This window comes from Electrona antarctica, assembly GCF_951216825.1.
Source record: "Electrona antarctica genome assembly, chromosome: 19".
NCBI lineage: Eukaryota > Metazoa > Chordata > Actinopteri > Myctophiformes > Myctophidae > Electrona > Electrona antarctica.
The window spans coordinates 42,135,435-42,207,523 of NC_136800.1; the positions used below are offsets into that span (position 1 = coordinate 42,135,435).

The 72,089-nt window shown below is 42.2% G+C and overlaps 1 protein-coding gene and 1 long non-coding RNA gene across 2 annotated transcripts; both read left to right on the forward strand.

Moving 5' to 3' along the window:
• Positions 1-1,364: 1,364 nt before the first annotated feature.
• LOC306943194 (uncharacterized protein) lies at positions 1,365-12,918 on the forward strand. Its single transcript, XM_079529397.1, has 3 exons — positions 1,365-1,502; positions 9,208-9,339; positions 11,585-12,918. The coding sequence occupies exons 2-3, from the start codon at positions 9,240-9,242 to the stop codon at positions 12,715-12,717; spliced, it is 1,233 nt and encodes a 410-aa protein (XP_079385523.1). The 5' UTR covers positions 1,365-1,502; positions 9,208-9,239; the 3' UTR covers positions 12,718-12,918.
• Positions 12,919-22,507: 9,589 nt separating this feature from the next.
• Positions 22,508-31,135, forward strand: LOC306943376. Its single transcript, XR_013792393.1, has 3 exons — positions 22,508-22,631; positions 26,130-26,261; positions 29,636-31,135. It is a non-coding gene; the product is annotated as an uncharacterized lncRNA (long non-coding RNA).
• Positions 31,136-72,089: the final 40,954 nt, after the last annotated feature.

Below are 72,089 nucleotides of genomic sequence, written 5' to 3' on the forward strand. Positions count from 1 at the left end.
CATTATACAACAGGTCGTTTCGAGGAAGCAGCCTGTTGAAACAGCCTTCTAAGTTCTAGCCATGGTTCAAATGAGCACCACGCCACACCTAATCAAAACAAAGAATTCAGCTGCTCTGTTTTCCCAGAGCGCAGCAAACTCGGTGGCTAGGCTAGCTAGTTTCTTGAGACATTTGTGGTCGTAGTGACTACCTCTGTCATTAAAAAAATATGTTTTATTTTTTTTGCACGGTGGCACAGTTGGTAGTGCTGTGCTGTCGCCTCACAGCTAGAAGGTCCTGGGGCCAGTGGGTGCTGGCGGCGTGTTTCCTCCTCCACGTCCACAGTGCCCATACCCGAGGCGGGGTTGGCGAAAGGGCCTTTCTGTGTGGAGTTTGCATGTTCTCCCCGTGTCCCCTAGGGTAGGTACCCTCTCAAAAACATCCTAAACTGCCTCCCCCTGGCCAGCCGGGGCGCCTGATGGAGGGGAAAGGAACTGGTTGGAATAACGTGTTCCTTCCACGCGTTAGGTGGTATAGGTGTATAACTGTATAGGTGTATAACTGTTGTATAATTGCAATATTACACTTGAGGGTGTGGTTTAACGCGATTAATGCCACTTCAGTGACTACGTCTCGTTCCTGACCGCATCACTGTCGTGGCAATAATCACTGACAAAGGACTCCAATACAAATAAATAAAAAATAATATATATATATATATATATGGGATGTGTATATAAGGGATGTGCCGATGAGACATTTTGGCCGATATTGATATCCGATATAATTAAATGCTAAAAAACAACTAAAATCGGCCGATTTGTGTTTGCCGATTAATCTCCCATCACTATTCGCATTGCTTGCCTGTCATCAGGCCGCCGAGCAAGACTTACACTTAGCTGACACGTTGATCAAAATAACAATTCTTCTACATTCTCTAATTGTCTATACTTCTTGTAAATTAAGTAATGCAGATGTTTAACTTTTGATAGTGTAAAATGAAATGGGTCCATTTGGTTTAATTTTACACTCAAGAGTTGAAGATATGGGTTAAATATCTAATAAGACGCTTATTAGAAAAACATTTGGTTACCAACTCTCCACCATTTAGCTGGGGACCACCTGGAACTCCCTCAAGGACGGAGGACCACTGGTTGAAAACGACTGGTGTAATGTATATGTAGCCTGGCTAATAAGCCAGACCGAATCATCCGTTGGCAAAAAAATAAATTGCCTGCCGGCGGATTACGCGACAGTGTGATTTGAGTCTGGTTTATTAGCCAGGCTAATGTATATGCGGCATAGTATTTCGCTGTAACATGGCTCCCCCTAGCGACCGTTTATGGTACGTGCACGCTCCAGCAGCAGCGCTAGTGCGCATGTGCACAACCCTATAGTGTGTTCGCCGGACTGTTGACACTTTAATAATAACAGTAAAACTAAAAGGTGTCTTTTGAAAACAGCTCGTTAAGCAGCAGGAGGACGTTTGTTTGTTAGCAGCTCAACCACTGAAACACAGCAGGTAAGATGGTGAACTGATTCACGTTGTGTCTTTACTTAGCTCTGTGCTTACAGCGAGTCTCTCTCACTGACGCCCTGCCGGACTCTCATCCACTGCTCACTATCAGCTTTTCCCACTGCGTGCGAGGGTTTACAATTCCCCGAAAATAAACAAAACGACATAACTACTCACCGACACAAAGCCTGCTAGACCTTGGTAAAAGTCTATTCTCGAACCTGGGAAGCGTCTCATGTCCCCAGCTTCTCTCTAAAATGCCCTTTGTGCCATTGTAATACAGCAATGTACCGGACAGTCATTTCTTCTACTACGGCATTTCCGGGTTTTGCCTGCGCCGATCATGGTTGGATTCATTTTATTTAATGACTAAAATAGTTCATTTTAGAGAGAAGCTGGGGACCTGAGACGCTTCCCAGCTTCGAGAATATACTTTTACCAAGGTCTAGCAGGCTTTGTGTCGGTGAGTAGTTACGTTGTTTGGTTTATTTTCGTGGAATTGTAAACCCTCGCACGCAGTGGGAAAAGCTGCTAGTGAGCAGTGGGTGGTAGTCCGGCAGAGAGGAAAACAGGAGAGAGAGAGAGAGAGATGGAACCTGTATTGTAACTACTGTAATGTTTCTGTTCTGCCGTCACTCCTAGTGTCTAGCAGAAATAATGAATGTCCACACGATGACAATGTAGCTGAAGGTTCTCTTGTTTACTTCCACTCTTTAGGTTACATACATGAAACTGGCGGGCACCGTATCTGACGTCATTAACATGAGTCCGGGCTAAACCATTATATGGGCTAAACCATTATCCCAGGATACCACATCCCCCTTCTTTTAAAGGAGAAGCATGACACATAGCTGAAAATCAAAGCACAAAACTTATCAACTTTTCAGACAGTCTTGTGTACTCACTGGGGAAGAACAAATGGGTTAGGCAACAAAATAAGTGCATTCAATTATAACACCATAACATCAATCAATCGCAAATCACATCTTTCCCTCCTTTTTTTTTTTTTTTTAACAACATCAGTGTAATAACAGTCACAGGTCCAAAACGGCTCTTGGCTTAACTAAGCGGCCTGACCTGGTAGTAGTGCATTGTGGTGGCACAGTTGGGGAATTTGCAACAGTCTGCTGTAAAGTCTCAGTGGCCTGAGGCTCGACCTGTTGACCATCCGTTGCAATTTCGTGACCTGCATCTCCCTCGGTGGTCCGTAGGAGGTGACGCCGATTGCGCCGGAGCGAGTGGCCCCCATCCGTGATGATGTTGTAGGATCGCTGGGTCCCTGCTGATCCGACGACCGTGGCGGGTTTCCACGTCCCTGTTGGTTGCTGGAAGCGGACCGTGGCTCCTACTGGCAGTGCAGGCTGTGGTCTGGCATTTCTGTCGTAGTATTGCTTTTGTCGTTTTTGGCACAGTTCTCGTCTGCCTAGAACTGCACTGCGACAGGCAAGTTCTGGTCGCAGCCGTTTCTCAGTGGTTGGAAGGATTGAGCGCAAACATCGGCTCATCAGCAGCTGTGCTGGTGACTTGAATCCGTCTACTGGTGTGTTTCTGTATTCCAACAGGCTGAGATATGGATCTGACCTCTGTGCATGTGCTTTGTCCATGATGGCTTTGGCTGTTTGCACAGTTTTCTCAGCCAGCCCGTTGCTCTGCGGGTACAGAGGGCTACTTGTGATGTGCTCAAAATCCCATGTATTCGCAAAGTTCTTGAACTCTTGCGAGCTATAGCAAGGTCCATTGTCGCTGAGCAATTTCTGACAAATCCCGAACCTGGAAAACATGGCCTTGAGTTTCTGGATCACAGCGGTGGATGTGAGGCTAGTGATTTTCTCTACCTCGAAATACCTACTATAATAGTCAACTGCAACTATATAGTCAGTGTTGTTCCATTTGAACAGATCAGTGGCTATCACCTGCCAAGGTCGGTCTGGAATGGGGTGTGACAGCATTGGCTCTTTGGGGATGGAGTTGCGTCGTTCGAGGCAAATGCTACAAGATCCAACTAGTGTCTCTATTTGTTTGCACATCCCTGGCCAGAATATAACATCTCTCGCCCGCTGCTTACACTTCTCCATGCCGAAGTGGCCTGTGTGTATGCGTGAAAGCATGTCAGCTCTGAGTGAGTGTGGCACGATGATTTTCTCACCTTTAAGCAGAATGCCATTCGTTTCTGTTATTTCATCCCGGTGGTTCCAATATTCAGTGATGGCAGGGGGGCATTGTTTTGCAGTGTCCGGCCACCCTGATTGGATAATCTTCTTCAAGGCTGAGAGTTGCTCGTCTTTGGCTGTAGCAGTTCTGATGTCTTCCATTTTCCGGTCACTCACAGGAGCACTGCTTACAACTGAGTGTATTTGTGAGTCCATGCCCTCACTCAGTGAGTCATCACAGCACACTAGCGGCTTCCTAGATAGTGTGTCTGCTACTGGAATCTGCTTTCCAGGCTTGTGAACAATGTTAATGCTGTATCTTTGTAACTGAAGTATCATGCGTTGGAGCCTTGGCGGTGCCGCTGCAAGGGGTTTGCGCATAATTGTCTCCAGTGGCTTGTGGTCTGACTCGACGATCACCTGACGTCCGTACAGGTATTGGTGGAATCGCTTACATCCAAAGAGCACGGCGTATAGCTCCTTTTCGATCTGAGCATAATTTACTTCAGTCTCATTCAGTGCTCTGGATGCGTATGCGACTGGTTTCTCTTGCTGCAGTAGGACTGCTCCCAATCCATATTTGGAGGCATCGACCTGCAGTTTCACATCCTTTGTGTGGTCAAAGTAGGCAAGTACTGGACCTGGCTCTTGTGTTAAGATGCTTTTCACTTGCTGGAACGCAACATCATGGTTCGAGTCCCATACAAATTCACTGCTCTCTTTCAACAGTTGACGGAGCGGGGCTGTTGCCTCTGAGAGTCTGGGGGCAAATTTTGACAAGTATGTGACCATGCCCAATATTGTCTCCAGCTCTGCTTTACTCCGTGGCGCGGCCATGTCCTTGATTGCCGAAACCTTGTTGGGGTCAGGTCTGACACCTTCTCGTGTCAGTGTGTGTCCAAAGTAGTTCACCTCTGTCACACAGATGGTGCTCTTGTCCTTGTTCAGTTTTACTCCTATCTGTCTGGTTCTCTCTAGCATGGCACGCAGGCTGGCATCGTGCTCCTCTTTCGTGCGGCCATACACAATGATGTCATCGACAATGGCGGCGACGCCCGGGAGTCCCTCGTAGGCCTCATCCACCCGTCTCTGGAACTCATCTTGTGCAGATATGATTCCAAATGGGAGTCTATTGAACCTATATCTGCCATAGATGGTGTTGAACGTGGTGAGAACGGATGACTCATGGCTGAGTTTTATTGTCCAGTACCCAGACCTGGCGTCTAGCACACTGAAATACTGTGCACCCGCTAATTTTGGGGTAATGTCATCTAGAGTAGGGAGCGGGTAGTAGGGTCTCTGGATGGCTTTGTTCAGGGGGCGGGGATCTAGACAAATCCTAAGCTTTCCCGTTTTGGGCTTTTCTACAACCACCAGTGCATTAACCCAGTCTGTTGGCACAGTGACCTTCTGGATAATGTCCATTTTCTCCATTTCATCCAGTTCATCTTTGAGCCGACTGCGTAGGGCGTATGGTATGCGGCGAGGTGGGCACACCACTGGTGTTGCGTCAGGTTTGAGGTGAATGGTACACTCACCGGGAAACAGTCCAATGCCTTCAAACACATCTGCATATTCATCCATGATGTTCATGTGTGGTTTGGGCTGTGCATCGACCGTATGGATTATTTTGACCAAATTCAGGTCTAGACATGCTCTCATGCCCAACACAGGTGGAGCGTTGGCATCAATTATATCAAAGTCAAGCATGACTGTCTTCTCTTTATATCTGCATGTTAGCCTGCAGGCCCCTTTTACAGTAAGCACATGCCCACCATAGCCTGAGAGCTTGCTGGCTTGTGGGCTTAATACTACATTTCCAAATAGCTCATGGAATGTGTTTGCTGGTATTACATTAGCCTGGGCACCTGTGTCAATTTTGAAGTTTAGCTTGTGCCTCTGTTTTCCAATTTGTAATTCTGCAAAGGCTTGTTCTTTGTCTGTGTTTGCATGCTGTTTCGTTATTGTGTCAATGTACAGTTCATCATCACTTTGCTGCTCACCAGTGTCAGATATAGCATGCATCCTCTTTGCCTGTGGCTTGATCTGACGTCGCTGTGGTGCTGACCTGCACATCCTGGCAAAGTGGTTGAATTTGTTGCAGTTGTTACATTGACGTCCCTTAGCTGGACATTCCTCAGCACGGCTGTGCTCTCTCCCGCATGCTCCACAGTCCTCCTGCATGACGTCAGCCTTGCTTACTGCTTTGCGACCATAACGTGCTTGGTCCGGTTTGAATGGTCTCCTGCTGCTAACTGCGTGGACAGACTGATTAGCTCCACTCACAGTCGCACACTCCATTGTTTTTAGTTGTTGCTGTGAAACTTCATGTGATCTTGCAATGTCGATCGTCTTCTCCAGCGTCAAATCTGGACCGTAGCATAGTAGCTTTTCCCTCACTCTTGCTGAGTTAGTGGCAAACACGATTCTGTCTCTGACCATTTCGTCACTTTTATCGTAATTACAGTCCTTCACTAGCAGCTTAAGCTCAGTTACAAACTGATCAAAGTTCTCACTGTCGCCTTGCATCCTTTCGTGGAACTTATAACGTGCAAAAATGGGGTTAGCTTTGGGTATAACATAGGCTTCAAAACCGTCATAGTACGTCTTCAGTACCTTCCTTTCGTCTGCCGACAGAGTCCACGTATTGAAGACGTCTCTGCCCTTCTCTCCTATCCACAGGAGTAGGTAGCTGCATTTCGCCTCCTCTGCTTTTGCAGACAAAGGTCCCGAAAACATTAACTCCACATGCTGGCGAAACTTTCTCCATGCATCGGGTAGGTTGGACGAGTCCCAGTCCATTCTCGGCATCGGAACGCCCGAACTTTCCATTCTCTTCTCTTTTTTTTTTTTTTTCGGTCGAGAAAAAAAAATAAGCTTAAAATTCTGACACCATGTAATGTTTCTGTTCTGCCGTCACTCCTAGTGTCTAGCAGAAATAATGAATGTCCACACGATGACAATGTAGCTGAAGGTTCTCTTGTTTACTTCCACTCTTTAGGTTACATACATGAAACTGGCGGGCACCGTATCTGACGTCATTAACATGAGTCCGGGCTAAACCATTATATGGGCTAAACCATTATCCCAGGATACCACAACTACCATGACTAAATCAGCTAAAAGTAACTTTATCAATGATAAAGCAGAGGAAAACAAAAACAATCCTCGTGAGCTCTGGAAGCTAGGCAATCAACTATTCCCTCCACATTTCTCAGAGACTCAGCCATCTCTATAGCTCCAATTTTCACCCACATAGTAAACCTCTCCATCAAACAGGGACAGGTCCCCCAAGATTTCAAACTGGCCAAAGTAACCCCCTTGCACAAGAAACGGAGTAAATTAGACCCCGGCAACTACCGCCCTATTTCTATTCTAAGCTCCATCTCGAAAGTGATGGAAAAAATAGTCTATGAACAGGTTGAAAAGTATCTTGCCACAAATAAATGAATGTACGAGTTCCAAACTGGCTTCAGAACATCCCACTCCACTGACACATGCCTTCTCTATTTGAGCGACCACATCAAACATGAGGTGGATGCTGGCAAATACTGCGACATGGTCATGCTGGACCTCCAAAAGGCTTTTGACACCGTGTCGGTAGAATCTGCACCTGCCTCGCTGATAACAAACTATCTTTACACCTGGGAAAAACTGAATCCATTCTCTTTGGCATTTAGTAATCTCAGCAAGGCAAATGGCTTCTTGGTTAGAGTGGGTGACAATGTTAAGATAAACGTAAAGATGAAATTACCTACCTAGGTTCCATCCTGGAGGCTAATCTTTCCGGTGATAAAATGGCCACCAACGTAATCAAAAAAGTCAACCAAAGAACAAGATTCCTTTACAGGATCTCCTGGTCTCCTGGTCAACAAAAACACCTTGAAGACCTTAACAGGAGCCCTTGTACAAGGTTTCTTTGACTATGCATGCACCTCCTGGTACCACAGCACCTCAAAGGCCCTTAAAACTAGGCTCCAGACTTCCCAAAACAAACTGGTCAGGCTCCTACTTGGCCTCGCCCCCCGAACCCACCTCACCCCTGCCCACTTCGACAGGCTGGAATGGCTTAGGGTCGACAACAGAGTACAGCATCTTGCAATGGGTCTGGTCTACAAGATTCGATACACCACCAAGATACCCATGTACCTGTCTAGATACTTCCTTAATGTTAACAAAGTCCACACCCACAACACCAGAGGGAGTGCAATGAACGATGTACAACCCAGATTCGGCACAAACAAGGGGGGGGGGGGGGGGTTGGGGGGAGAGGAAGAGGATATATGGACCAGAGCCTAGCTCTAATGCCGTTGCATTTAGAGTTACCGGTATGTCACTGTTGACTTCCGGCGCTCACATAAATGCAGACCAGCCTCTCGACTGTAGCGAAAATATAAAGAACGTTTTACCTACTCACCAATACAAAGACGGCTTGTGTTGAAAGCCTACTTTCCACGCACTCTGAGCCCCCCACCACACGTGTAAAATGCACTTTTTGGCCAGAATAGGAAAATACTTTTAGTTACTCCACTGTGCCCTCTACCGATATTGCCAAGAAAAAAACCCAAGATTTTTCCTTCCGGTGAAAAAAAAAGTATTTCTGGCTAAAATAAAGTAATAAGCCACGAGAGGTCTCAGGTTACCAGGTATTTTACAATGGCTGGGAGGCGTAGTTATGTTACAAACATATAACAATATTAACCTCATAAAACTATTAAATTCACAAAAGTAGCTACGCTTTGCGCCACCAGAGCGAGCCACACACTTCCTTGTTTTGCTCGGCAAGTAGGCTATGTGACGGGAGAATAGTGCTTGATGTCCCTACGGGGCTGCCTGGAGCTAGCCTGGCGCGGCCAGACTCATAGTGAGGGTTAACTGATGTTTCCTCCCCGCACAGGGCCGGTTCTAGGGGGGGGCAGGGGTGGGCATAGCCCACCCAAACGTGCGTCCTGCCCACCCAATGTGGGTTTGACACCCCACCCGTGCCGGCGGAGTCGCCCCCCTTACAATTCTGAGTGGGGCTGGCTAAATCCGGCCCTGTCCCCGCATATGAAAGAATCTTCAGTGAATCCCCGTTATGAGGCTGGCCAAGCCAGGCTAGCCTGGAGCCACATATTAACAGTCATATGAGTGTGGGCGGTGCTTACACGCCCGCACGGCCAGCGTGTGTAAGGCAATCGAGTGCTCCCCTTCCCCAGTACAGCTACAAGGCTGCAGGATGATACAAAGTGATTGAAGGTGTGGTTTATCGGTGAAATTTACGTGACGGTAACCAGCCAATCAGAATCAAGTATTGGGACTAACCGTTTTAGAAAGGGCATTTTATACGTTAGCTTAGTTAGCTTATAAGCTTAGGGATCGGATGAATTTTGTGATCTTAAATTAAGCAAGATCTTTACGCAGACATATCGATGTCTTTATCTTCCCAAGATCCTGGTTCATATGTTGGAGAGTTGGGCTTAGGTCTTAGGTTACCTGGCTTCTGCAAATATTATTGTTATTAATATATTCTCCAGTAGGTCTCCAGTTATTAAAGTCCTTATTCACATGCTTCCTTTCAGACCAGTGTGTGGAGTCCAGACTGCAGGTGAAGATGAACTCTCCAGACTCAGCCAGGGACGTTTCTGTTAAACAGGAGAAACCTGAAGACATTTCTATTAAACAGGAGGAACCTGAAGACCACCCACAACTCGGTACGTATTTTCAATATAGGATCATCTTGGCAAAACATATCATGACAATTATAATATCCGGATATTGTAGGACCACAATGGAAACAAGTCCCCAGGACGTTATCCCTAAATGTTTTACTGTACGTACCTGCGTGCTATGTACATTGTTTCCCTAATAAAGTATTTAATCAATTAATTGATTATGCAATAAAAGAAAAAGAAAACATGCACCACATTGTTCTACAGAGTGGAAATAGAGCGTCGCAGTCCCGCCCCCCTACCATGGCCCAGGAAATGATTCCCCTTTCATGACGACGCCAGGCCCAGGAAATGATTCCCCAATGCATTTTTCCCATAGACATTTCAAAAAGTATTTATTTAAAGACTGTTACGCCGCGGACAAAGCCAACTCTTGTCGTGACAAATCATGACATTTTCTTGGGCCGAACAAATAATTAGAAAGAAGAAACACTTTTTTTGTTGTTTTTCTTCTTTGAAATTATTTTGTTTGGTCCAAAATATTGTGTTTGTTGTCATGAGTTGTCACAACTCGAGTTGGCTTTGTCCGCGGCGTAACCGTCTTTAAATAAATACTTTTTGAAATGTCTATGGGAAAAATGCATTTGGGAATCATTTCCTGGGCCTGGCGTCGTCATGAAAGGGGGCGGGACTGCGACGCTCTATAGGCCAAAGCATCTAGAACAGGGTTTGTCTGTCACACAGCTCACGAATCAGAGCCACCTCCAGCCATGAAAGCCAGAAATGCCTGGTTACATTTTGGTAGCATGGAGGCATTTGAGAAGGACTGCTTGAACCTGGAACTCCCAATCTCAGAACAGAAATTCCAACCGATTCTAAAATAGTTTGTTAAAGGGGGAGAAGCAGGGACATTTCCCTTTAAAAATAATGATGCATATCTATCAAAGACCCCCAAAGATGTCCAGTTTTAGAAAAAATCAAAGACTTCGGCCTGGTTGAGGTTCTAAACAAAACACCCTCATAGCTAGAGTATAGCCTCTAGAGGGAGCCATTTCCCCGATGTTGCACGTAGGTGAACACAGCTCTCGGCTTGTCCATACATTGCGCAGTGCTGCTTGTTGCTACTACGCACCACTTATAATGGTTGGTCTGTGGTTGGAAATGTACAGAAAAAACAGGCAGTACAACATTGTGCATAAAAGTGATATAGCCTAACGATTCTTTGAGGCAACAAGAATAATGTATCGTCCATGTAGCCTAAACAGTTATGTTGAAATCTGCTCGTAATTATTTCATCCTTAGTGAAGAACTATGTCCATCGTGTAGAGCAGGGGTTCTCAACCCGTGGGTTGCGACCCCTCGGGGGATCGCAAAATTGAATGGCTGGAAAATGGAAATTAAGAGTTTACATAGTATGTGGTGCATGCATAAACTTTCCTTAATGATTATATCTGGTTTCAGTATTCATTTATGATATATGTTCTCTATTATTACGGTTATTTTTGCAGTCAGTTTGTATTGGTGGTGGGGAGGGGGGGCGGGGCGGTGGTCGCGAGAAATGACCAAAGCATTTCCGGGGGTCCCCAGCCACAAACCAAATTGGAGTTGACCGGGGTCCCGGCACAGTAAAGTGCCGCGGCACACAGGTTGGGAAACACTGATCTATGGTGTTGAAAATCATGTTGTGTTTCTGCTCCTAGACATCCCGCACATGGTTGTGTGTAAAGAGGAAGTTTCTCCTGAACAAAGGCGGTGACACTTTACAATAACAACCTGTTATAAAGCATTTATAAAGATTTATAAGCAGTTTGTAGATGAGTAATAATCATGAACAGACTTTGTTGACATCCGTAAATGTTTACCTAAACATTTATAACTGTTATGTTTAATCACAACAACGTCACGTTTACTTTACCTCCTCAGTGTTTGGGTCGGGACATGTAGGACTGTATGTGTCTGCTGTCTACGTGCATATGCGCGAAATGTAGCGTCTTCTGGATGCATCTCTTTTGCATTAACATTTCAATGGCCGAGGGTCGTTAGAGTATATTGTTCCGTCGTTATCGCACGTCTAATGGTTAGACATGTGACAACAACAACGACGCAACAATAGGAAGCCTGAAGCCCAGTAGCTATAATATTGCTTTCGGGGGAGGGTTAGTGTTATTTTCGGTCAAATCAGGCGGCACACCTGGACACATCAAACGGCACAGTAAAGTGCCGTGGCACACAGGTTCGGAAACACTGATCTATGGTGTTGACCATCATGTTGTGTTTCTGCTCCTAGACATCCCGCACATGGTTGTGTGTAAAGAGGAAGTTTCTCCTGAACAGCAGAGGAGTCCCTGCAGTCTGCTCCAGGAGGAACCGGAGCCTCCACGCGTTAAAGACTGCTCTGAAGTTGAAGTTGTACTTGAATCTGACACTGAAGTCACTGAAGACAGTGATGATTGGGGGGAGACAAGTGGAGGTGTGCACACTGGAGAAAAACCTTTCCACTGTAAACATTGTGACAAGAGTTTCAGTCAGTCAGGTGACTTTAAGAAGCACCAGCGTATCCACACGGGAGAAAAACCTTTTCAGTGTGAACATTGTGACAAGAGTTTCAGTCTGTCAGGAAATCTGAGGACACACCAGCGTATCCACTCTGGAGATAAACCTTTTCAGTGTAAACATTGTGACAAGAGTTTCAGTCTGTTAGGTACTCTGAAGACACACCAGCGTGTCCACACTGGAGAAAAACCTTTTCAGTGTAAACATTGTGACAAGAGTTTCAGTCAGTTTGGTTCTCTGAAGATACACCAGCTTGTCCACACTGGAGAAAAAACATTCAACTGTAAACATTGTGACAAGAGTTTCAGTCAGTTTGGTACTCTGAAGACACACCAGCGTGTCCACACTGGAGAAAAACCTTTTCAGTGTAAACATTGTGACAAGAGTTTCAGTCAGTCAGGTGACTTTAAGAAGCACCAGCGTATCCACACGGGAGAAAAACCTTTTCAGTGTGAACATTGTGACAAGAGTTTCAGTCTGTCAGGAAATCTGAGGACACACCAGCGTATCCACTCTGGAGATAAACCTTTTCAGTGTAAACATTGTGACAAGAGTTTCAGTCTGTTAGGTACTCTGAAGACACACCAGCGTGTCCACACTGGAGAAAAACCTTTTCAGTGTAAACATTGTGACAAGAGTTTCAGTCAGTTTGGTTCTCTGAAGATACACCAGCTTGTCCACACTGGAGAAAAAACATTCAACTGTAAACATTGTGACAAGAGTTTCAGTCAGTTTGGTACTCTGAAGACACACCAGCGTGTCCACACTGGAGAAAAACCTTTTCAGTGTAAACATTGTGACAAGAGTTTCAGTCGGTTTGTTTCTCTGAAGACACACCAGCGTGTCCACACTGGAGAAACATACTAGCTCGAAACAATCGTACTGATCCCAACTGATAACTGCGGTCTTGTCCATTGATACCAGTCGAAACGGGTGGAAATTCCCAGAATAGGAATGTTGGGTTCACTTGGCGAAGTTCATTTATTTGATATTTTTTGCAAAGTCAGTCCAAAGTTAAAACATTTCAGAACAGTTGAACAGTTTAAAATATGTCTTTACATTAACCCATTAACCCTGTAAGACCCGGATACATTTCTACTTCCAAAAAAAAGATTTCAACCGAGAAGCATCGTTGGGTCTTACCCAGTGTTGGGTATAACGGCGTTTAAACAAACGGCGCTACCTAACGGCGTTATTTTTTTCAGTAACGGGTAATCTAATTAATTACAATTGTCATCGTTACAACGCAGTTACCGTTACTGACAATGAAATGTGCTCCGTTACTATGTCAAGCCGCAGCGTCCCCAAGCTTTCTGTTACCACGGGCCGGCTGACAGTGTGTGTGTCTGTGACTCTGTGTGTGTGTGTGTGTGTGTGTGTGTGTGTGTGTGTGCGCTGGGGCTGCTGCTGCTGCTCCTCCTGCTGCTGCAAACATGACACGGTTAGAAAAAAATACCAAGGATACGACAGTGATGTCTCTTACTTTTTGCTGTTACGCAACCAGGAAGTAACACGGACTCGGCGCTGTTTAAGCAGTGACATCATGTGACATGACTACATGAGTCATGACCTCACGCACGAATCCTTGGTATTGGTATCTTCATGGGTATTTTTTACACACAAACCCAGCGCGGCGCATACACACAAACTAACTTTAACAACAACCAGACAGTAGAGAAGAGATGGCGAGTCACGACGACGAACAATCCGACAAAATGGCTTTCACACACTGGCGGTACAAGCAATACTTCACCTTTATTGAAAGGAAAGGGAAGAATGTTTACGTGAAGTGCACATTGTGTGCCGGGGGTAAGCGTTTGTCCACGTCTGTCCAAAGCAACTCCAATTTGCAAAAGCATCTCTCCTTGACACATGCTTCCACTAAACTAGTGGCCAACACTAACACCGGCGATGATGACGCCGCCACAGATGGACACAGTGCCACCCCGTCCAAGCAGCAAAAGCTGGATTTTAGTCCTCCACAAAGACTTGTGACACAGACTGAACTAAACCGTATGATAGGCAGGTATGTAATTGAGAACATGTTGCCGATATCAACAGTTGAGTCCGACTCCTTCAGAGCCATCATAGCTAAAATACCTACGAGAGGGGGGGCCAGTACGCCAGACAGAAAGACGTTCTCAAAATACTTAGACGCCGAGTATGTCAAAATGAACGCAGAGCTCAAGCAGAGTTTTGACGAGTTGGACTTTGTGTCTACTACTGCAGACCTTTGGACTGCACATAATAAAAGTTATCTTGGCGTAACTGCGCACTGGATACATCCACACAGTCTGGAACGAAGGAAAGCAGCCCTAGCATGCAGACGGTTCAAGGGCCGTCATACCCATGACAGCATTGCAACCGCTCTAGACAATATTCATTCCTCATTTGGTATTTCCCACAAAATAACAGCTACCGTCACGGACAATGGTTCTAATTTTGTTAAAGCCTTTAAAGTCTACCAGCCAGTTGAGGAAGAGGATGACTCTGGCGATGATGAAGATGAGGTGACTTTTATGAATGTTACTGATGTCTTAAACAGTGGTGATGCTGATGTTGATGATGTCGGCGATGATGTTGAACTTGTGATCACCTTGCCACCGCATCATAGATGTGCATCGCACACGTTAAACCTGATTTCATGTTCTGATGTTGAAAAGTGGCTACAGTCAAAACCAGAAGTGAAAGCTACCTACAGAAGTGCAACAGCAAAATGCACAGGGTTGTGGAACAAGGCTAGCCGTTCCACAGTGGCTGCAGAGGATGTTGAGAATGTCATAGCAAAGAAGCTGCTTGTTCCTTGCACCACCAGATGGAACTCATTCTATGATGCCGTAGTTCGAATCTGCGAGATCCCTATGACTGAGCTGAACACCCTCTCCTCCAAGTTCGGGGTGAAAGCAATCACAGAACGGGAGCATCTGATCCTCAGGGAGTATTGTGCGGTCATGAAGCCACTGACAAAAGCCTTAGACATTCTCCAGGGCGAAGATAACTGTTTCCACGGCACACTCCTACCCACACTGGAGAACTTGATATCCAAGACCCTGGACTTGAAGAGTGGCCTGCAAATCCTCATCAACCTTCCAGAGGCAGTTGTCATGGTAAGAACTGCTATCTTTAAATACATTTAAAACATCCATACTTTATGAAAAAAGCAAAATCATATTTATATTTTAGCTCATTGTGTGTGTGTGTGTGTGTGTGTGTGTGTGTGTGTGTGTGTGTGTGTGTGTGTGTGTGTGTGTGTGTGTGTGTGTGTGTGTGTGTGTGTGTGTGTGTGTGTGTGTGTGTGTGTGTGTGTGTGTGAGAGTCAGTATAATAATGTCACTTGCATCATGTTTCATTTCAGGCAATCAAAACCAGATTTGCGGTGGTGCTGGAAAGCGAGAGTGCCATCTTGGCTGCTGTGACCCTACCCAGGTTTAAATTACGCTGGCTGCGGACACAGGACAGGAAGGACAAGGCCAAGGCAAGTCTGGTGGCAGAGTGCCGGAAAGTCCAACATGAAGTCCCGCTACCAGGTACCAGCACACACAACCGCCGCACTGACTCAGCCAAAGAGGATGAGTTCTTTGACTTTGAGGAGGAGGAGGACACCACCACTTCTACTGTTGAATGCCAAATCGCGGATTATTTCAAATCAGGGGCACAAGGGATGGACACTCTGAATAGCTTTCCACTGATAAAGCACATTTCACTCAAATACAATGCAGCCACTCCGTCCAGTGCTCCCGTAGAGCGACTGTTTAGCCTGGGAAAGCTGGTCTTCAGTCCAAAGAGGAACAGGCTTTCTGACCAGAAGTTTGAAAAGCTTCTGCTTCTTAGGTACAATCACTGGTTTAATGAGTAGGATGGTTAGATCACTGGGTTGGCTGGTTGCAGTATGTATATCTACCAGACTAGTTGTCTGAAGTTCTGAGACAGTTTGATTTATTTAATTTACGCTAGTTTTAAAAGCACTTTATATTGTTAAACTGTTTACTTTTGCTCAAAGAAACTACTTGAAGTAGGCTGCTACAGTATATCTAACAGACCAGTTGTCTGAAGTTGTAAGACGGTTTGTTTTCTTTAATTTACAATTCAGTGTTAAAAGCACTATAGACCTATTGTTTTACTGTTATGTTCTCTACCAGTTGTGTACTATATAAATGCACCTTATATTTTGTGTGTGTGTGTGTGTGTGTGTGTGTGTGTGTGTGTGTGTGTGTGTGTGTGTGTGTGTGTGTGTGTGTGTGTGTGTGTGTGTGTGTGTGTGTGTGTGTGTGTGTGTCCAGTTCTGAGCCAGTTTGTGTATTTAATTACAGTATTGTCTACCAGTTGTCTTGTCTGAAGTTGTTGGACTTTTGAGGTCCAAAAGGTTTGAGAGCCACTGGTGTAGGCAATTACACCTGGTTTACTGTTGAGGTGCAATAAATATTATATTGAAGTGCAATACATATATTGAAGTTGAAGTTTATTTCTCCCTCATGGCAAAAGGTTATTATGTCTTATGTGTAAGTTGTAACTTGTAAGTACCTGTCTATGCTGTTCTACTCTATGCACCTGGCTTGTGAAACCTGCTCCCAAAAACAATCCAAATTCTTAGACATATTACAACTTTTTTACGCAAATAGTTACTTTTCCTAGTAACTAGTTACTTTTACAATAGAGTAATTCAGTTACTAACTCAGTTACTTTTTTGGAGAAGTAACTAGTAACTATAACTAATTACTTTTTTAAAGTAACGCGCCCAACACTGGTCTTACCGGGTTAAAGGACCACTTCACCACTTCTCAACATATATTTCACTAATGTTCATGATAAAATAGGAAACAAATCGACTTGGTCATTAAAGTTAAGCACAATATGGTCATCTAATTTATTGTCACTGTGGTTATCTTCTATGCCCAAAACATTTACTTTTCAGGAAATGGAGATATTGATACACGTGTTCCAATGGATCAAATGGAGTTAGGGATGTCGGTAACGGTTAATTTTCCATCCGGGTAGCCGATGGCATTATCCGGTTAATTAACGGTTGTTGATTTTTTTTCCCTTTTTTTTTGAATAGGCTACCCCAAATGTAATATGCATGTATAGGCTACATAATTAAAGTTGGTAGACAAATTGTATACATTTATTTATGCTCCTTTTTAAAAGACAAACAAAAAAGCAACATTTAACAATATAACTAAATTGTTGTAGGCTTAATCATCAATAAACAACGCATCGCATCTGCATGCATGCATCTGCGCGTCTACAGTACAGGGGTCCGTCGGTTCTAGTCCAAAACATAAATAAGTCCAGTCCAGATCTGAGCAGCCTATACCTATAAAGCCACTGGTCGCATGGGCTAAGCCTTTTTTTATTATTAAGGAAGATCAGCATGCATATCACCTTGTTCTGTTTGTTGACTTTTCGCTGACGAGAAAACCCTCAAACATCAATAGCCGTAAGCCGTGCCAGTGTGGGGAGGAGGAGGACTGGAGGAGGAAGCGGCGGCGGCTGTAAACGTTCTCCAGGCCAATAATGGATTTAATAATGCCAAGTAGGTATCTGCATTGATACAGTCGACATGTTGTGTTAATCTCATCTCGCTGTCACTCGCTTAAGTTTTGACTACCGCAAAGCTACCGTTGTAGCCAACTAGCCATTGAAGTACAACAGAGAACTTTGGGACATTGAGGGGGCAGAAAACAGCGCCCGAGCGCTGTTCATGCAGCCTGGAGTGTGACAAGCTGGTCGGCGCAACAGCAATTTTAGGCATGTGTGCAACATGACAACTGTTTTAAAGAATTGTACAGTGACAACTACAGTCTCTGTAATGTTTATGTTGTACTATTACTAAAAACGATCTAAAATAAAGGCATTTATTATTATGGAAATTATCCGTAAAGCTGATAAGCATACTCGGATATTTCTTAACTAGCTGGTTAACCCCTGACATCCCTAAATGGAGTTAAGTCTTTAATACTTTTCATGAAACCCACAGACACACTTAACTACTTTCAATCCTAAATTGTTCTAATTTAATCAAAAATAGCAACAATAGCTGATTAAATATGGAGATACGGTCCCAGGCCAACAGCAATGATATACAAACCTAATCGTGGTGGACAGTTTGATGCGTTATTTGCATGTGGTTATAGACATATCTGAATAGTTTACATCAAGTATCAAAGTATTGTGGGCCAAATATAGTGTGTCTAACATAATTTTGGTTATGAATAATATGCATTTATTTTGAGGGCCGTCCCAAACATTTGACAGTGTATATGTTATTGTGAGTGTTGGACAACCTTACTCTAACAGTGTTGTCCTTCAGTGTAGTGTCATTGTGACATCTCTGTTCACGTAGCAGACATAGCACAGTACAAAAGATGTTATTCATCTTTCCTGTTTCCTGTTTCTGGACTCGGCATCCATCAGTAAATCAGAAGGATGCCGCCCAGCACCCATTCTATCACCGTCTCCACACCATAGCGCAAAACTTTCTTAAGCTGCGCACTTCTTAAGCTGCGCGCAGCTTAAATTCTGAGTTTTTAGACAGCTGGTGGATGGAAAAGAAGCTCCACCTCCGCGGAAGACTTGAGCGGAGGAGAGCGTTTCCGGGAATCTGGCCGTCGCGCAAGAATTCAGCGGAGGTGGAGCTTAATTTCCATCCACCAGCTGTCTAAAAACTCAAGCTTTAAGCTACGCGCAGCCGAGAACGTGCGCAGCTCTTTCGACCGTGTGGCAGCACCTATACACCGTCTCCACACCATAGCGCAAAACATTCTTAAGCTGCGCACTTCTTAAACTGCGCGCAGCTTAAAGCTTGAGTTTTTAGACAGCTGGTGGATGGAAAAGAAGCTCCACCTCCGCCGAAGACTTGAGCGGAGGAGAGCGTTTCCGGGAATCTGGCCGTCGCGCAAGAATTCAGCGGAGGTGGAGCTTAATTTCCATCCACCAGCTGTCTAAAAACTCAAGCTTTAAGCTACGCGCAGCCGAGAACGTGCGCAGCTCTTTTGACCGTGTGGCAGCACCTTATGTCCTCCTGGGTGATGGCTGCACAAAACTGTCTTTTAAGCACAACTTTAAGCTAAAGCATCGTGCTTTTGCGGCTGCGGGCCCCAAACTCTGGAACATGTTGCCCCACCACATTAGATCTGCCGAGTCAATTGGGGCTTTTAAATCCCTCCTCAAAACTCATCTGTTCTCCCTCGCCTTTAATAGGCCTTATGCAGCCGACACTTCCGCGTTCAGCTTGGGCCGCCGGAACGCTTCCGGTCGGGAGAAACTACCTCTCGTCTCCAGCTGTTACACAGCAGTGTAAACAACCGGTGTTGCCAGATTGTGTGAGAGAAATAAGCAATCAGGTCTATGAAAAGAAGCCAAGCCCCAAGTCGCTTATAACAAGCTGACATGGCAACAACGGAGAAATACACGAAGAGCTCTCGTTTTTAACAAGAGATTTAAGACGTTTCTAACTCATGTCATCATGTCAACGTCGCAACACAAATAATACAAACTATGAAAAACTATGGCATCACATTATCAAATGAATTAGTGTTGTATAAAGTACTGAACTTTATTCCTACAAAATCACGACCGTACGTTCACAGTGAATGAGTTTCTCCCGACCGGAAGCGTTCCGGCGGCCCAAGCTGAACGCGGAAGTGTCGGCTGCATAAGGCCTTGCACCTGATTTACCTGTATATTGATTTCCAGCTCTGTGCTATTGTATGCTCTGTTTTTTATTTTATTGTCTCTTTTCGTTGTTTTGTATTGCTATGCTCTACTGTCTTGTTTTCACTCTGTTCAGCACTTTGGTCAGCTTTGGCTGTTGTAAAGGTGCTATACAAATAAAGTTTGATTTGATTTGATTTGAAAGCATCATTCAACAGAAAAAACATGTCTGGGCTATAGTCTAAAAATGTTAAATGCAGCTCACACCATTTACAGTATACTTAAATGCAATTGATCTTCAATTTACTGCATATTTTTTAAATCACAATCTGTGAAACTAACATCATTTAAGGCACACCCAGCACAGGCACACCCGGGGCGACTGTGGCTCAAGAGGTAGAGCAGGTCGTCCAATGATCCATGGGTCGGCGGTTCGAATCCCGGCTCCTCCTGTCTACATGTCGAAGTGTCCTTGGGCAAGACACTGAACCCCAAATTGCTCCCGATGTGCTGGTTGGTACCTTGCATGGCTTCCGCAGCAATCGGTGTATGAATGTGTGTGTGAATGGGTGAATGTAATGCACAATCTATGTAAAGCGCCTTGGATAAAGGCGCTATATAAATGCACCATTTACCATTTACCATATTGAATTTCATTGCATCACTTGATTGATTATCAATGGTGTTGCAGGTGCTGTCATCTGGACTCTTGGCTGAAATGTCATCATTGTCTCCACCAGGATCAGTGACCTTTGGTGGCCTTATGGATTGCTTGATTGATTTATATCAGAAAACTGTATTGTGACATGATCCGATTAGATGTTATAAAATAAGATGACACATATCTCACACACACACACACACACACTCACTCACTCTATCCATTTGTTAGTCTAAGTTTATTCTATTTTTTTCTAAAAACATTTGGGTCATTTCCGGTGATGGTGTGAGTCAGACGACAAATGTTTGTAGAGTGTGTTTAGTTGTAACCTTTACATCAAGACATTGACAGATTGTATGTCTTATTGATGGAATTAATTCAGTATGTCGCTGTGCTATGGGCACTTCAGAGGGAAAATAATTCATTAATTCATTCATATGTGTTATATTATAGGCTCTGGCCTGACAGCGTGTTCGAGACCTATTCATGATGACGACCTTTGCTGCATGTCTCTCCCGTCTCCTGTCTCTCCCTCCCTCTTTCCTGTCCATCTTCACTGTAACTATCAATAAAGGCACAAAAACTATCATTATACAACAGGTCATTTCGAGGAAGCAGCCTGTTGAAACAGCCTTCTAAGTTCTAGCCATGGTTCAAATGAGCACCACGCCACACCTAATCAAAACAAAGAATTCAGCTGCTCTGTTTTCCCAGAGCGCAGCAAACTCGGTGGCTAGGCTAGCTAGTTTCTTGAGACATTTGTGGTCGTAGTGACTACCTCTGTCATTAAAAAAATATGTTTGTTTTTTTGCACGGTGGCACAGTTGGTAGTGCTGTCGCCTCACAGCTAGAAGGTCCTGGGGCCAGTGGGTGCTGGCGGCGTGTTTCCTCCTCCACGTCCACAGTGCCCATACCCGAGGCGGGGTTGGCGAAAGGGCCTTTCTGTGTGGAGTTTGCATGTTCTCCCCGTGTCCCCTAGGGTAGGTACCCTCTCAAAAACATCCTAAACTGCCTCCCCCTGGCCAGCCGGGGCGCCTGATGGAGGGGAAAGGAACTGGTTGGAATAACGTGTTCCTTCCACGCGTTAGGTGGTATAGGTGTATAACTGTATAGGTGTATAACTGTTGTATAATTGCAATATTACACTTGAGGGTGGGGTTTAACGCGATTAATGCCACTTCAGTGACTACGTCTCGTTCCTGACCGCATCACTGTCGTGGCAATAATCACGTTAAACCACACCCTCTCGTGTAATATTGCTTAAATAAAAGTAACTATCATAAGCCAAAAACAAATCATGAAAAAAAAAGAACCACCACTAAAGGCCTATATGCCCGGGCGCTGGACCGGGCCCCTGCCCAGGCTCCGTATATGGAGTAGACTCCCAGACTACATGCAGTAGGTCGATAAGATCAGCTTGATAAGTAACATACTGGTAATTATCGGTTGATTTTCACTCAAATCCGTTTGTTAAGTCGGTCAGACCCACGGTTGTCCAGAACTGCCACAAAAGCTAGGCCTCTGCCCGGGCTTTGGACAGGGCCCCTGCCCAGGCTCCATATATGGAGCTGGCTTGTTCTGACATCTCCTGCATAGACTCCATGTTTGGGCTTGCCTGACAAAGGACTCCAATACAAATAAATAAAAAATAATATATATATATATATATATATGGGATGTGTATATAAGGGATGTGCCGATGAGACATTTTGGCCGATATTGATATCCGATATAATTAAATGCTAAAAAACAACTAAAATCGGCCGATACTGATGTGTTTGCCGATTAATCTCCCATCACTATTCGCATTGCTTGCCTGTCATCAGGCCGCCGAGCAAGACTTACACTTAGCTGACACGTTGATCAAAATAACAATTCTTCTACATTCTCTAATTGTCTATACTTCTTGTAAATTAAGTAATGCAGATGTTTAACTTTTGATAGTGTAAAATGAAATGGGTCCATTTGGTTTAATTTTACACTCAAGAGTTGAAGATATGGGTTAAATATCTAATAAGACGCTTATTAGAAAAACATTTGGTTACCAACTCTCCACCATTTAGCTGGGGACCACCTGGAACTCCCTCAAGGACGGAGGACCACTGGTTGAAGACCACTGGTGTATGTAGCCTGGCTAATAAGCCAGACCGAATCATCCGTTGGCAAAAAAATAAATTGCCTGCCGGCGGATTACGCGACAGTGTGATTTGAGTCTGGTTTATTAGCCAGGCTAATGTATATGCGGCATAGTATTTCGCTGTAACATGGCTCCCCCTAGCGACCGTTTATGGTACGTGCACGCTCCAGCAGCAGCGCTAGTGCGCATGTGCACAACCCTATAGTGTGTTCGCCGGACTGTTGACACTTTAATAATAACAGTAAAACTAAAAGGTGTCTTTTGAAAACAGCTCGTTAAGCAGCAGGAGGACGTTTGTTTGTTAGCAGCTCAACCACTGAAACACAGCAGGTAAGATGGTGAACTGATTCACGTTGTGTCTTTACTTAGCTCTGTGCTTACAGCGAGTCTCTCTCACTGACGCCCTGCCGGACTCTCATCCACTGCTCACTGTCAGCTTTTCCCACTGCGTGCGAGGGTTTACAATTCCCCGAAAATAAACAAAACGACATAACTACTCACCGACACAAAGCCTGCTAGACCTTGGTAAAAGTCTATTCTCGAAGCTGGGAAGCGTCTCATGTCCCCAGCTTCTCTCTAAAATGCCCTTTGTGCCATTGTAATACAGCAATGTACCGGACAGAGTCATTTCTTCTACTACGGCATTTCCGGGTTTTGCCTGCGCCGATCATGGTTGGATTCATTTTATTTAATGACTAAAATAGTTCATTTTAGAGAGAAGCTGGGGACCTGAGACGCTTCCCAGCTTCGAGAATATACTTTTACCAAGGTCTAGCAGGCTTTGTGTCGGTGAGTAGTTACGTTGTTTGGTTTATTTTCGTGGAATTGTAAACCCTCGCACGCAGTGGGAAAAGCTGCTAGTGAGCAGTGGGTGGTAGTCCGGCAGGGCGTCAGACAGTGAGAGAGTCTCGCTGTAAGCACAGGACCAGGGCTAGTCTTAACTCTATTTATCTTTTATAATTGATTCATATTTTAAGATGGAACATATGATGAGTCGCATTTACTCTTATATCTGCTTGTTTGTTATGTGATCATAAACAACCAGTAGTTAATACTAGCTGAAATGTACTGTAATTCTGCAAACTGTTAATAAATTCTTCAATCAATCAATCAATAGCAGCATCAGTAATATACATTGTTTGGTATTTGGTTGCATCTTTGCAACCAACTCAACAATTGTTGATGCCACTAATATTAATGTAGGCTAGTATTGCAGTGGAGACAGACAGACAGACAGACAGAGAGTGGGAGTGAAATGGAGAGACAGGCAGGGGGGGGGGGGGGGGGGGGCAGAGAGGAAAACAGGAGAGAGAGAGAGAGAGATGGAACCTGTATTGTAACTACCATGACTAAATCAGCTAAAAGTAACTTTATCAATGATAAAGCAGAGGAAAACAAACAATCCTCGTGAGCTCTGGAAGCTAGGCAATCAACTATTCCCTCCACATTTCTCAGAGACTCAGCCATCTCTATAGCTCCAATTTTCACCCACATAGTAAACCTCTCCATCAAACAGGGACAGGTCCCCCAAGATTTCAAACTGGCCAAAGTAACCCCCTTGCACAAGAAACGGAGTAAATTAGACCCCGGCAACTACCGCCCTATTTCTATTCTAAGCTCCATCTCGAAAGTGATGGAAAAAATAGTCTATGAACAGGTTGAAAAGTATCTTGCCACAAATAAATGAATGTACGAGTTCCAAACTGGCTTCAGAACATCCCACTCCACTGACACATGCCTTCTCTATTTGAGCGACCACATCAAACATGAGGTGGATGCTGGCAAATACTGCGACATGGTCATGCTGGACCTCCAAAAGGCTTTTGACACCGTGTTTACGGTAGAATCTGCACCTGCCTCGCTGATAACAAACTATCTTTACACCTGGGAAAAACTGAATCCATTCTCTTTGGCATTTAGTAATCTCAGCAAGGCAAATGGCTTCTTGGTTAGAGTGGGTGACAATGTTAAGATAAACGTAAAGATGAAATTACCTACCTAGGTTCCATCCTGGAGGCTAATCTTTCCGGTGATAAAATGGCCACCAACGTAATCAAAAAAGTCAACCAAAGAACAAGATTCCTTTACAGGATCTCCTGGTCTCCTGGTCAACAAAAACACCTTGAAGACCTTAACAGGAGCCCTTGTACAAGGTTTCTTTGACTATGCATGCACCTCCTGGTACCACAGCACCTCAAAGGCCCTTAAAACTAGGCTCCAGACTTCCCAAAACAAACTGGTCAGGCTCCTACTTGGCCTCGCCCCCCGAACCCACCTCACCCCTGCCCACTTCGACAGGCTGGAATGGCTTAGGGTCGACAACAGAGTACAGCATCTTGCAATGGGTCTGGTCTACAAGATTCGATACACCACCAAGATACCCATGTACCTGTCTAGATACTTCCTTAATGTTAACAAAGTCCACACCCACAACACCAGAGGGAGTGCAATGAACGATGTACAACCCAGATTCGGCACAAACAAGGGGGGGGGGGGGGGGGGGGGGGTTGGGGGGAGAGGAAGAGGATATATGGACCAGAGCCTAGCTCTAATGCCGTTGCATTTAGAGTTACCGGTATGTCACTGTTGACCTCCGGCGCTCACATAAATGCAGACCAGCCTCTCGACTGTAGCGAAAATATAAAGAACGTTTTACCTACTCACCAATACAAAGACGGCTTGTGTTGAAAGCCTACTTTCCACGGTGGACGCACTCTGAGCCCCCCACCACACGTGTAAAATGCACTTTTTGGCCAGAATAGGACTTTCTTTTTTCACTGGAAGAAAAATACTTTTAGTTACTCCACTGTGCCCTCTACCGATATTGCCAAGAAAAAAACCCAAGATTTGTCCTTCCGGTGAAAACAATTTCTGGCTAAAATAAAGCAATAAGCCACGAGAGGTCTCAGGTTACCAGGTATTTTACAATGGCTGGGAGGCGTAGTTATGTTACAAACATATAACAATATTAACCTCATAAAACTATTAAATTCACAAAAGTAGCTACGCTTTGCGCCACCAGAGCGAGCCACACACTTCCTTGTTTTGCTCGGCAAGTAGGCTATGTGACGGGAGAATAGTGCTTGATGTCCCTACGGGGCTGCCTGGAGCCACATATTAACAGTCATATGAGTGTGGGCGGTGCTTACACGCCCGCACGGCCAGCGTGTGTAAGGCAATCGAGTGCTCCCCTTCCCCAGTACAGCTACAAGGCTGCAGGATGATACAAAGTGATTGAAGGTGTGGATTATCGGTGAAATTTACAACGGTCACGTGACGGTAACCAGCCAATCAGAATCAAGTATTGGGACTAGGCAGCGGTGGCCGAACGGATTGCGGAGCGGTCTTGATACCGGAAGGTCGCCAGTTCGAATCAGCGGTCCGACACGTTAAAATTACCACCGCTGAAGTGCCCTTGAACAAGGCATTGAACCACTACGATGAAATGTTCTATGAGCAGGGCCTGGCTGGAAACAAGTTATTGAGCTTAGCCCAGATACCCTGGGTAAATATAATAATCGTTTAATTTCATTTAATTTCACTAACCGTTTTAGAAAGGGCATTGTATACGTGTGGTGGGGGGCTCGGAGTGCGTCCATCTCTCTGCTCATCCGTAGCTTAGGGATCGGATTAATTTTGTGATCTTAAATTAAGCAAGATCTTTACGCAGACATATCGATTTCTTTATCTTCCCAAGATCCTGGTTCATATGTTGGAGAGTTGGGCTTAGGTCTTAGGTTACCTGGCTTCTGCAAATATTATTGTTATTAATATATTCTCCAGTAGGTCTCCAGTTATTAAAGTCCTTATTCACATGCTTCCTTTCAGACCAGTGTGTGGAGTCCAGACTGCAGGTGAAGATGAACTCTCCAGACTCAGCCAGGGACGTTTCTGTTAAACAGGAGGAACCTGAAGACATTTCTATTAAACAGGAGGAACCTGAAGACCACCCACAACTCGGTACGTATTTTCACTATAGGATCATCTTGGCAAAACATATCATGACAATTATAATATCCGGATATTGTAGGACCACAATGGAAACAAGTCCCCAGGACGTTATCCCTAAATGTTTTACTGTACGTACCTGTGTGCTATGTACATTGTTTCACTAATAAAGTATTTAATCAATGAATGGATTATGCAATAAAATAAAAAGAAAACATGCACCACATTGTTCTACAGAGTGGAAATAGAGCGTCGCAGTCCCGCCCCCCTACCATGGCCCAGGAAATGATTCCCCTTTCATGACGACGCCAGGCCCAGGAAATGATTCCCCAATGCATTTTTCCCATAGACATTTAAAAAAGTATTTATTTAAAGACGGTTACGCCGCGGACAAAGCCAACTCTTGTCGTGACAAATCATGACATTTTTTATGGGCCGAAACAAATAATTAGAAAGAAGAAACACTTTTTTTGTTGTTTTTCTTCTTTGAAATTATTTTGTTTGGTCCAAAATATTGTGTTTGTTGTCATGAGTTGTCACAACTCGAGTTGGCTTTGTCCGCGGCGTAACCGTCTTTAAATAAATACTTTTTGAAATGTCTATGGGAAAAATGCATTGGGAATCATTTCCTGGGCCCGGCGTCGTCATGAAAGGGGGCGGGACTGCGACGCTCTATAGGCCAAAGCATCTAGAACATGGTTTGTCTGTCACACAGCTCACGAAACAGAGCCACCTCCAGCCATGAAAGCCAGAAATGCCTGGTTATATTTTGGTAGCATGGGGGCATTTGAGAAGGACTGCTTGAACCTGGAACTCCCAATCTCAGAACAGAAATTCCAACCGATTTTAAAATAGTTTGTTAAAGGGGGAGAAGCAGGGACATTTCCCTTTAAAAATAATGATGCATATCTATCAAAGACCCCCAAAGATGTCCAGTTTTAGAAAAAATCAAAGACTTCGGCCTGGTTGAGGTTCAAAACAAAACACCCTCATAGCTAGAGTATAGCCTCTAGAGGGAGCCATTTCCCTGATGTTGCACGTAGGTGAACACAGCTCTTGGCTTGTCCATACATTGCGCAGCGCTGCTTGTTGCTACTGCGCACCACTTATAATGGTTGGTCTGTGGTTGGAAATGTACAGAAAAAACAGGCAGTACAACATTGTGCATAAAAGTGATATAGCCTAACGATTATTTGAGGCAACAAGAATAATGTATCGTCCATGTAGCCTAAACATGCTATGTTGAAATCTGCTCGTAATTATTTCATCCTTAGTGAAGAACTATGTCCATCGTGTAGAGCAGGGGTTCTCAACCCGTGGGTTGCGACCCCTCGGGGGATCGCAAAATTGAATTGCTGGAAAATGGAAATTAAGCTCTTGCAACTCGAAACACAAGAGCTGAGCATCATGATCATTATACACCTCACGTGAGGATGATCATGATGATATGAGCCGGGGAAATGCTACAGTCACCGACTGCCAGCAGTGCTGAACAGTGCTGAACATATAAATTGGCTAAAATAGCCTTTTTCAATGCATTCCTATGGGGTGACGTAGGCAAGTTCTTACGTGTGACATGCTGTTTTGGCTCGTCCCTCTCCGGTGCCATATCATTGTTCCGACCCCCCATTGTTCCGAAATTACTAACCCTAACCTAAACATAACTGCAAGCACGGGATGTTCGACAACCAGCAGCGTTGAAAATGAATTAATTAAAAAATATGTATTTTTGATCTATAAGGCCACACCTCATTTGAAAGAATATATTAAGAGTAGGCTATATGACAGCCTTTTAAAATGTTTATAGCCAATATTGGAATTTTACACGGCTGTGCTACCAAATAACTAATGACATCATGCCAGTCTGTTTGCACGAATCTGGGTCAAATCAATTAAGCAGCAGGAGCTGCCTATAAGCTCCCCTATTCTCAATATTAAATCAAAAAGATGTATGTTTATCATACCTTTTTTAATTTTGCACTAAAAAACATGCTCGACAGGAACTGTAACCAAGTAATGGCCGGTGCAAAAATAAATAACGGACTACTGCAAATAACGGCCTGGTTCCTTATAAGTTCCCGGGTCCGAATCGATTTTGCATATTAACCGCCTGGGCTACTATTTGGTAATATACGGTATGTACAGTACATGGAAGATGGAAAAATAGATTTACATTTTATGAATCTAGTGTTGTAGAGAGATGACTTCCGCACACCCGGCAGGCAACTTGGAGCAGGTGCGATGATGACGAGGCATATACAATGTGGAAAGGAGGGACACCCGCACACCGCCACTTGCTGGGTTCAGAGCGACCTTCCTCAGGATGGAGTCTCAAGCCTGAGGAAGGTCGCAAGACTGAAACGTTGCTTCTTATCCTTAAAGGAGAATTCCATACTAAAAGGCTTTCTTACCTTTCTTTGTAGTTGTTACGTCCAGGTGTTATTTTGTGCAAAAGCTCATTATTGGCTATTCCCCCTACCATAAGCCCTAAATGAATTGCATTGAATTGAATGGGAATTGAATGGGGCTATGGGGTGTTGTGCTAATTCACTTATTTCCATCGCTCAATTTATTTATTTTTTTATATATCCTCTCTTCATAATGTAAATAATATCCCAAGCGGCACACTTTACTACTTATTTCGATGGAAATAAGCGAATTAGCATAACACCCCATAGCCCCATTCAATGCAATTCATTGAGGGCTTATGGTAGGGGAAATAGCCAATAAGGAGTTTTTGCACAAAACAACACCTGGACCTCTTTGGTGGGGACGTAACGACGTCAAAGAAAGGTAAGAAAGCCTTCTAGCATGCAATTCTCCTTTAAATAAATGCTCTGAACCAAGCAAGTGGCGGTGTGCGGGTGTCCCTCCTTTCCACAATGAATCTAGTGTTGACCATAGATATATATAAAGTCTATATGGCTTAAGGCGGCGTTTCTGACGTCGTTCACCCGGCGGCCATCTTACTTCGGGGCTACAGTACAGTATGTTCAATGGCAGCTCAAACAAAAACAGTCATAACTCGCTCAAATCTTGACGGATTTACAAACGGGTTGGTTTATTACAAACGTTGTCAACGTGGCTATGATTCAGGACGCTTATCTGCTTAATTTTGTTTTTTTATATGAACGTCGTATAAAAGCATACAAGTATGCGGACGTCTGACGTTTATAACAAACCAAACGTTTGAAAATCGGTTGAAAATTGAGCAAGTTGTGGTTATTTAAAAGTACATGCCCCATAGACACAATGTTATGTGGCCCCGAGGTAAGATGGCCGCCATGTAGCAACGTCGCTCTCCATTGGCCAGAGCGCGGGTGAGCCATCTAGCTTTCTTATATATATCTATGGTGTTGACCATCATGTTATGTTTCTACTCCTAGACATCCCGCACATGGTTGTGTGTAAAGAGGAAGTTTCTCCTGAACAGCAGAGGAGTCCCAGTCTGCTCCAGGAGGAACCGGAGCCTCCACACGTTAAAGACTGCTCTGAAGTTGAAGTTGAACTTGAATCTGACACTGAAGTCACTGAAGACAGTGATGATTGGGGGGAGACAAGTGGAGGTGTGCACACTGGAGAAAAACCTTTCCACTGTAAACATTGTGACAAGAGTTTCAGTCAGTCAAGTCACCTGAACATACATCAGCGTATCCACACTGGAGAAAAACCTTTTAACTGTAAACATTGTGACAAGAGTTTCAGTCAGTCAGGTGACTTTAAGAAGCACCAGCGTATCCACACGGGAGAAAAACCTTTTCAGTGTGAACATTGTGACAAGAGTTTCAGTCTGTCAGGAAATCTGAGGACACACCAGCGTATCCACTCTGGAGATAAACCTTTTCAGTGTGAACATTGTGACAAGAGTTTCAGTCTGTCGGGAAATCTGAAGACACACCAGCGTGTCCACAATGGAGACAAACCCTTTCAGTGTGAACATTGTGACAAGAGTTTCAGCCTGTCACAAACCCTGAAGACACACCAGCGTGTCCACACAGGAGAAAAACCTTTCCATTGTACACATTGTGACATGAGTTTCAGCCAGTCGAGTAACCTGAAAAAACACCAGCGTATCCACACTGGAGATAAATGTCTTTAAATGTTATGATGAATTGAACAAGGTGGACCCTCTTGTAAACAAAGGCGGTGACACTTTACAATAACAACCTGTTATAAAGCATTTATAAACATTTATAAGCAGTTTGTAGATGAGTAACAGACTTTGTTGACATCCGTAAATGTTTACCTAAACATTTATAACTGTTTAAACATAATTTATACATTATTAGTAAGGTATTAGTAAGTAGTAAACTATTCATGAATAAGCCATTTATATACATTTGTATTTATTAATACATTATTTAACTAAAGTTATATAATATTTATAAGCTATTTGTAGATAAAGAACTAATGATTCATAAGCTATTTATATACATAGGTAAATCATTATAAAATGTATGATAACATTGTAGAACATTTAAAGGTATATTCAGTGATTTCACTTCATTCAAATATCACTTATTTTTTCTTTTTGTTTTGGATAATCCTCCCTACCATAGAGTGTGCTGACCATATAAGGAGTTCCTCCCTGTCCCCAGTGAGCCCCTGGGGTCAAAAAACCCTACTTTCAGTTTTGGTGGCGGGTGGCAAAGCCTTCATCCAATCAGGATGAGAGGGACTTTCCTCCAATCATGATCGAGTGGGGGCACATGCTGTTGGCCTGTAGCACTTCCCCCCACTGTAGAGTGTGTGCATGTGCACATTTTGTTACCGGGGCGGACTGGGTGGTTTTCCAAATCACCCAAATCACTGAATGCTCCTTTTAAGAATCTTTAAACATTGACATTCGTAAATGTTTGCTAAAGCTAAAACATTTATAACTAATGCTAAAAGAATGTATACGGTATTAGTAAGTTGTTTACTATTATAGATAAGCCATTTTGTAAACATTTGTAAATGATTATTAAAACATTTATAACTTTTTTTTAAATAAAAGATGAAAAAGTTGGTCACAAAAAAACCCATTGATAACGTATTGTATTTATTTATAAACTATTCTTGATTTTACACATCATTAAATAATGGGTAGGAATTAATTTTGTATGACTGTCTGTTATTGTGGCCTCCATGTTTGTTCATGTTTAACATATGCTTTGTCAAAGAAAGAAAAGAGGCCACACAGCTCGTAGTCACGATGCTAGAAACTTTATTGAACCGAGGTTTCGGCAAGCAGGTTGCCTCCTTCAGGGTATGACACAAAAGGGGTAAAACTACTATTTATAAAGATTGGGACAAAGGTGCACTCATCAGGGAGATCAATATAGAAAAATATGCAAACTATATTGAAATGTAACGGGTCACTCCGGTGACCCAGCCGGGGTGATCAAGTCCCGACTTGCGTCCCAGTAGCTACCCTCGATCAGTCCCATTAGGGACAAACCAGCGACACACAATCCGCTGCTCCAGAACTACTCTGCCGGTACTGGGGGGCCTGCCCGGCGGGTACCGGGCGGGCCATCCGGCGCGTGGAGGGACTAGGCACTGTGGGTTTACTCCTGGCCAGGCACCTCCTACGTCTCACCAGGTCCTCTCCTGCTCTCACCAGGGTCACCTGCAGGCCCTTTGCGTTGCACCAGATTCCCAGCACCAGACACTTCATTCGGGTGTGGTGGACTCCGCAGGCTCCACCGGCAAGGCAACAGTGGTGCCGCAGGCTCCACTTGCGGCTTGAATGGCCCTCCTAAAGGTCTCACGTGGGCTTTTTGGCGAACACAGGCTGGGGTGCTAACCCAAACTGCTTACCTGGGTGCCGTCACCAGACTATTCCCGGTTGTCACATAGTCTATTCCTATGAGTCACTATAAATAGAAAACTAAGAACTAAAAAACATCGCTAGGATGCAACTGTGACGTATCCTCAGTGATTTATATAGAAATGCTAAATAGTAAATAGCCTACATTAAAAAAGAATTATTAACATATGCTTTGTGACGCAGATCGGCTATTTTCAAATGCCAAAACGTATAGGGTTGAAGTGGTTAATGTATGTTTTCTAATCAAAATGTAATTCGCCAAAGTAACTAGTAACTAAAGTTTTCAAATAATTGTAGTAGAGTAAAAGTACACATTTTGGCTCCGAGATGTAGTGGAGTAGAAGTAAAAAAAGTACAAATACCTCAAAATTGTACTTAAAGCGCAAATAACATGCATTTTAAAACTGCTTTTAATATTTAATATCATATTGTCCATGTCCAAGTTATTTCTAATGGTGTCAGCCTCAATCACCACTCTGATATAACCAGTCCTTGTCATTTCTTTCTGGACTTTGAAAGCAGTTTTAGCTGCAGTACCACAATGTCCTGAGGTGGCGGGGGTGCTGATATGCAGATTATTCAATATTTGAGTCATTATAATACTGATGCTAGATAAAACCAGGCTTGTTTCCATTACATGCCAGCTTGGAAAATCAACAATGGTGGACATTGTAAACAAAGTGGAAATGCAAATTTGGAACTGAAGACTGAAGAAGAGGAGGAATTATACAAAGTAGGGTGACATTGATGACATCACGATGAGGACAAAATCAGCTGTTCCTGAGAGCAATTTCAGAGCTTGATTGTTCAAAATTGGTTATTTGTGGGGATAGAAAACTCATGGGAGCCCAAAAAACACAAAACAAATTGAAAAAGTTGAATTATATGTTATAGGTCATTTAAGTACAGTACTTAAGTAAAAGTACTTAGTTACTTTCCACCACTGTAAACTGATAGTGGGAATTATATAGGACCAGGTGTACATTATTATTATCTTTCCTATTTAACCAATTTAAAGATTGGTATGTGCTAATTAAGAGTTCACATTAGACCAAAGTAAAATACCTTTCTAGTGTAGTTACTGTATAGACAATAATTGAGAAATTACTATTTAGGAGGTACTGCAAACATTTTGAATAAAAAACTTTAATTGTGTAATTAATTAATTACTGAATAGGTAAAAGAATAATAAACGGCTGAAATTCTGTGTGGGTGGATATCTGACAGAAACAAATCAAATGCTTTTTGGTGGTTTGAAAGAACCGTGAGTGGCTAATGTGAGAGGCACAGTTTCCATTTTTCATACATTCTTTAAGTGAGAATTATAGGCTACTGTGCATATTGTAGATTGGCTATTTTTGTTTTTTGCACATTTCTGAATGTACATGTAACACTGTCCTGCCTATTCACATGCAAGGCAAAGTGTCACTCACAAAGCAACAATACAAAGCATTGGTGGTAGACTATAGCCAGCTTCTGCTGTGTATACAGAGTGCAACTCTCTGGAATGCTAACTTTGCTGTGTCACTTTTGTCCATGGAGCATCCATTTCAGTTTGAAATAGCCATGGGCCTCGGACGGCATACTATAGCATGGGCTATAGCCCATGGCCTCGGACAGCATACTATAGCATGCCGTTTTTCATCATTTTTAAGGATTTGGAAAAAAGACGAAAATCACTCCGAGACCATGGGCTATATATAGCCCATGGTCTCGGAGTGATTTTCGTCTTTTTTCCAAATCCTCGTTTTTCATCATTTTTGACGGCATACCTGTACATACCTGTACTATAGCATACAGTTTTTCATCATTTTTGAGGATAAAAATAAAGAAAGCCGAAAACCACTCAAACTACAAAACATTTAAAAGTAAAAAGTTCCAGCATGTGTCTCCACAGTAAGCTGAATTATAAAAAGTGTGAATGGAGTTTCTAGGTGAAAGTGATTCTTTGACTGCCAATAGCTGCCACAAACATTTCAAAAATTCCTTTTCAGGCAAACATGTCCACCGTAATATGAACCTAAATAGGGTTGAATGGGGTTTCTAGGTGTAAGTATGTAGGACTATAGTAGCATGCCAAAGTTTGTGCTATTACCATTGAGAATGCATTGGGCGTTTAAGTTAAATAACTCAGAAACTACAAAACATCTCAAAGAAAAAGTTCCAGCATGTGTGCCCACAGTAAGCTGAATTATAAAAAGTGTGAATGTAGTTTCTAGGTGAAAGGGATTTTTTGACTTCAAGGTCCATTTCTTTACCAACTGCACCATCACTACCTTATATCCTGACTGAGTGAGACTTCCGGGCGCTTTTATCTTCTTCTTTCTTCAAAGTAAAGTTTCAGAGTAAAGACCAGAGTGGGATTTGAACCCACAATGTCTGGATGATGTGGACAGCCACTTAACACATTGCGCTACCAGGCTGTCTGTGTTCTGTCATGGTTTCTCCTCTGTATTATCTGATTAACATCCACGATGACACTTAAAAGAAGACACCTTTGATGCACAGCAAACACCATTCAAATGCTCTGTATCCCAAGGCCCCATTTGAAAAGTGACAGCAAGAATGCATTGGGCGTTTAAGTTAAATAACTCAGAAACTACAAAACATTTCAAAGTAAAAAGTTCCAGCATGTGTGCCCACAGTAAGCTGAATTATACAAAGTGTGAATGGAGTTTCTAGGTGAAAGTGACTTTTTGACGTGCCATAGAGCTGCCATTGAGCCCCATTATAAATGTATCAAATTTGAAAGCACTATATTTCTAAAACTATGAAACATTTCAAAGATTCCTTTTCAGGCAAACATGTCCACTGTAAGATTAACCTAAATAGGTTGAAATGTGATCAAAAACGGCATGCTATAGTTTGTCCATGGTCTCGGAGTGATTTTCTTCTTTTTTTTCAAATCCTCAAAAATGATCAAAAACGGCATGCTATAGTATGCCGTTCGACATGGGCTATAGCCCATTGTCAAAAATGATGAAATACAAGGATTTAAAAAAAGACGAAAATCCCTCCGAGACCATGGGCTATAGTCCATGGTCTCGGAGTGATTTTCGTCTTTTTTTCGAATCCTCAAAAATGATGAAAAACGGCATGCTATAGTATGCCGTTTGAGATGGGCTATAGCCCATGGTCAAAAATGATGAAAAACAAGGATTTAAAAAAAGACGAAAATCACTCCGAGACCATGGGCTATAGCCCATGGTCTCGGAGTGATTTTTGTCTTTTTTTCAAATCCTCACAAATTATGCAAAACGGCATGCTATAGTATGCCGTTTGAGACCATGGGCTATAGCCCATCGTCTCGGAGTGATTTTCGTCTTTTTTTCAAATCCTAAAAAATGATGAAAAACGGAATGCTATAGTATGCTGTCCGATATGGGCTATAGCCCAAGGTCATAAATGATGAAAAACGAGGATTTGAAAAAAAGACGAAAATGACTCCGAGACGATGGGCTATAGCCCATGGTCTCGGAGTGATTTTCATCTTTTTTTCAAATCCTCAAATTATGCAAAACGGCATGCTATAGTATGCCGTTCGAGACCATGGGCTATAGCCCATCGTCTCGGAGTGATTTTCGTCTTTTTTACAAATCCTCAAAAATGATGCAAAACGGCATGCTATAGTATGCCGTTTGAGACCATGGGCTATAGCCCATCGTCTCGGAGTGATTTTCGTCTTTTTTTCAAATCCTCAAAAATGATGAAAAACGGCATGCTATAGTATGCTGTCCGATATGGGCTATAGCCCAAGGTCATAAATGATGAAAAACGAGGATTTGAAAAAAAGACGAAAATGACTCCGAGACGATGGGCTATAGCCCATGGTCTCGGAGTGATTTTCATCTTTTTTTCAAATCCTCAAAAATTATGCAAAACGGCATGCTATAGTATGCCGTTCGAGACCATGGGCTATAGCCCATCGTCTCGGAGTGATTTTCGTCTTTTTTTCAAATCCTCAAAAATGATGCAAAACGGCATGCTATAGTATGCCGTTCGAGACCATGGGCTATAGCCCATCGTCTCGGAGTGATTTTCGTCTTTATTTCAAATCCTCAAAATGATGAAAAACGGCATGCTATAGTATGCCGTCCGATATGGGCTATAGCCCATGGTCATAAATGATGAAAAACGAGGATTTGAAAAAAAGACGAAAATGACTCCGAGACGATGGGCTATAGCCCATGGTCTCGGAGTGATTTTCGTCTTTTTTTCAAATCCTCAAAAATGATGCAAAACGGCATGCTATAGTATGCCGTTCGAGACCATGGGCTATAGCCCATCGTCTCGGAGTGATTTTCGTTTTTTTTTTCAAATCCTCAAAAATGATGAAAAACGGCATGCTATAGTATGCCGTCCGATATGGGCTATAGCCCATGGTCATAAATGATGAAAAACGAGGATTTGAAAAAAAGACAAAAATCACTCCGAGACCATGGGCTATAGCCCATCGTCTCGGAGTGATTTTCGTCTTTTTTTCAAATCCTCAAAAATGATGCAAAACGGCATGCTATAGTATGCCGTTCGAGACTCGGAGTGATTTTCGTCTTTTTTTCAAATCCTCAAAAATGATGCAAAACGGCATGCTATAGTATGCCGTTCGAGACCATGGGCTATAGCCCATCGTCTCGGAGTGATTTTCGTCTTTTTTTCAAATCCTCAAAAATGATGAAAAACGGCATGCTATAGTATGCCGTCCGATATGGGCTATAGCCCATGGTCATAAATGATGAAAAACGTGGATTTGAAAAAAAGACAAAAATCACTCCGAGACCATGGGCTATAGCCCATCGTCTCGGAGTGATTTTCGTATTTTTTTCAAATCCTCAAAAATGATGCAAAACGGCATGCTATAGTATGCCGTCCGATATGGGCTATAGCCCATGGTCATAAATGATGAAAAACGAGGATTTGAAAAAAAGACAAAAATCACTCCGAGACCATGGGCTATAGCCCATCGTCTCGGAGTGATTTTCGTCTTTTTTTCAAATCCTCACAAATTATGCAAAACGGCATGCTATAGTATGCCGTTCGAGACCATGGGCTATAGCCCATCGTCTCGGAGTGATTTTCGTCTTTTTTTCAAATCCTCAAAAATGATGCAAAACGGCATGCTATAGTATGCCGTTCGAGACCATGGGCTATAGCCCATCGTCTCGGAGTGATTTTCGTCTTTTTTTCAAATCCTCAAAAATTATGAAAAACGGCATGCTATAGTATGCCGTCCGATATGGGCTATAGCCCATGGTCATAAATGATGAAAAACGAGGATTTGAAAAAAAGACGAAAATGACTCCGAGACGATGGGCTATAGCCCATGGTCTCGGAGTGATTTTCGTCTTTTTTTCAAATCCTCAAAAATGATGCAAAACGGCATGCTATAGTATGCCGTTCGAGACCATGGGCTATAGCCCATCGTCTCGGAGTGATTTTCGTCTTTTTTTCAAATCCTCAAAAATGATGAAAAACGGCATGCTATAGTATGCCGTTCGAGACCATGGGCTATAGCCCATCGTCTCGGAGTGATTTTCGTCTTTTTTTCAAATCCTCAAAAATGATGAAAAACGGCATGCTATAGTATGCCGTCCGATATGGGCTTTAGCCCATGGTCATAAATGATGAAAAACGAAGATTTGAAAAAAAGACAAAAATCACTCCGAGACCATGGGCTATAGCCCATCGTCTCGGAGTCATTTTCGTCTTTTTTTCAAATCCTCAAAAATGATGCAAAACGGCATGCTATAGTATGCCATTCGAGACCATGGGCTATAGCCCATCGTCTCAGAGTGATTTTCGTCTTTTTTTCAAATCCTCAAAAATGATGAAAAACGGCATGCTATAGTATGCCGTCCGATATGGGCTATAGCCCATGGTCATAAATGATGAAAAACGAGGATTTGAAAAAAAGACGAAAATGACTCCGAGACGATGGGCTATAGCCCATGGTCTCGGAGTGATTTTCGTCTTTTTTTCAAATCCTCAAAAATGATGCAAAACGGCATGCTATAGTATGCCGTTCGAGACCATGGGCTATAGCCCATCGTCTCGGAGTGATTTTCGTCTTTTTTTCAAATCCTCAAAAATGATGAAAAACGGCATGCTATAGTATGCCGTCCGATATGGGCTATAGCCCATGGTCATAAATGATGAAAAACGAGGATTTGAAAAAAAGACAAAAATCACTCCGAGACCATGGGCTATAGCCCATCGTCTCGGAGTCATTTTCGTCTTTTTTTCAAATCCTCAAAAATGATGCAAAACGGCATGCTATAGTATGCCATTCGAGACCATGGGCTATAGCCCATCGTCTCGGAGTCATTTTCGTCTTTTTTTCAAATCCTCAAAAATGATGCAAAACGGCATGCTATAGTATGCCGTTCGAGACCATGGGCTATAGCCCATCGTCTCGGAGTGATTTTCGTCTTTTTTTCAAATCCTCAAAAATGATGAAAAACGGCATGCTATAGTATGCCGTCCGATATGGGCTATAGCCCATGGTCATAAATGATGAAAAACGAGGATTTGAAAAAAAGACAAAAATCACTCCGAGACCATGGGCTATAGCCCATGGTCTCGGAGTGATTTTCGTCTTTTTTTCAAATCCTCACAAATTATGCAAAACGGCATGCTATAGTATGCCGTTTGAGACCATGGGCTATAGCCCATCGTCTCGGAGTGATTTTCGTCTTTTTTTCAAATCCTCAAAAATGATGCAAAACGGCATGCTATAGTATGCCGTTCGAGACCATGGGCTATAGCCCATCGTCTCGGAGTGATTTTCGTCTTTTTTTCAAATCCTCAAAAATGATGAAAAACGGCATGCTATAGTATGCCGTCCGATATGGGCTATAGCCCATGGTCATAAATGATGAAAAACGAGGATTTGAAAAAAAGACGAAAATGACTCCGAGACGATGGGCTATAGCCCATGGTCTCGGAGTGATTTTCGTCTTTTTTTCAAATCCTCAAAAATGATGCAAAACGGCATGCTATAGTATGCCGTTCGAGACCATGGGCTATAGCCCATCGTCTCGGAGTGATTTTCGTCTTTTTTTCAAATCCTCAAAAATGATGAAAAACGGCATGCTATAGTATGCCGTTCGAGACCATGGGCTATAGCCCATCGTCTCGGAGTGATTTTCGTCTTTTTTTCAAATCCTCAAAAATGATGAAAAACGGCATGCTATAGTATGCCGTCCGATATGGGCTTTAGCCCATGGTCATAAATGATGAAAAACGAAGATTTGAAAAAAAGACAAAAATCACTCCGAGACCATGGGCTATAGCCCATCGTCTCGGAGTCATTTTCGTCTTTTTTTCAAATCCTCAAAAATGATGCAAAACGGCATGCTATAGTATGCCATTCGAGACCATGGGCTATAGCCCATCGTCTCAGAGTGATTTTCGACTTTTTTTCAAATCCTCAAAAATGATGAAAAACGGCATGCTATAGTATGCCGTCCGATATGGGCTATAGCCCATGGTCATAAATGATGAAAAACGAGGATTTGAAAAAAAGACGAAAATGACTCCGAGACGATGGGCTATAGCCCATGGTCTCGGAGTGATTTTCGTCTTTTTTTCAAATCCTCAAAAATGATGCAAAACGGCATGCTATAGTATGCCGTTCGAGACCATGGGCTATAGCCCATCGTCTCGGAGTGATTTTCGTCTTTTTTTCAAATCCTCAAAAATGATGAAAAACGGCATGCTATAGTATGCCGTCCGATATGGGCTATAGCCCATGGTCATAAATGATGAAAAACGAGGATTTGAAAAAAAGACAAAAATCACTCCGAGACCATGGGCTATAGCCCATCGTCTCGGAGTCATTTTCGTCTTTTTTTCAAATCCTCAAAAATGATGCAAAACGGCATGCTATAGTATGCCATTCGAGACCATGGGCTATAGCCCATCGTCTCGGAGTCATTTTCGTCTTTTTTTCAAATCCTCAAAAATGATGCAAAACGGCATGCTATAGTATGCCGTTTGAGACCATGGGCTATAGCCCATCGTCTCGGAGTGATTTTCGTCTTTTTTTCAAATCCTAAAAAATGATGAAAAACGGAATGCTATAGTATGCTGTCCGATATGGGCTATAGCCCAAGGTCATAAATGATGAAAAACGAGGATTTGAAAAAAAGACGAAAATGACTCCGAGACGATGGGCTATAGCCCATGGTCTCGGAGTGATTTTCATCTTTTTTTCAAATCCTCAAATTATGCAAAACGGCATGCTATAGTATGCCGTTCGAGACCATGGGCTATAGCCCATCGTCTCGGAGTGATTTTCGTCTTTTTTTCAAATCCTCAAAAATGATGCAAAACGGCATGCTATAGTATGCCGTTTGAGACCATGGGCTATAGCCCATCGTCTCGGAGTGATTTTCGTCTTTTTTTCAAATCCTCAAAAATGATGAAAAACGGCATGCTATAGTATGCTGTCCGATATGGGCTATAGCCCAAGGTCATAAATGATGAAAAACGAGGATTTGAAAAAAAGACGAAAATGACTCCGAGACGATGGGCTATAGCCCATGGTCTCGGAGTGATTTTCATCTTTTTTTCAAATCCTCAAAAATTATGCAAAACGGCATGCTATAGTATGCCGTTCGAGACCATGGGCTATAGCCCATCGTCTCGGAGTGATTTTCGTCTTTTTTTCAAATCCTCAAAAATGATGCAAAACGGCATGCTATAGTATGCCGTTCGAGACCATGGGCTATAGCCCATCGTCTCGGAGTGATTTTCGTCTTTATTTCAAATCCTCAAAATGATGAAAAACGGCATGCTATAGTATGCCGTCCGATATGGGCTATAGCCCATGGTCATAAATGATGAAAAACGAGGATTTGAAAAAAAGACGAAAATGACTCCGAGACGATGGGCTATAGCCCATCGTCTCGGAGTGATTTTCGTCTTTTTTTCAAATCCTCAAAAATGATGCAAAACGGCATGCTATAGTATGCCGTTCGAGACCATGGGCTATAGCCCATCGTCTCGGAGTGATTTTCGTCTTTTTTTCAAATCCTCAAAAATGATGAAAAACGGCATGCTATAGTATGCCGTCCGATATGGGCTATAGCCCATGGTCATAAATGATGAAAAACGAGGATTTGAAAAAAAGACAAAAATCACTCCGAGACCATGGGCTATAGCCCATCGTCTCGGAGTCATTTTCGTCTTTTTTTCAAATCCTCAAAAATGATGCAAAACGGCATGCTATAGTATGCCATTCGAGACCATGGGCTATAGCCCATCGTCTCGGAGTCATTTTCGTCTTTTTTTCAAATCCTCAAAAATGATGCAAAACGGCATGCTATAGTATGCCGTTTGAGACCATGGGCTATAGCCCATCGTCTCGGAGTGATTTTCGTCTTTTTTTCAAATCCTAAAAAATGATGAAAAACGGAATGCTATAGTATGCTGTCCGATATGGGCTATAGCCCAAGGTCATAAATGATGAAAAACGAGGATTTGAAAAAAAGACGAAAATGACTCCGAGACGATGGGCTATAGCCCATGGTCTCGGAGTGATTTTCATCTTTTTTTCAAATCCTCAAATTATGCAAAACGGCATGCTATAGTATGCCGTTCGAGACCATGGGCTATAGCCCATCGTCTCGGAGTGATTTTCGTCTTTTTTTCAAATCCTCAAAAATGATGCAAAACGGCATGCTATAGTATGCCGTTTGAGACCATGGGCTATAGCCCATCGTCTCGGAGTGATTTTCGTCTTTTTTTCAAATCCTCAAAAATGATGAAAAACGGCATGCTATAGTATGCTGTCCGATATGGGCTATAGCCCAAGGTCATAAATGATGAAAAACGAGGATTTGAAAAAAAGACGAAAATGACTCCGAGACGATGGGCTATAGCCCATGGTCTCGGAGTGATTTTCATCTTTTTTTCAAATCCTCAAAAATTATGCAAAACGGCATGCTATAGTATGCCGTTCGAGACCATGGGCTATAGCCCATCGTCTCGGAGTGATTTTCGTCTTTTTTTCAAATCCTCAAAAATGATGCAAAACGGCATGCTATAGTATGCCGTTCGAGACCATGGGCTATAGCCCATCGTCTCGGAGTGATTTTCGTCTTTTTTTCAAATCCTCAAAAATGATGAAAAACGGCATGCTATAGTATGCCGTCCGATATGGGCTATAGCCCATGGTCATAAATGATGAAAAACGAGGATTTGAAAAAAAGACGAAAATGACTCCGAGACGATGGGCTATAGCCCATGGTCTCGGAGTGATTTTCGTCTTTTTTTCAAATCCTCAAAAATTATGCAAAACGGCATGCTATAGTATGCCGTTCGAGACCATGGGCTATAGCCCATCGTCTCGGAGTGATTTTCGTTTTTTTTTTCAAATCCTCAAAAATGATGAAAAACGGCATGCTATAGTATGCCGTCCGATATGGGCTATAGCCCATGGTCATAAATGATGAAAAACGAGGATTTGAAAAAAAGACAAAAATCACTCCGAGACCATGGGCTATAGCCCATCGTCTCGGAGTGATTTTCGTCTTTTTTTCAAATCCTCAAAAATGATGCAAAACGGCATGCTATAGTATGCCGTTCGAGACCATGGGCTATAGCCCATCGTCTCGGAGTGATTTTCGTCTTTTTTTCAAATCCTCAAAAATTATGCAAAACGGCATGCTATAGTATGCCGTTCGAGACCATGGGCTATAGCCCATCGTCTCGGAGTGATTTTCGTCTTTTTTTCAAATCCTCAAAAATGATGAAAAACGGCATGCTATAGTATGCCGTCCGATATGGGCTATAGCCCATGGTCATAAATGATGAAAAACGAGGATTTGAAAAAAAGACGAAAATGACTCCGAGACGATGGGCTATAGCCCATGGTCTCGGAGTGATTTTCGTCTTTTTTTCAAATCCTCAAAAATTATGCAAAACGGCATGCTATAGTATGCCGTTCGAGACCATGGGCTATAGCCCATCGTCTCGGAGTGATTTTCGTCTTTTTTTCAAAACCTCAAAAATGATGAAAAACGGCATGCTATAGTATGCCGTTCGAGACCATGGGCTATAGCCCATCGTCTCGGAGTGATTTTCGTCTTTTTTTCAAATCCTCAAAAATGATGAAAAACGGCATGCTATAGTATGCCGTCCGATATGGGCTTTAGCCCATGGTCATAAATGATGAAAAACGAAGATTTGAAAAAAAGACAAAAATCACTCCGAGACCATGGGCTATAGCCCATCGTCTCGGAGTCATTTTCGTCTTTTTTTCAAATCCTCAAAAATGATGCAAAACGGCATGCTATAGTATGCCATTCGAGACCATGGGCTATAGCCCATCGTCTCAGAGTGATTTTCGTCTTTTTTTCAAATCCTCAAAAATGATGAAAAACGGCATGCTATAGTATGCCGTCCGATATGGGCTATAGCCCATGGTCATAAATGATGAAAAACGAGGATTTGAAAAAAAGACGAAAATGACTCCGAGACGATGGGCTATAGCCCATGGTCTCGGAGTGATTTTCGTATTTTTTTCAAATCCTCAAAAATGATGCAAAACGGCATGCTATAGTATGCCGTTCGAGACCATGGGCTATAGCCCATCGTCTCGGAGTGATTTTCGTCTTTTTTTCAAATCCTCAAAAATGATGAAAAACGGCATGCTATAGTATGCCGTCCGATATGGGCTATAGCCCATGGTCATAAATGATGAAAAACGAGGATTTGAAAAAAAGACAAAAATCACTCCGAGACCATGGGCTATAGCCCATCGTCTCGGAGTGATTTTCGTCTTTTTTTCAAATCCTCACAAATTATGCAAAACGGCATGCTATAGTATGCCGTTCGAGACCATGGGCTATAGCCCATCGTCTCGGAGGGATTTTCGTCTTTTTTTCAAATCCTCAAAAATTATGCAAAACGGCATGCTATAGTATGCCGTTCGAGACCATGGGCTATAGCCCATCGTCTCGGAGTGATTTTCGTCTTTTTTTCAAATCCTCAAAAATGATGAAAAACGGCATGCTATAGTATGCCGTCCGATATGGGCTATAGCCCATGGTCATAAATGATGAAAAACGAGGATTTGAAAAAAAGACGAAAATGACTCCGAGACGATGGGCTATAGCCCATGGTCTCGGAGTGATTTTCGTCTTTTTTTCAAATCCTCAAAAATTATGCAAAACGGCATGCTATAGTATGCCGTTCGAGACCATGGGCTATAGCCCATCGTCTCGGAGTGATTTTCGTTTTTTTTTTCAAATCCTCAAAAATGATGAAAAACGGCATGCTATAGTATGCCGTCCGATATGGGCTATAGCCCATGGTCATAAATGATGAAAAACGAGGATTTGAAAAAAAGACAAAAATCACTCCGAGACCATGGGCTATAGCCCATCGTCTCGGAGTGATTTTCGTCTTTTTTTCAAATCCTCAAAAATGATGCAAAACGGCATGCTATAGTATGCCGTTCGAGACCATGGGCTATAGCCCATCGTCTCGGAGTGATTTTCGTCTTTTTTTCAAATCCTCAAAAATGATGAAAAACGGCATGCTATAGTATGCCGTCCGATATGGGCTATAGCCCATGGTCATAAATGATGAAAAACGAGGATTTGAAAAAAAGACAAAAATCACTCCGAGACCATGGGCTATAGCCCATCGTCTCGGAGTGATTTTCGTATTTTTTTCAAATCCTCAAAAATGATGCAAAACGGCATGCTATAGTATGCCGTTCGAGACCATGGGCTATAGCCCATCGTCTCGGAGTGATTTTCGTCTTTTTTTCAAATCCTCAAAAATGATGAAAAACGGCATGCTATAGTATGCCGTCCGATATGGGCTATAGCCCATGGTCATAAATGATGAAAAACGAGGATTTGAAAAAAAGACAAAAATCACTCCGAGACCATGGGCTATAGCCCATCGTCTCGGAGTGATTTTCGTCTTTTTTTCAAATCCTCACAAATTATGCAAAACGGCATGCTATAGTATGCCGTTCGAGACCATGGGCTATAGCCCATCGTCTCGGAGTGATTTTCGTCTTTTTTTCAAATCCTCAAAAATTATGCAAAACGGCATGCTATAGTATGCCGTTCGAGACCATGGGCTATAGCCCATCGTCTCGGAGTGATTTTCGTCTTTTTTTCAAATCCTCAAAAATGATGAAAAACGGCATGCTATAGTATGCCGTCCGATATGGGCTATAGCCCATGGTCATAAATGATGAAAAACGAGGATTTGAAAAAAAGACGAAAATGACTCCGAGACGATGGGCTATAGCCCATGGTCTCGGAGTGATTTTCGTCTTTTTTTCAAATCCTCAAAAATTATGCAAAACGGCATGCTATAGTATGCCGTTCGAGACCATGGGCTATAGCCCATCGTCTCGGAGTGATTTTCGTCTTTTTTTCAAAACCTCAAAAATGATGAAAAACGGCATGCTATAGTATGCCGTTCGAGACCATGGGCTATAGCCCATCGTCTCGGAGTGATTTTCGTCTTTTTTTCAAATCCTCAAAAATGATGAAAAACGGCATGCTATAGTATGCCGTCCGATATGGGCTTTAGCCCATGGTCATAAATGATGAAAAACGAAGATTTGAAAAAAAGACAAAAATCACTCCGAGACCATGGGCTATAGCCCATCGTCTCGGAGTCATTTTCGTCTTTTTTTCAAATCCTCAAAAATGATGCAAAACGGCATGCTATAGTATGCCATTCGAGACCATGGGCTATAGCCCATCGTCTCAGAGTGATTTTCGTCTTTTTTTCAAATCCTCAAAAATGATGAAAAACGGCATGCTATAGTATGCCGTCCGATATGGGCTATAGCCCATGGTCATAAATGATGAAAAACGAGGATTTGAAAAAAAGACGAAAATGACTCCGAGACGATGGGCTATAGCCCATGGTCTCGGAGTGATTTTCGTATTTTTTTCAAATCCTCAAAAATGATGCAAAACGGCATGCTATAGTATGCCGTTCGAGACCATGGGCTATAGCCCATCGTCTCGGAGTGATTTTCGTCTTTTTTTCAATTCCTCAAAAATGATGAAAAACGGCATGCTATAGTATGCCGTCCGATATGGGCTATAGCCCATGGTCATAAATGATGAAAAACGAGGATTTGAAAAAAAGACAAAAATCACTCCGAGACCATGGGCTATAGCCCATCGTCTCGGAGTGATTTTCGTCTTTTTTTCAAATCCTCACAAATTATGCAAAACGGCATGCTATAGTATGCCGTTCGAGACCATGGGCTATAGCCCATCGTCTCGGAGTGATTTTCGTCTTTTTTTCAAATCCTCAAAAATTATGCAAAACGGCATGCTATAGTATGCCGTTCGAGACCATGGGCTATAGCCCATCGTCTCGGAGTGATTTTCGTCTTTTTTTCAAATCCTCAAAAATGATGAAAAACGGCATGCTATAGTATGCCGTCCGATATGGGCTATAGCCCATGGTCATAAATGATGAAAAACGAGGATTTGAAAAAAAGACGAAAATGACTCCGAGACGATGGGCTATAGCCCATGGTCTCGGAGTGATTTTCGTCTTTTTTTCAAATCCTCAAAAATTATGCAAAACGGCATGCTATAGTATGCCGTTCGAGACCATGGGCTATAGCCCATCGTCTCGGAGTGATTTTCGTCTTTTTTTCAAAACCTCAAAAATGATGAAAAACGGCATGCTATAGTATGCCGTTCGAGACCATGGGCTATAGCCCATCGTCTCGGAGTGATTTTCGTCTTTTTTTCAAATCCTCAAAAATGATGAAAAACGGCATGCTATAGTATGCCGTCCGATATGGGCTTTAGCCCATGGTCATAAATGATGAAAAACGAAGATTTGAAAAAAAGACAAAAATCACTCCGAGACCATGGGCTATAGCCCATCGTCTCGGAGTCATTTTCGTCTTTTTTTCAAATCCTCAAAAATGATGCAAAACGGCATGCTATAGTATGCCATTCGAGACCATGGGCTATAGCCCATCGTCTCAGAGTGATTTTCGTCTTTTTTTCAAATCCTCAAAAATGATGAAAAACGGCATGCTATAGTATGCCGTCCGATATGGGCTATAGCCCATGGTCATAAATGATGAAAAACGAGGATTTGAAAAAAAGACGAAAATGACTCCGAGACGATGGGCTATAGCCCATGGTCTCGGAGTGATTTTCGTCTTTTTTTCAAATCCTCAAAAATGATGCAAAACGGCATGCTATAGTATGCCGTTCGAGACCATGGGCTATAGCCCATCGTCTCGCAGTGATTTTCGTCTTTTTTTCAAATCCTCAAAAATGATGAAAAACGGCATGCTATAGTATGCCGTCCGATATGGGCTATAGCCCATGGTCATAAATGATGAAAAACGAGGATTTGAAAAAAAGACAAAAATCACTCCGAGACCATGGGCTATAGCCCATCGTCTCGGAGTCATTTTCGTCTTTTTTTCAAATCCTCAAAAATGATGCAAAACGGCATGCTATAGTATGCCATTCGAGACCATGGGCTATAGCCCATCGTCTCGGAGTCATTTTCGTCTTTTTTTCAAATCCTCAAAAATGATGCAAAACGGCATGCTATAGTATGCCGTTCGAGACCATGGGCTATAGCCCATCGTCTCGGAGTGATTTTCGTCTTTTTTTCAAATCCTCAAAAATGATGAAAAACGGCATGCTATAGTATGCCGTCCGATATGGGCTATAGCCCATGGTCATAAATGATGAAAAACGAGGATTTGAAAAAAAGACAAAAATCACTCCGAGACCATGGGCTATAGCCCATCGTCTCGGAGTCATTTTCGTCTTTTTTTCAAATCCTCAAAAATGATGCAAAACGGCATGCTATAGTATGCCATTCGAGACCATGGGCTATAGCCCATCGTCTCGGAGTCATTTTCGTCTTTTTTTCAAATCCTCAAAAATGATGCAAAACGGCATGCTATAGTATGCCATTCGAGACCATGGGCTATAGCCCATCGTCTCGGAGTGATTTTCGTCTTTTTTTCAAATCCTCAAAAATGATGAAAAACGGCATGCTATAGTATGCTGTCCGATATGGGCTATAGCCCATGGTCATAAATGATGAAAAACGAGGATTTGAAAAAAAGACGAAAATGACTCCGAGACGATGGGCTATAGCCCATGGTCTCGGAGTGATTTTCGTCTTTTTTTCAAATCCTCAAAAATGATGAAAAACGGCATGCTATAGTATGCCGTCCGATATGGGCTATAGCCCATGGTCATAAATGATGAAAAACGAGGATTTGAAAAAAAGACGAAAATGACTCCGAGACGATGGGCTATAGCCCATGGTCTCGGAGTGATTTTCGTCTTTTTTTCAAATCCTCAAAAATGATGAAAAACGGCATGCTATAGTATGCCGTCCGATATGGGCTATAGCCCATGGTCATAAATGATGAAAAAACATCAAATCCAAATCAAATCCTCAAAAATTATGCAAAACGGCATGCTATAATATGCTGTTCGAAACCATGGGCTATAGCCCATCGTCTCGGAGTGATTTTCACAGTAAGCTGAATTTGAAACAGTGTGAATGCAGTTTCTAGGTGAAAGTGCTTTTTTGACGTGCCAATATCTGCCATTGAGCCCCATTGTAGATTTCTCAAATTTGAAAGCACTATATTTCTAAAACTATGAAACATTTCAAAGATTCCTTTTCAGGCAAACATATCCACCGTAAGATGAACCTAAGTAGGTTTGAATGGGGTTTCTAGGTGTAAGTATGTAGGACTAGTAGCGTGACGACGAGTATAATAAACTGGAAGAAAAGTAACAAGTGTGTGTTCTGGTCCTGTTGATTGAGCAGAGCAGGACCTATAAACCTTGAAGGTTTATAGGTCCTTCTCAGCTCAATCAACAGGACCAGAACACACCTGGGCTGGCTGCCAGGATCACATCCACCAATGGGGAGGCTGTCTGTGTCCTGTCATGGTTTCTCCTCTGTATTATCTGATTAACATCCACGATAACACTTAAAAGCACTAAAGACACCTTTGATGCACAGCACCATTCAAATGCTCTGTACATGATCCCAAGGCCCCATTTGAAAAGTGACACCAAGAAGAACAACTTACAACCTAAAAATCACTGAGAGCTCAGTGGCACCCTTGTTAAGATGACGTCCATGTGAGCCAGAGGTTGTGAGTTCAAATCCAGCTGAGTTCCTCCTACTTTCACTCTGCAGCATGTTTTGGAGAATAACATCCATAAGAGAACTGGAAAGAGATGGAAAGCTGAGGAGATTCTCAGAGAGCATGGTGGCACTCTGTGATAAGCTGCTGTCTATGTGAGCCACAGGTCGTGGGTTCAAGTTCAGCCCATGGCCTCAGACGGCATACTATAGCATGCCATTTTTCATCATTTTTGAGGATTTGAAAAAAAGACAAAAATCACTCCGAGACCGTGGGCTATAGCCCATCGCAAAACGGCATGCTATAGTATGCCGTTCGAGACCATGGGCTATAGCCCATGGTCATAAATGATGAAAAACGAGGATTTGAAAAAAATACAAAAATCACTCCGAGACCATAGACTATAGCCCATGGTCTCGGAGTGATTTTCGTCTTTTTTTCAAATCCTCAAAAATGATGCAAAACGGCATGCTATAGTATGCCGTTCGAGACCATGGGCTATAGCCCATCGTCTCGGAGTGATTTTCGTCTTTTTTTCAAATCCTCAAAAATGATGAAAAACGGCATGCTATAGTATGCCGTTCGAGACCATGGGCTATAGCCCATCGTCTCGGAGTGATTTTCGTCTTTTTTTCAAATCCTCAAAAATGATGAAAAACGGCATGCTATAGTATGCCGTCCGATATGGGCTTTAGCCCATGGTCATAAATGATGAAAAACGAAGATTTGAAAAAAAGACAAAAATCACTCCGAGACCATGGGCTATAGCCCATCGTCTCGGAGTCATTTTCGTCTTTTTTTCAAATCCTCAAAAATGATGCAAAACGGCATGCTATAGTATGCCATTCGAGACCATGGGCTATAGCCCATCGTCTCAGAGTGATTTTCGTCTTTTTTTCAAATCCTCAAAAATGATGAAAAACGGCATGCTATAGTATGCCGTCCGATATGGGCTATAGCCCATGGTCATAAATGATGAAAAACGAGGATTTGAAAAAAAGACGAAAATGACTCCGAGACGATGGGCTATAGCCCATGGTCTCGGAGTGATTTTCGTCTTTTTTTCAAATCCTCAAAAATGATGCAAAACGGCATGCTATAGTATGCCGTTCGAGACCATGGGCTATAGCCCATCGTCTCGGAGTGATTTTCGTCTTTTTTTCAAATCCTCAAAAATGATGAAAAACGGCATGCTATAGTATGCCGTCCGATATGGGCTATAGCCCATGGTCATAAATGATGAAAAACGAGGATTTGAAAAAAAGACAAAAATCACTCCGAGACCATGGGCTATAGCCCATCGTCTCGGAGTCATTTTCGTCTTTTTTTCAAATACTCAAAAATGATGCAAAACGGCATGCTATAGTATGCCATTCGAGACCATGGGCTATAGCCCATCGTCTCGGAGTCATTTTCGTCTTTTTTTCAAATCCTCAAAAATGATGCAAAACGGCATGCTATAGTATGCCGTTTGAGACCATGGGCTATAGCCCATCGTCTCGGAGTGATTTTCGTCTTTTTTTCAAATCCTAAAAAATGATGAAAAACGGAATGCTATAGTATGCTGTCCGATATGGGCTATAGCCCAAGGTCATAAATGATGAAAAACGAGGATTTGAAAAAAAGACGAAAATGACTCCGAGACGATGGGCTATAGCCCATGGTCTCGGAGTGATTTTCATCTTTTTTTCAAATCCTCAAATTATGCAAAACGGCATGCTATAGTATGCCGTTGGAGACCATGGGCTATAGCCCATCGTCTCGGAGTGATTTTCGTCTTTTTTTCAAATCCTCAAAAATGATGCAAAACGGCATGCTATAGTATGCCGTTTGAGACCATGGGCTATAGCCCATCGTCTCGGAGTGATTTTCGTCTTTTTTTCAAATCCTCAAAAATGATGAAAAACGGCATGCTATAGTATGCTGTCCGATATGGGCTATAGCCCAAGGTCATAAATGATGAAAAACGAGGATTTGAAAAAAAGACGAAAATGACTCCGAGACGATGGGCTATAGCCCATGGTCTCGGAGTGATTTTCATCTTTTTTTCAAATCCTCAAAAATTATGCAAAACGGCATGCTATAGTATGCCGTTCGAGACCATGGGCTATAGCCCATCGTCTCGGAGTGATTTTCGTCTTTTTTTCAAATCCTCAAAAATGATGCAAAACGGCATGCTATAGTATGCCGTTCGAGACCATGGGCTATAGCCCATCGTCTCGGAGTGATTTTCGTCTTTATTTCAAATCCTCAAAATGATGAAAAACGGCATGCTATAGTATGCCGTCCGATATGGGCTATAGCCCATGGTCATAAATGATGAAAAACGAGGATTTGAAAAAAAGACAAAAATCACTCCGAGACCATGGGCTATAGCCCATCGTCTCGGAGTGATTTTCGTCTTTTTTTCAAATCCTCAAAAATGATGCAAAACGGCATGCTATAGTATGCCGTTCGAGACCATGGGCTATAGCCCATCGTCTCGGAGTGATTTTCGTCTTTTTTTCAAATCCTCAAAAATGATGAAAAACGGCATGCTATAGTATGCCGTCCGATATGGGCTATAGCCCATGGTCATAAATGATGAAAAACGAGGATTTGAAAAAAAGACAAAAATCACTCCGAGACCATGGGCTATAGCCCATCGTCTCGGAGTGATTTTCGTATTTTTTTCAAATCCTCAAAAATGATGCAAAACGGCATGCTATAGTATGCCGTTCGAGACCATGGGCTATAGCCCATCGTCTCGGAGTGATTTTCGTCTTTTTTTCAAATCCTCAAAAATGATGAAAAACGGCATGCTATAGTATGCCGTCCGATATGGGCTATAGCCCATGGTCATAAATGATGAAAAACGAGGATTTGAAAAAAAGACAAAAATCACTCCGAGACCATGGGCTATAGCCCATCGTCTCGGAGTGATTTTCGTCTTTTTTTCAAATCCTCACAAATTATGCAAAACGGCATGCTATAGTATGCCGTTCGAGACCATGGGCTATAGCCCATCGTCTCGGAGTGATTTTCGTCTTTTTTTCAAATCCTCAAAAATGATGAAAAACGGCATGCTATAGTATGCCGTCCGATATGGGCTTTAGCCCATGTTCATAAATGATGAAAAACGAAGATTTGAAAAAAAGACAAAAATCACTCCGAGACCATGGGCTATAGCCCATCGTCTCGGAGTCATTTTCGTCTTTTTTTCAAATCCTCAAAAATGATGCAAAACGGCATGCTATAGTATGCCATTCGAGACCATGGGCTATAGCCCATCGTCTCAGAGTGATTTTCGTCTTTTTTTCAAATCCTCAAAAATGATGAAAAACGGCATGCTATAGTATGCCGTCCGATATGGGCTATAGCCCATGGTCATAAATGATGAAAAACGAGGATTTGAAAAAAAGACGAAAATGACTCCGAGACGATGGGCTATAGCCCATGGTCTCGGAGTGATTTTCGTCTTTTTTTCAAATCCTCAAAAATGATGCAAAACGGCATGCTATAGTATGCCGTTCGAGACCATGGGCTATAGCCCATCGTCTCGGAGTGATTTTCGTCTTTTTTTCAAATCCTCAAAAATGATGAAAAACGGCATGCTATAGTATGCCGTCCGATATGGGCTATAGCCCATGGTCATAAATGATGAAAAACGAGGATTTGAAAAAAAGACAAAAATCACTCCGAGACCATGGGCTATAGCCCATCGTCTCGGAGTCATTTTCGTCTTTTTTTCAAATCCTCAAAAATGATGCAAAACGGCATGCTATAGTATGCCATTCGAGACCATGGGCTATAGCCCATCGTCTCGGAGTAATTTTCGTCTTTTTTTCAAATCCTCAAAAATGATGCAAAACGGCATGCTATAGTATGCCGTTCGAGACCATGGGCTATAGCCCATCGTCTCGGAGTCATTTTCGTCTTTTTTTCAAATCCTCAAAAATGATGCAAAACGGAATGCTATAGTATGCCGTCCGATATGGGCTATAGCCCATGGTCATAAATGATGAAAAACGAGGATTTGAAAAAAAGACAAAAATCACTCCGAGACCATGGGCTATAGCCCATCGTCTCGGAGTCATTTTCGTCTTTTTTTCAAATCCTCAAAAATGATGCAAAACGGCATGCTATAGTATGCCGTTCGAGACCATGGGCTATAGCCCATCGTCTCGGAGTGATTTTCGTCTTTTTTTCAAATCCTCAAAAATGATGAAAAACGGCATGCTATAGTATGCCGTCCGATATGGGCTATAGCCCATGGTCATAAATGATGAAAAACAAGGATTTGAAAAAAAGACCAAAATGACTCCAAGACGATGGGCTATAGCCCATGGTCTTGGAGTGATTTTCGTCTTTTTTTCAAATCCTCAAAAATGATGAAAAACGACATGCTATAGTATGCCGTCCGATATGGGCTATAGCCCATGGTCATAAATGATGAAAAAAATCAAATCCAAATCAAATCCTCAAAAATTATGCAAAACGGCATGCTATAGTATGCCGTTCGAAACCATGGGCTATAGCCCATCGTCTCGGAGTGATTTTCACAGTAAGCTGAATTTGAAACTGTGTGAATGCAGTTTCTAGGTGAAAGTGCTTTTTTGACGTGCCAATATCTGCCATTGAGCCCCATTGTAGATTTCTCAAATTTGAAAGCACTATATTTCTAAAACTATGAAACGTTTCAAAGATTCCTTTTCAGGCAAACATGTCCACCGTAAGATGAACCTAAGTAGGTTTGAATGGGGTTTCTAGGTGTAAGTATGTAGGACTAGTAGCGTGACGACGAGTATAATAAACTGGAAGAAAAGTAACAAGTGTGTGTTCTGGTCCTGTTGATTGTGCAGAGCAGGACCTATAAACCTTGAAGGTTTATAGGTCCTTCTCAGCTCAATCAACAGGACCAGAACACACCTGGGCTGGCTGCCAGGATCACATCCACCAATGGGGAGGCTGTCTGTGTCCTGTCATGGTTTCTCCTCTGTATTATCTGATTAACATCCACGATAACACTTAAAAGCACTAAAGACACCTTTGATGCACAGCACCATTCAAATGCTCTGTACATGATCCCAAGGCCCCATTTGAAAAGTGACACCAAGAAGAACAACTTACAACCTAAAAATCACTGAGAGCTCAGTGGCACCCTTGTTAAGATGACGTCCATGTGAGCCAGAGGTTGTGAGTTCAAATCCAGCTGAGTTCCTCCTACTTTCACTCTGCAGCATGTTTTGGAGAATAACATCCATTGGGCGTTTAAGTTAAATAACTCAGAAACTACAAAACATCTCAAAGAAAAAGTTCCAGCATGTGTGCCCACAGTAAAATGAATTATAAAAAGTGTGAATGTAGTTTCTAGGTGAAAGGGATTTTTTGACTTCAAGGTCCTTTCTTTACCAACAGCACCATCACTACCTTATATCCTGACTGAGTGAGACTTCCGGGCGCTTTTATCTTCTTCTTTCTTCAAAGTAAAGTTTCAGAGTAAAGACCAGAGTGGGATTTGAACCCACAATGTCTGGATGATGTGGACAGCCACTTAACACATTGCGCTACCAGGCTGTCTGTGTTCTGTCATGGTTTCTCCTCTGTATTATCTGATTAACATCCACGATGACACTTAAAAGAAGACACCTTTGATGCACAGCAAAAACCATTCAAATGCTCTGTATCCCAAGGCCCCATTTGAAAAGTGACAGCAAGAATGCATTGGGCGTTTAAGTTAAATGACTCAGAAACTACAAAACATTTCAAAGTAAAGAGTTCCAGCATGTGTGCCCACAGTAAGCTGAATTATAAAAAGTGTGAATGGAGTTTCTAGGTGAAAGTGACATTTTGACTTGCCATAGAGCTGCCATTGAGCCTCATTATAAATGTATCAAATTTGAAAGCAATATATTTCTAAAACTATGAAACATTTCAAAGATTCCTTTTCAGGCAAACATGTCCACTGTAAGATGAACCTAAATAGGTTGAAATGTGATCAAAAACGGCATGCTATAGTTTGTCCATGGTCTCGGAGTGATTTTCTTCTTTTTTTTCAATTCCTCAAAAATGATGAAAAACGGCATGCTATAGTATGCCGTTCGAGATGGGCTATAGCCCATGGTCAAAAATGATGAAAAACAAGGATTTAAAAAAAGACGAAAATCACTCCGAGACCATGGGCTATAGTCCATGGTCTCGGAGTGATTTTCGTCTTTTTTTCAGGCAAACATGTCCACCGTAAGATGAACCTAAATAGGTTGGAATGGGGTTTCTAGGTGTAAGTATGTAGGACTAATAGCATGCCAAAGTTTGTGCTATTGCCATTGAGAATGCATTGGGCGTTTAAGTTAAATAACTCAGAAACTACAAAACATTTCAAAGTAAAAAGTTCCAGCATGTGTGCCCACAGTAAGCTGAATTATACAAAGTGTGAATGGAGTTTCTAGGTGAAAGTGACTTTTTGACGTGCCATAGAGCTGCCATTGAGCCCCATTATAAATGTATCAAATTTGAAAGCACTATATTTCTAAAACTATGAAACATTTCAAAGATTCCTTTTCAGGCAAACATGTCCACTGTAAGATTAACCTAAATAGGTTGAAATGTGATCAAAAACGGCATGCTATAGTTTGTCCATGGTCTCGGAGTGATTTTCTTCTTTTTTTTCAAATCCTCAAAAATGATCAAAAACGGCATGCTATAGTATGCCGTTCGACATGGGCTATAGCCCATTGTCAAAAATGATGAAAAACAAGGATTTAAAAAAAGACGAAAATCCCTCCGAGACCATGGGCTATAGTCCATGGTCTCGGAGTGATTTTCGTCTTTTTTTCAAATCCTCAAAAATGATAAAAAACGGCATGCTATAGTATGCCGTTCGACATGGGCTATAGCCCATTGTCAAAAATGATGAAAAACAAGGATTTAAAAAAAGACGAAAATCCCTCCGAGACCATGGGCTATAGTCCATGGTCTCGGAGTGATTTTCGTCTTTTTTTCAAATCCTCAAAAATGATAAAAAACGGCATGCTATAGTATGCCGTTCGACATGGGCTATAGCCCATTGTCAAAAATTATGAAAAACAAGGATTTAAAAAAAGACGAAAATCACTCCGAGACCATGGGCTATAGTCCATGGTCTCGGAGTGATTTTTGTCTTTTTTTCAAATCCTCAAAAATGATGAAAAACGGCATGCTATAGTATGCCGTTTGAGATGGGCTATAGCCCATGGTCAAAAATGATGAAAAACAAGGATTTAAAAAAAGACGAAAATCACTCCGAGACCATGGGCTATAGTCCATGGTCTCGGAGTGATTTTCGTCTTTTTTTTAAATCCTCAAAAATGATGAAAAACGGGATGCTATAGTATGCCGTCCGATATGGGCTATAGCCCATGGTCATAACTGATGAAAAACGAGGATTTGAAAAAAAGACGAAAATGACTCCGAGACGATGGGCTATAGCCCATGGTCTCGGAGTTATTTTCGTCTTTTTTTCAAATCCTCAAAAATGATGCAAAACGGCATGCTATAGTATGCCGTTCGAGACCATGGGCTATAGCCCATCGTCTCGGAGTGATTTTCGTCTTTTTTTCAAATCCTCAAAAATGATGAAAAACGGCATGCTATAGTATGCCATCCGATATGGGCTATAGCCCATGGTCATAAATGATGAAAAACGAGGATTTGAAAAAAAGACAAAAATCACTCCGAGACCATGGGCTATAGCCCATCGTCTGAGTCATTTTCTTCTTTTTTTCAAATCCTCAAAAATGATCAAAAACGGCATGCTATAGTATGCCGTTCGACATGGGCTATAGCCCATTGTCAAAAATGATGAAAAACAAGGATTTAAAAAAAGACGAAAATCCCTCCGAGACCATGGGCTATAGTCCATGGTCTCGGAGTGATTTTCGTCTTTTTTTCAAATCCTCAAAAATGATAAAAAACGGCATGCTATAGTATGCCGTTCGACATGGGCTATAGCCCATTGTCAAAAATGATGAAAAACAAGGATTTAAAAAAAGACGAAAATCCCTCCGAGACCATGGGCTATAGTCCATGGTCTCGGAGTGATTTTCGTCTTTTTTTCAAATCCTCAAAAATGATAAAAAACGGCATGCTATAGTATGCCGTTCGACATGGGCTATAGCCCATTGTCAAAAATTATGAAAAACAAGGATTTAAAAAAAGACGAAAATCACTCCGAGACCATGGGCTATAGTCCATGGTCTCGGAGTGATTTTTGTCTTTTTTTCAAATCCTCAAAAATGATGAAAAACGGCATGCTATAGTATGCCGTTTGAGATGGGCTATAGCCCATGGTCAAAAATGATGAAAAACAAGGATTTAAAAAAAGACGAAAATCACTCCGAGACCATGGGCTATAGTCCATGGTCTCGGAGTGATTTTCGTCTTTTTTTTAAATCCTCAAAAATGATGAAAAACGGGATGCTATAGTATGCCGTCCGATATGGGCTATAGCCCATGGTCATAACTGATGAAAAACGAGGATTTGAAAAAAAGACGAAAATGACTCCGAGACGATGGGCTATAGCCCATGGTCTCGGAGTTATTTTCGTCTTTTTTTCAAATCCTCAAAAATGATGCAAAACGGCATGCTATAGTATGCCGTTCGAGACCATGGGCTATAGCCCATCGTCTCGGAGTGATTTTCGTCTTTTTTTCAAATCCTCAAAAATGATGAAAAACGGCATGCTATAGTATGCCATCCGATATGGGCTATAGCCCATGGTCATAAATGATGAAAAACGAGGATTTGAAAAAAAGACAAAAATCACTCCGAGACCATGGGCTATAGCCCATCGTCTGAGTCATTTTCTTCTTTTTTTCAAATCCTCAAAAATGATCAAAAACGGCATGCTATAGTATGCCGTTCGACATGGGCTATAGCCCATTGTCAAAAATGATGAAAAACAAGGATTTAAAAAAAGACGAAAATCCCTCCGAGACCATGGGCTATATATAGTCCATGGTCTCGGAGTGATTTTCGTCTTTTTTTCAAATCCTCAAAAATGATAAAAAACGGCATGCTATAGTATGCCGTTCGACATGGGCTATAGCCCATTGTCAAAAATGATGAAAAACAAGGATTTAAAAAAAGACGAAAATCCCTCCGAGACCATGGGCTATAGTCTATGGTCTCGGAGTGATTTTCGTCTTTTTTTCAAATCCTCAAAAATGATAAAAAACGGCATGCTATAGTATGCCGTTCGACATGGGCTATAGCCCATTGTCAAAAATTATGAAAAACAAGGATTTAAAAAAAGACGAAAATCACTCCGAGACCATGGGCTATAGTCCATGGTCTCGGAGTGATTTTCGTCTTTTTTTCAAATTCTCAAAAATGATGAAAAACGGCATGCTATAGTATGCCGTTCGAGACCATGGGCTATAGCCCATCGTCTCAGAGTGATTTTCGTCTTTTTTTCAAATCCTCAAAAATGATGCAAAACGGCTTGCTATAGTATGCCATTCGAGACCATGGGCTATAGCCCATCGTCTCAGAGTGATTTTCGTCTTTTTTTCAAATCCTCAAAAATGATGAAAAACGGCATGCTATAGTATGCCGTCCGATATGGGCTATAGCCCATGGTCATAAATGATGAAAAACGAGGATTTGAAAAAAAGACGAAAATGACTCCGAGACTATGGGCTATAGCCCATGGTCTCGGAGTGATTTTCGTCTTTTTTTCAAATCATCAAAAATGATGCAAAACGGCATGCTATAGTATGCCGTTCGAGACCATGGGCTATAGCCCATGGTCTCGGAGTGATTTTCGTATTTTTTTCAAATCCTCAAAAATGATGAAAAACGGCATGCTATAGTATGCCGTCCGATATGGGCTATAGCCCATGGTCATAAATGATGAAAAACGAGGATTTGAAAAAAAGACGAAAATGACTCCGAGACGATGGGCTATAGCCCATGGTCTCAGAGTGATTTTCGTCTTTTTTTCAAATCCTCAAAAATGATGCAAAACGGCATGCTATAGTATGCCGTTCGACACCATGGGCTATAGCCCATCGTCTCGGAGTGATTTTCGTTTTTTTTTCAAATCCTCAAAAATGATGAAAAACGGCATGCTATAGTATGCCGTCCGATATGGGCTATAGCCCATGGTCATAAATGATGAAAAACGAGGATTTGAAAAAAAGACAAAAATCACTCCGAGACCATGGGCTATAGCCCATCGTCTCGGAGTGATTTTCGTCTTTTTTTCAAATCCTCAAAAATGATGCAAAACGGCATGCTATAGGATGCCGTTCGAGACCATGGGCTATAGCCCATGGTCTCGGAGTTATTTTCGACTTTTTTTCAAATCCTCAAAAATGATGCAAAACGGCATGCTATAGTATGCCGTTCGAGACCATGGGCTATAGCCCATCGTCTCGGAGTGATTTTCGTCTTTTTTTCAAATCCTCAAAAATGATGAAAAACGGCCTACTATAGTATGCCATCCGATATGGGCTATAGCCCATGGTCATAAATGATGAAAAACGAGGATTTGAAAAAAAGACAAAAATCACTCCGAGACCATGGGCTATAGCCCATCGTCTGAGTCATTTTCGTCTTTTTTTCAAATCCTCAAAAATGATGCAAAACGGCTTGCTATAGTATGCCGTCCGATATGGGCTATAGCCCATGGTCATAAATGATGAAAAACGAGGATTTGAAAAAAAGACAAAAATCACTCCGAGACCATGGGCTATAGCCCATCGTCTCGGAGTGATTTTCGTCTTTTTTTCAAATCCTCAAAAATGATGCAAAACGGCATGCTATAGTATGCCGTTCGAGACCATGGGCTATAGCCCATGGTCTCGGAGTGATTTTCGTCTTTTTTTCAAATCCTCAAAAATGATGCAAAACGGCATGCTATAGTATGCCGTTCGAGACCATGGGCTATAGCCCATCGTCTCGGAGTGATTTTCGTTTTTTTTTTTCAAATCCTCAAAAATGATGAAAAACGGCATGCTATAGTATGCCGTCCGATATGGGCTATAGCCCATGGTCATAAATGATGAAAAACGAGGATTTGAAAAAAAGACAAAAATCACTCCGAGACCATGGGCTATAGCCCATCGTCTGAGTCATTTTCGTCTTTTTTTCAAATCCTCAAAAATGATGCAAAACGGCATGCTATAGTATGCCGTTCGAGACCATGGGCTATAGCCCATGGTCTCGGAGTGATTTTCGTATTTTTTTCAAATCCTCAAAAATGATGAAAAACGGCATGCTATAGTATGCCGTCCGATATGGGCTATAGCCCATGGTCATAAATGATGAAAAACGAGGATTTGAAAAAAAGACGAAAATGACTCCGAGACGATGGGCTATAGCCCATGGTCTCAGAGTGATTTTCGTCTTTTTTTAAATCCTCAAAAATGATGCAAAACGGCATGCTATAGTATGCCGTTCGACACCATGGGCTATAGCCCATCGTCTCGGAGTGATTTTCGTTTTTTTTTCAAATCCTCAAAAATGATGAAAAACGGCATGCTATAGTATGCCGTCCGATATGGGCTATAGCCCATGGTCATAAATGATGAAAAACGAGGATTTGAAAAAAAAGACAAAAATCACTCCGAGACCATGGGCTATAGCCCATCGTCTCGGAGTGATTTTCGTCTTTTTTTCAAATCCTCAAAAATGATGCAAAACGGCATGCTATAGTATGCCATTCGAGACCATGGGCTATAGCCCATCGTCTCAGAGTGATTTTCGTCTTTTTTTCAAATCCTCAAAAATGATGAAAAACGGCATGCTATATTATGCCGTCCGATATGGGCTATAGCCCATGGTCATAAATGATGAAAAACGAGGATTTGAAAAAAAGACAAAAATCACTCCGAGACCATGGGCTATATATAGCCCATCGTCTCGGAGTCATTTTCGTCTTTTTTTCAAATCCTCAAAAATGATGCAAAACGGAATGCTATAGTATGCCGTCCGATATGGGCTATAGCCCATGGTCATAAATGATGAAAAACGAGGATTTGAAAAAAAGACAAAAATCACTCCGAGACCATGGGCTATAGCCCATCGTCTCGGAGTCATTTTCGTCTTTTTTTCAAATCCTCAAAAATGATGCAAAACGGCATGCTATAGTATGCCGTTCGAGACCATGGGCTATAGCCCATCGTCTCGGAGTGATTTTCGTCTTTTTTTCAAATCCTCAAAAATGATGAAAAACGGCATGCTATAGTATGCCGTCCGATATGGGCTATAGCCCATGGTCATAAATGATGAAAAACAAGGATTTGAAAAAAAGACCAAAATGACTCCAAGACGATGGGCTATAGCCCATGGTCTTGGAGTGATTTTCGTCTTTTTTTCAAATCCTCAAAAATGATGAAAAACGACATGCTATAGTATGCCGTCCGATATGGGCTATAGCCCATGGTCATAAATGATGAAAAAAATCAAATCCAAATCAAATCCTCAAAAATTATGCAAAACGGCATGCTATAGTATGCCGTTCGAAACCATGGGCTATAGCCCATCGTCTCGGAGTGATTTTCACAGTAAGCTGAATTTGAAACTGTGTGAATGCAGTTTCTAGGTGAAAGTGCTTTTTTGACGTGCCAATATCTGCCATTGAGCCCCATTGTAGATTTCTCAAATTTGAAAGCACTATATTTCTAAAACTATGAAACGTTTCAAAGATTCCTTTTCAGGCAAACATGTCCACCGTAAGATGAACCTAAGTAGGTTTGAATGGGGTTTCTAGGTGTAAGTATGTAGGACTAGTAGCGTGACGACGAGTATAATAAACTGGAAGAAAAGTAACAAGTGTGTGTTCTGGTCCTGTTGATTGTGCAGAGCAGGACCTATAAACCTTGAAGGTTTATAGGTCCTTCTCAGCTCAATCAACAGGACCAGAACACACCTGGGCTGGCTGCCAGGATCACATCCACCAATGGGGAGGCTGTCTGTGTCCTGTCATGGTTTCTCCTCTGTATTATCTGATTAACATCCACGATAACACTTAAAAGCACTAAAGACACCTTTGATGCACAGCACCATTCAAATGCTCTGTACATGATCCCAAGGCCCCATTTGAAAAGTGACACCAAGAAGAACAACTTACAACCTAAAAATCACTGAGAGCTCAGTGGCACCCTTGTTAAGATGACGTCCATGTGAGCCAGAGGTTGTGAGTTCAAATCCAGCTGAGTTCCTCCTACTTTCACTCTGCAGCATGTTTTGGAGAATAACATCCATTGGGCGTTTAAGTTAAATAACTCAGAAACTACAAAACATCTCAAAGAAAAAGTTCCAGCATGTGTGCCCACAGTAAAATGAATTATAAAAAGTGTGAATGTAGTTTCTAGGTGAAAGGGATTTTTTGACTTCAAGGTCCTTTCTTTACCAACAGCACCATCACTACCTTATATCCTGACTGAGTGAGACTTCCGGGCGCTTTTATCTTCTTCTTTCTTCAAAGTAAAGTTTCAGAGTAAAGACCAGAGTGGGATTTGAACCCACAATGTCTGGATGATGTGGACAGCCACTTAACACATTGCGCTACCAGGCTGTCTGTGTTCTGTCATGGTTTCTCCTCTGTATTATCTGATTAACATCCACGATGACACTTAAAAGAAGACACCTTTGATGCACAGCAAAAACCATTCAAATGCTCTGTATCCCAAGGCCCCATTTGAAAAGTGACAGCAAGAATGCATTGGGCGTTTAAGTTAAATGACTCAGAAACTACAAAACATTTCAAAGTAAAGAGTTCCAGCATGTGTGCCCACAGTAAGCTGAATTATAAAAAGTGTGAATGGAGTTTCTAGGTGAAAGTGACATTTTGACTTGCCATAGAGCTGCCATTGAGCCCCATTATAAATGTATCAAATTTGAAAGCAATATATTTCTAAAACTATGAAACATTTCAAAGATTCCTTTTCAGGCAAACATGTCCACTGTAAGATGAACCTAAATAGGTTGAAATGTGATCAAAAACGGCATGCTATAGTTTGTCCATGGTCTCGGAGTGATTTTCTTCTTTTTTTTCAATTCCTCAAAAATGATGAAAAACGGCATGCTATAGTATGCCGTTCGAGATGGGCTATAGCCCATGGTCAAAAATGATGAAAAACAAGGATTTAAAAAAAGACGAAAATCACTCCGAGACCATGGGCTATAGTCCATGGTCTCGGAGTGATTTTCGTCTTTTTTTCAGGCAAACATGTCCACCGTAAGATGAACCTAAATAGGTTGGAATGGGGTTTCTAGGTGTAAGTATGTAGGACTAATAGCATGCCAAAGTTTGTGCTATTGCCATTGAGAATGCATTGGGCGTTTAAGTTAAATAACTCAGAAACTACAAAACATTTCAAAGTAAAAAGTTCCAGCATGTGTGCCCACAGTAAGCTGAATTATACAAAGTGTGAATGGAGTTTCTAGGTGAAAGTGACTTTTTGACGTGCCATAGAGCTGCCATTGAGCCCCATTATAAATGTATCAAATTTGAAAGCACTATATTTCTAAAACTATGAAACATTTCAAAGATTCCTTTTCAGGCAAACATGTCCACTGTAAGATTAACCTAAATAGGTTGAAATGTGATCAAAAACGGCATGCTATAGTTTGTCCATGGTCTCGGAGTGATTTTCTTCTTTTTTTTCAAATCCTCAAAAATGATCAAAAACGGCATGCTATAGTATGCCGTTCGACATGGGCTATAGCCCATTGTCAAAAATGATGAAAAACAAGGATTTAAAAAAAGACGAAAATCCCTCCGAGACCATGGGCTATAGTCCATGGTCTCGGAGTGATTTTCGTCTTTTTTTCAAATCCTCAAAAATGATAAAAAACGGCATGCTATAGTATGCCGTTCGACATGGGCTATAGCCCATTGTCAAAAATGATGAAAAACAAGGATTTAAAAAAAGACGAAAATCCCTCCGAGACCATGGGCTATAGTCCATGGTCTCGGAGTGATTTTCGTCTTTTTTTCAAATCCTCAAAAATGATAAAAAACGGCATGCTATAGTATGCCGTTCGACATGGGCTATAGCCCATTGTCAAAAATTATGAAAAACAAGGATTTAAAAAAAGACGAAAATCACTCCGAGACCATGGGCTATAGTCCATGGTCTCGGAGTGATTTTTGTCTTTTTTTCAAATCCTCAAAAATGATGAAAAACGGCATGCTATAGTATGCCGTTTGAGATGGGCTATAGCCCATGGTCAAAAATGATGAAAAACAAGGATTTAAAAAAAGACGAAAATCACTCCGAGACCATGGGCTATAGTCCATGGTCTCGGAGTGATTTTCGTCTTTTTTTTAAATCCTCAAAAATGATGAAAAACGGGATGCTATAGTATGCCGTCCGATATGGGCTATAGCCCATGGTCATAACTGATGAAAAACGAGGATTTGAAAAAAAGACGAAAATGACTCCGAGACGATGGGCTATAGCCCATGGTCTCGGAGTTATTTTCGTCTTTTTTTCAAATCCTCAAAAATGATGCAAAACGGCATGCTATAGTATGCCGTTCGAGACCATGGGCTATAGCCCATCGTCTCGGAGTGATTTTCGTCTTTTTTTCAAATCCTCAAAAATGATGAAAAACGGCATGCTATAGTATGCCATCCGATATGGGCTATAGCCCATGGTCATAAATGATGAAAAACGAGGATTTGAAAAAAAGACAAAAATCACTCCGAGACCATGGGCTATAGCCCATCGTCTGAGTCATTTTCTTCTTTTTTTCAAATCCTCAAAAATGATCAAAAACGGCATGCTATAGTATGCCGTTCGACATGGGCTATAGCCCATTGTCAAAAATGATGAAAAACAAGGATTTAAAAAAAGACGAAAATCCCTCCGAGACCATGGGCTATATATAGTCCATGGTCTCGGAGTGATTTTCGTCTTTTTTTCAAATCCTCAAAAATGATAAAAAACGGCATGCTATAGTATGCCGTTCGACATGGGCTATAGCCCATTGTCAAAAATGATGAAAAACAAGGATTTAAAAAAAGACGAAAATCCCTCCGAGACCATGGGCTATAGTCCATGGTCTCGGAGTGATTTTCGTCTTTTTTTCAAATCCTCAAAAATGATAAAAAACGGCATGCTATAGTATGCCGTTCGACATGGGCTATAGCCCATTGTCAAAAATTATGAAAAACAAGGATTTAAAAAAAGACGAAAATCACTCCGAGACCATGGGCTATAGTCCATGGTCTCGGAGTGATTTTCGTCTTTTTTTCAAATTCTCAAAAATGATGAAAAACGGCATGCTATAGTATGCCGTTCGAGACCATGGGCTATAGCCCATCGTCTCAGAGTGATTTTCGTCTTTTTTTCAAATCCTCAAAAATGATGCAAAACGGCTTGCTATAGTATGCCATTCGAGACCATGGGCTATAGCCCATCGTCTCAGAGTGATTTTCGTCTTTTTTTCAAATCCTCAAAAATGATGCAAAACGGCATGCTATAGTATGCCGTTCGAGACCATGGGCTATAGCCCATGGTCTCGGAGTGATTTTCGTATTTTTTTCAAATCCTCAAAAATGATGAAAAACGGCATGCTATAGTATGCCGTCCGATATGGGCTATAGCCCATGGTCATAAATGATGAAAAACGAGGATTTGAAAAAAAGACGAAAATGACTCCGAGACGATGGGCTATAGCCCATGGTCTCAGAGTGATTTTCGTCTTTTTTTCAAATCCTCAAAAATGATGCAAAACGGCATGCTATAGTATGCCGTTCGACACCATGGGCTATAGCCCATCGTCTCGGAGTGATTTTCGTTTTTTTTTCAAATCCTCAAAAATGATGAAAAACGGCATGCTATAGTATGCCGTCCGATATGGGCTATAGCCCATGGTCATAAATGATGAAAAACGAGGATTTGAAAAAAAGACAAAAATCACTCCGAGACCATGGGCTATAGCCCATCGTCTCGGAGTGATTTTCGTCTTTTTTTCAAATCCTCAAAAATGATGCAAAACGGCATGCTATAGGATGCCGTTCGAGACCATGGGCTATAGCCCATGGTCTCGGAGTTATTTTCGACTTTTTTTCAAATCCTCAAAAATGATGCAAAACGGCATGCTATAGTATGCCGTTCGAGACCATGGGCTATAGCCCATCGTCTCGGAGTGATTTTCGTCTTTTTTTCAAATCCTCAAAAATGATGAAAAACGGCCTACTATAGTATGCCATCCGATATGGGCTATAGCCCATGGTCATAAATGATGAAAAACGAGGATTTGAAAAAAAGACAAAAATCACTCCGAGACCATGGGCTATAGCCCATCGTCTGAGTCATTTTCGTCTTTTTTTCAAATCCTCAAAAATGATGCAAAACGGCTTGCTATAGTATGCCGTCCGATATGGGCTATAGCCCATGGTCATAAATGATGAAAAACGAGGATTTGAAAAAAAGACAAAAATCACTCCGAGACCATGGGCTATAGCCCATCGTCTCGGAGTGATTTTCGTCTTTTTTTCAAATCCTCAAAAATGATGCAAAACGGCATGCTATAGTATGCCGTTCGAGACCATGGGCTATAGCCCATGGTCTCGGAGTGATTTTCGTCTTTTTTTCAAATCCTCAAAAATGATGCAAAACGGCATGCTATAGTATGCCGTTCGAGACCATGGGCTATAGCCCATCGTCTCGGAGTGATTTTCGTTTTTTTTTTCAAATCCTCAAAAATGATGAAAAACGGCATGCTATAGTATGCCGTCCGATATGGGCTATAGCCCATGGTCATAAATGATGAAAAACGAGGATTTGAAAAAAAGACAAAAATCACTCCGAGACCATGGGCTATAGCCCATCGTCTGAGTCATTTTCGTCTTTTTTTCAAATCCTCAAAAATGATGCAAAACGGCATGCTATAGTATGCCGTTCGAGACCATGGGCTATAGCCCATGGTCTCGGAGTGATTTTCGTATTTTTTTCAAATCCTCAAAAATGATGAAAAACGGCATGCTATAGTATGCCGTCCGATATGGGCTATAGCCCATGGTCATAAATGATGAAAAACGAGGATTTGAAAAAAAGACGAAAATGACTCCGAGACGATGGGCTATAGCCCATGGTCTCAGAGTGATTTTCGTCTTTTTTTAAATCCTCAAAAATGATGCAAAACGGCATGCTATAGTATGCCGTTCGACACCATGGGCTATAGCCCATCGTCTCGGAGTGATTTTCGTTTTTTTTTCAAATCCTCAAAAATGATGAAAAACGGCATGCTATAGTATGCCGTCCGATATGGGCTATAGCCCATGGTCATAAATGATGAAAAACGAGGATTTGAAAAAAAAGACAAAAATCACTCCGAGACCATGGGCTATAGCCCATCGTCTCGGAGTGATTTTCGTCTTTTTTTCAAATCCTCAAAAATGATGCAAAACGGCATGCTATAGTATGCCGTTCGAGACCATGGGCTATAGCCCATGGTCTCGGAGTGATTTTCGTCTTTTTTTCAAATCCTCAAAAATGATGAAAAACGGCATGCTATAGTATGCCGTCCGATATGGGCTATAGCCCATGGTCATAAATGATGAAAAACGAGGATTTGAAAAAAAGACGAAAATGACTCCGAGACGATGGGCTATAGCCCATGGTCTCGGAGTTATTTTCGTCTTTTTTTCAAATCCTCAAAAATGATGCAAAACGGCATGCTATAGTATGCCGTTCGAGACCATGGGCTATAGCCCATCGTCTCGGAGTGATTTTCGATTTTTTTCAAATCCTCAAAAATGATGAAAAACGGCATGCTATAGTATGCCATCCGATATGGGCTATAGCCCATGGTCATAAATGATGAAAAACGAGGATTTGAAAAAAAGACAAAAATCACTCCGAGACCATGGGCTATATATAGTCCATGGTCTCGGAGTGATTTTCGTCTTTTTTTCAAATCCTCAAAAATGATAAAAAACGGCATGCTATAGTATGCCGTTCGACATGGGCTATAGCCCATTGTCAAAAATGATGAAAAACAAGGATTTAAAAAAAGACGAAAATCCCTCCGAGACCATGGGCTATAGTCCATGGTCTCGGAGTGATTTTCGTCTTTTTTTCAAATCCTCAAAAATGATAAAAAACGGCATGCTATAGTATGCCGTTCGACATGGGCTATAGCCCATTGTCAAAAATTATGAAAAACAAGGATTTAAAAAAAGACGAAAATCACTCCGAGACCATGGGCTATAGTCCATGGTCTCGGAGTGATTTTCGTCTTTTTTTCAAATTCTCAAAAATGATGAAAAACGGCATGCTATAGTATGCCGTTCGAGACCATGGGCTATAGCCCATCGTCTCAGAGTGATTTTCGTCTTTTTTTCAAATCCTCAAAAATGATGCAAAACGGCTTGCTATAGTATGCCATTCGAGACCATGGGCTATAGCCCATCGTCTCAGAGTGATTTTCGTCTTTTTTTCAAATCCTCAAAAATGATGAAAAACGGCATGCTATAGTATGCCGTCCGATATGGGCTATAGCCCATGGTCATAAATGATGAAAAACGAGGATTTGAAAAAAAGACGAAAATGACTCCGAGACTATGGGCTATAGCCCATGGTCTCGGAGTGATTTTCGTCTTTTTTTCAAATCATCAAAAATGATGCAAAACGGCATGCTATAGTATGCCGTTCGAGACCATGGGCTATAGCCCATGGTCTCGGAGTGATTTTCGTATTTTTTTCAAATCCTCAAAAATGATGAAAAACGGCATGCTATAGTATGCCGTCCGATATGGGCTATAGCCCATGGTCATAAATGATGAAAAACGAGGATTTGAAAAAAAGACGAAAATGACTCCGAGACGATGGGCTATAGCCCATGGTCTCAGAGTGATTTTCGTCTTTTTTTCAAATCCTCAAAAATGATGCAAAACGGCATGCTATAGTATGCCGTTCGACACCATGGGCTATAGCCCATCGTCTCGGAGTGATTTTCGGTTTTTTTTCAAATCCTCAAAAATGATGAAAAACGGCATGCTATAGTATGCCGTCCGATATGGGCTATAGCCCATGGTCATAAATGATGAAAAACGAGGATTTGAAAAAAAGACAAAAATCACTCCGAGACCATGGGCTATAGCCCATCGTCTCGGAGTGATTTTCGTCTTTTTTTCAAATCCTCAAAAATGATGCAAAACGGCATGCTATAGGATGCCGTTCGAGACCATGGGCTATAGCCCATGGTCTCGGAGTTATTTTCGTCTTTTTTTCAAATCCTCAAAAATGATGCAAAACGGCATGCTATAGTATGCCGTTCGAGACCATGGGCTATAGCCCATCGTCTCGGAGTGATTTTCGTCTTTTTTTCAAATCCTCAAAAATGATGAAAAACGGCCTACTATAGTATGCCATCCGATATGGGCTATAGCCCATGGTCATAAATGATGAAAAACGAGGATTTGAAAAAAAGACAAAAATCACTCCGAGACCATGGGCTATAGCCCATCGTCTGAGTCATTTTCGTCTTTTTTTCAAATCCTCAAAAATGATGCAAAACGGCTTGCTATAGTATGCCGTCCGATATGGGCTATAGCCCATGGTCATAAATGATGAAAAACGAGGATTTGAAAAAAAGACAAAAATCACTCCGAGACCATGGGCTATAGCCCATCGTCTCGGAGTGATTTTCGTCTTTTTTTCAAATCCTCAAAAATGATGCAAAACGGCATGCTATAGTATGCCGTTCGAGACCATGGGCTATAGCCCATGGTCTCGGAGTGATTTTCGTATTTTTTTCAAATCCTCAAAAATGATGAAAAACGGCATGCTATAGTATGCCGTCCGATATGGGCTATAGCCCATGGTCATAAATGATGAAAAACGAGGATTTGAAAAAAAGACGAAAATGACTCCGAGACGATGGGCTGTAGCCCATGGTCTCGGAGTCATTTTCGTCTTTTTTTCAAATCCTCAAAAATGATGCAAAACGGCTTGCTATAGTATGCCATTCGAGACCATGGGCTATAGCCCATCGTCTCAGAGTGATTTTCGTCTTTTTTTCAAATCCTCAAAAATGATGAAAAACGGCATGCTATAGTATGCCGTCCGATATGGGCTATAGCCCATGGTCATAAATGATGAAAAACGAGGATTTGAAAAAAAGACGAAAATGACTCCGAGACGATGGGCTATAGCCCATGGTCTCGGAGTGATTTTCGTCTTTTTTTCAAATCCTCAAAAATGATGCAAAACGGCATGCTATAGTATGCCGTTCGAGACCATGGGCTATAGCCCATCGTCTCGGAGTGATTTTCGTTTTTTTTTTCAAATCCTCAAAAATGATGAAAAACGGCATGCTATAGTATGCCGTCCGATATGGGCTATAGCCCATGGTCATAAATGATGAAAAACGAGGATTTGAAAAAAAGACAAAAATCACTCCGAGACCATGGGCTATAGCCCATCGTCTGACTCATTTTCGTCTTTTTTTCAAATCCTCAAAAATGATGCAAAACGGCATGCTATAGTATGCCGTTCGAGACCATGGGCTATAGCCCATGGTCTCGGAGTGATTTTCGTATTTTTTTCAAATCCTCAAAAATGATGAAAAACGGCATGCTATAGTATGCCGTCCGATATGGGCTATAGCCCATGGTCATAAATGATGAAAAATGAGGATTTGAAAAAAAGACGAAAATGACTCCGAGACGATGGGCTGTAGCCCATGGTCTCGGAGTGATTTTCGTCTTTTTTTCAAATCCTCAAAAATGATGCAAAACGGCATGCTATAGTATGCCGTTCGAGACCATGGGCTATAGCCCATCGTCTCGGAGTGATTTTCGTTTTTTTTTCAAATCCTCAAAAATGATGAAAAACGGCATGCTATAGTATGCCGTCCGATATGGGCTATAGCCCATGGTCATAAATGATGAAAAACGAGGATTTGAAAAAAAGACAAAAATCACTCCGAGACCATGGGCTATAGCCCATGGTCTCGGAGTGATTTTCGTCTTTTTTTCAAATCCTCAAAAATGATGAAAAACGGCATGCTATAGTATGCCGTCCGATATGGGCTATAGCCCATGGTCATAAATGATGAAAAACGAGGATTTGAAAAAAAGACAAAAATCACTCCGAGACCATGGGCTATAGCCCATGGTCTCGGAGTGATTTTCGTCTTTTTTTCAAATCCTCAAAAATGATGCAAAACGGCATGCTATAGTATGCCGTTCGAGACCATGGGCTATAGCCCATCGTCTCGGAGTGATTTTCGTCTTTTTTTCGACTATTTGACAGACCTCGGGAAAAGTCACCGTTTGACTTTTCAAAAGTCAAATACTGACTTTGACTTTTCAAAAGTCAAATACTGACTTTTCTCAAGGGGGCGCTGTTTTTCCTTTGTCTTGTCAAAATTAAACCGAGCGGGGTATCTCGGCCGTCCCTGGGCCGTTTCGTACGGGGGGAATCTCGTTCGAACCGGGCCGCCGTCCCGGACGCGCTCCCGGTGGTCTCGTGCCCAGGTGGGGGTCCGCGGGGGTCCGCGGGGGTCCGTGGGGTATGCACATACACGCACGCGCGCACGCTGCACACACACGCGTGTGTATAGAGGGAGGGCGGGGGTTCTCAAGGTTCGGGGACCCCTAGGGACCCCCAGGGACCCCCCAGGGACCCCCACATGGTAACTCTTTCATTTCTCAACCGTTTTGGACGAGGGTTGGTTTGTTGGAATCGTGTCACCCCCGTGGGGGCGTTTTTGGGGGTCTCAAGGTCCGGGGACCCCTGGGGACCCCCAGGGACCCCCACATGGTAACTCTTTCATTTTTCTACTATTTTGGACGGGGGTGGGTTCGTTGGAATCGTGTCGCCCCCCTGGGTGCGTTTTTGGGTGTCTCAAGGTTCGGGGACCCCTAGGGACCCCCAGGGACCCCCACATGGTAAC

Excerpts from the sequence above, each read along its gene's own strand:
- LOC306943194 (XM_079529397.1), top strand. The coding sequence starts at position 9,240 with ATGAACTCTCCAGACTCAGCCAGGGACGTTTCTGTTAAACAGGAGAAA. Across the intron at positions 9,340-11,584 it reads TGAAGACCACCCACAACTCG|ACATCCCGCACATGGTTGTG; the intron begins GTACGTATTTTC and ends TTCTGCTCCTAG.